Below are 60,525 nucleotides of genomic sequence, written 5' to 3' on the forward strand. Positions count from 1 at the left end.
AAACATAACAGTGGTAAAGATTTATCTCTTCTGCCCAGTTTAAGGGAGAGTGGGCAACACATCACACAGAATGGCTTTTTTCTTTTTATTATTTCAGTTCTTTATTACAGTAAAATGGAAGGTAAATGGGTTAGTATATTTTATCAATTTATTATTATTATTTATTTTATGACCTTCATTGGACCACTGTAGCCAAAAATACAAAGTTCTAAACAAGTTGTTACAAATGGATACAATTTGGTTCGACAATAACTTAATATATCTAGGTAATATAATTATTAGAGACTATTCTTATATGAAAGGTGTTTTGCTTTTCTGTCTGCCCAATATTTCTTCATTCTTTCAGATATTTTCTTTTTTTTTTTTTTTTTTTTTTTTTTTTTTTTTTTTTTTTTTTTTTTTTCATCTGAGACAACTCTTCCTGTACTCCTTTTATTGATTTTCATTTGTAGTCTGGTTTGCGGGTCTCGCAGTATTCTGGTTTTCTCTGTCTTGTTTTTTAGGTCATCTACTGTAATTTGAAGTTCTTTTATATTTTCCTTAATTTCTGTGATCCATTTAATGTCGCTCTTGCTATTCCACAATTTTTGTATTATTTTTTTACTAATTCTGTTTTCTGGAGTTCCCATCAGATGTCCAAAGAATGAGATGCGTTTCTTCCTGATTGTGCTCATGACTGGTTCTATTTTCTTATATACTGTTTCATTTGATGCTATTCTCCAATGTCCATTTATTTTATACTGTTTATTTATACATGTCCTACTTATTCTTCTTTCTATTTTTAGTATTCTGTCAATTTCTGCTGTATTAGTTGTTTTGAAGATAGTTTCAGCTGCATACATTATTTCTGGTTGTGTAACTGTTTTATAGTGTTTTAATTTTGCATCTATAGATAGGCTTTTTTGTTGTATGTAGTTTTGGTAATGTAATTTGCATAGTTCAGTTTTTTTATTTTATTTTGCCATGATGGCTTCTCATTTAGATTGTATGTTATTATTTCGCCTAAATACTTAAATTTATCAACAATTTTTATTTCCTGTTCTCCTATTGTAATTTTGTTTGCAAGTGGTGGATCAGTTAGCATAATCTCCATTTTTTCAAATGATATTCTAAGGCCTACTTTCTCTGCTATTTCTTGTAGTGATTTCACTTGTTGCCTGGCTTCTTGAACGGTGTTGGCTACAGTTTAAGCTAATATCATCTTTTGCACTTCCAATTCTTATCCTCTTTGGATTGTCCTTGTACCATTCTCTCATTATGTATTCCAGTGCACAGTTGAAAAGTAATGGTGATAGGCAGTCACCTTGTCTTAAGCCTGTTTTTATGAGGAATGGTTCCGAAATTTCTCCTCTAAACTTCACTTTTGATTTGGTGTTGGTTAGAGTGAGTTGTATTATTTTAATTAGTTTTGGATGGAGTCCTAGATTTCTTAAAATTTTTAATACTGAAGGTCTGTGGAGACAGTCATATGCCTTCTTAAAATCTACAAATGTTATTGCCAGAGGTTTGTTCCGTTTCTTGTAGTATGCCATAATCAATTTTAAACTAATTATCTGCTCTGCACAGCTTCTCCATGGTCTGAAACCTCCCTGATATTCCCCTAACTCCTGTTCTAATTGCTCCTTGATTCTTTCATATAGGATCTTGGATAGAATTTTATATGTGCAATCTAGGAGAGAGATTCCTCTGTAGTTATCTGGGTTGTTCTTATCTCCCTTTTTGTGTAGTGGGTGGATGATAGCTGTGGTCCAATGTTCGGGAAATTGTTCTGTTACCCAAATTTTTGTTAGAGCCATGTGTAAGGAGGTCTTGACTGTGTCACTTGCATATTTCCACATTTCAACAAAAACCTGATCTTCTCCACACGCCTTATAATTTTTTTGTTCTTCAAGAATTTCTTCTCCTTGTTGGAAAGTTGGAGGGTCTAGTTTGTTAGGTTTGGTTTTTATTGGGGTATTTATGTTGATTTGTAAAGGTTCTTTAGGTTCCTCGCAATTCAGAATACATTTATTCAAAATATCTTCCTTAATCGTTATCTAGCACCAGGCTTCTTTTCTTCAGAAGAAAAGGTTTTTCTCTGCCTCATCACAATGGATTTGAAGAGGCATCCCATGCCCCTCCTCAGTCTTTTATTTTTTCACTGGCTCCTGGACCCAAGTGTTTGGTAGTTGCAGGAAAAGGAATCCTCCAGAATATAATCACAAGATTACACCTGACTGGACCCCACTGAGTTTCTGAAATGAACATAAATGAGCAGGCTGTTATTGCAAGAAATTTACAATTTCTGTTGAAATACAAAGTAAGGAAAAATTTGATTTTGAGAGGGACAAGCATAAAACAATTTCTCTTTTGAAAGGGGCATAGACATTCTAATGAAAACAATGCTATTAAGCTACCGTGCAGATTCGTGTCTCAGTGACACACACAATAACTCCTCATATTTGTGTTAAGAATTCCACAAACTTGTAAAAGTGCAACTTTTTCCTAGCACGCCAAAATTATTAATGATTACTGCCAATATAAATACAGGGTGTCCCATGTGAAAGTATGCAATATAGCAGGGACAATCATTCAAAGCAAAAAAGTCTGGGCTCTAGGCTGCATAGCTTAATAGCTACGAGCACTTGTTCAGTAGAAGAGGTTTGCTTCACTCTATAGAAGATGCTTTGAATAATGTTTCCTGAATACTGGCCATTCCTTTTGTGACATCCAGTATTTAAAGCTAAATGCACTTCTGTAATTCAAATTTTACAGTTTTCTCAAATTAATGTTGCTTCTGATGGAAACACATTACTAATGAGGAAAGCATTTTGCTCACCTTTCATATGGCTGTAGTACATACTTAAGGGAACATGCTTGTGAAAATGACCCAAAATTTGAAAAAAAAATTCTTGTTATATAGAAAAGAGCATTTCATGCTGATTTCAAAAATGTATAGTTTATGGCCATTATTTTCTGTTTGTTCTAAAATTGAGGTTGAACGTAATGTTGCACAGGGGGCACGCCCATCTGTCAGTTTGAAGTGCGTCAGAATACGTGATGCATTATTTTGTTTTTCCGTCGTTAGTTACGGATCGTCAACACGGGTGTATTCTAGAAGGCACTGACTCCTGGAACCAAAATACAGGCATGTCTAGAAGGGTATGGTTCGAATGTAAACAAAGATCTGAGAATGTATGATTTCGGAATTTCATACTCATGTGGTTTTGTAGTTATTGTGTTTTGTTTTGTTTCTGTGTGTGTGTGTGTGTTTCCTGTGCTACAAATGCTGAGAGTAAAGAAATTTAGCCCCAAACGAAAGTTTCGCAGCAACCAGTTCCGAACACAACCGAGTAATACACATCAGTTGCTTCAAAAGTCGCCCTCAGAAACTGTGTCTACAGACAGTGCTTCTAGAGGTAAACTTTGGCTTTCTGGATGTAATAAGAACAAGTCTAGTAGTATTGTGAACAGCAATAATGACAGAAATGTTATTGTGAACCTTAATATGCTGCCAAGACTTTTGAAGAGTGTTGTGAAATGTAAGTACTGCAATTTTGAAGATAGTATTGACTTTTCTGAGGACATTCCAGCAAGGAAGGGTCTTTCAAGACGGTTAGTGATTGCCCGCCAGTAACTGATAGTCGACATTACAGTGTAAATATTCAGCTTGCTTATGCATTGCTTCCACTTCCCCTGAGATTTGACAGATACAATAAATTAATACATAGTGCTTTATGTGGTGTTAGTGAACAGCAGAAGAAGCAGTAGCCTTGTCTGACAATACAGACATTGTAGCAGCATTTGATGGAGCTTGGCAGAAGAGAGGTCATACTTCTCTGAATGGGGTAGTAACTATTTGTAATTTGTAAATTTATTTGTGTGAAACATGTAATTTCATGCATAGCAATTGGTAGTACAATACAAAAGTATACAATCTAATTTTACTTTATAATAGTTACTTAAGGATGTAGTCCAAATTATTTGACATAATAATACTTTAGATTTTAGTTTCTACAGTAGGCTATAGAATCACTGCTCAATGAGACACAGTTTTAGATGTTTTTTGAATGTCTCTCCAGTTATTGCCTTCAGTTCATTTGGCAGTGCATTGAAGTATTTTGCTCCATTAATATATGGACTCTTTGCTGTTTTTTTCCAGTCTTCTGTGTATCACATGGTAATTTTGTACTTGTCTAGTATTGTGATCACGAATTACTGCATTATGACATGTATATTTCTTATCTTCTACAGTCAATACTATTGTTTCAAACATATACATAGAATAGATAATCAGAATTTTAAATTCTATAAACAATCACTTACATGATGTTCTAGCATCTTTTTTGACTAATATTCTCAAGGCTCTTTTCTGGAGTTTAAATACTCGGTCTACATGAGTTTTGGAAGCCCCACCCCACAATGCGAGACCATATGCTAGAAATGGATGTATTAAACCAAAATACATCATCCTCATTGTTTGGGTATTGCCGTATGGATCTATTTTTCTTAAAACATATAGGCTAGATGACAGCCTTGCACATACATTGTCAATTTGTTGTGTCCATAGTAGTTTACTATCTATGCATATACCTAGAAATTTACACTCACTGCAGATTTCCCCTAAAATATTACTATCTTGAGAATTGATACAAGTTTGCAAATAACCAACATATTTGTTTTTTGTAAGTTGACTTTTAGATTGTCATTTTCAAACTTTTCCTTTGCAATATCTATAAATTTTTTTACCTCTATGCCGAGATTAAGAATATCATTTCTCAAACAAAGGCCTGAAGTGTCATCTGCATACATTGTAATGAAGGTATCATTTTTTACAATCGTTGGGAAGTCATTGACGTAACATATAAAAAGGAAGGGACCAATTATCGATCCCTGAGGCACACCAAATTTAATATTCCTAACCCTTGATGTATAACTTTTTAACGTTTCTCCATTATTGTGCGAGACTGAGGTACACTGTCTTCTGTTTTTTAAATATGATGTGATGAGGTGCAATAGTTTACCACTTATGTCATCTCTGGCCAGTTTTGACAGAAGTACCTTATGATCAACCCTATCAAAAGCCTTTGATAGGTCTAGAAAAATTCCAGCTACTTGCATGCCTTCATCAATTTTGTCAAGAGCTTTCAGCATAAATTGAAGTGTTGCAGTCATGGTGCTACGACTGCTTCTGAAACCGTGCTGAAAATCTCCCAGGATGTTGTGCTTATTATAATGCTCTAACATATATTTCAGAATTATTTTTTCAATTAACTTGCTGAATACGGAAGTTAAAGTGAGCGGTCTGTAATTTTCTACTTGTTGTTTATCACCTTTTTGGAGAGAGGTTTAATAATTTAGTATGTCAGGGAACGCTTCTCCTTTTAATACACTATTTATTAGATACACCAAAGGATATGCTAGATTGTTAACGCACTGTTTAAGTAAAAATGGAGAAATTTCATCCCAGCCAGCGGATTTCTTGTTTTTACATTCTCTTATGAGCTGCAAAATATCCTTGATTTCAAGTTCATGGAGTTGATTAGCTTCTGAACTGTCTTCAGCAGGACTTCCAACAGGTACGTTATCTGTGGTACAAAAGTCAGATTCTATGCTGTTGTTGTTGTGGTCTTCAGTCCTGAGACTGGTTTGATGCAGTTCTCCATGCTACTCTATCCTGTGCAAGCTTCTTCATCTCCCAGTACCTACTGCAACCTACATCCTTCTGAATCTGCTTAGTGTATTCATCTCTTGGTCTCCCTCTACAATTTTTACCCTCCACGCTGCCCTCCAATACTAAATTGGTGATCCCTTGATGCCTCAGAACATGTCCTACCAACCGATCCCTTCTCCTAGTCAAGTTGTGCCACAAACTTCTCTTCTCCACAATCCTATTCAACACCTCCTAATTAGTTATGTGATCTACCCATCTAATCTTCAGCATTCTTCTGTAGCACCACATTTCGAAAGCTTCTATTCTCTTCTTGTCTAAACTATTTATCGTCCATGTTTCACTTCCATACATGGCTACACTCCATACAAATACTTTCAGAAACGACTTCCTGACACTTAAATCTATACTCGATGTTAACAAATTTCTCTTCTTCAGAAATGCTTTCCTTGCCATTGCCAGTCTACATTTTATATCCTCTCTACTTCGACCATCACCAGTTATTTTGCTCCCCAAATAGCAAAACTCCCTTACTACTTTCATTGTCTCATTTCCTAATCTAATTCCCTCAGCATCACACAAATTAATTCGACTACATTCCATTATCCTTGTTTTGCTTTTGTAGATGTTCATCTTATATCCTCCTTTCAAGACACTATCCATTCCGTTCAACTGCTCTTCCAAGTCCTTTGCTGTCTCTGACAGAATTACAATGTCATCGGCAAACCTCAAAGTCTTTATTTCTTCTCCACAGATTTTAATACCTACACCGAATTTTTCTTTTGTTTCCTTCACTGCTTGCTAAATATACAGATTGAATAACATCGGGGAGAGGCTACATCCCTGTCTCACTCCCTTCCCCACCACTGCTTCCCTTTCATGCCCCTCAACTCTTATAACTGCCATTTGGTTTCTATACAAATTGTAAATAGCCTTTCGCTCCCTATATTTTACCCCTGCCACCTTCAGAATTTGAAAGAGAGTATTCCAGTCAACATCGTCAAAAGCATTCTCTAAGCCCACAAATGCTAGAAATGTAGGTTTGCCTTTCCTTAATCTAGCTTCTAAGATAAGTCGTAGGGTCAGTATTGCCTCACGTGTTCCAATATTTCTACGGAATCCAAACTGATCTTCCCCGAGGCCGGCTACTACCAGTTTTTCCATTCATCTGCAAAAAATTCGTGTCAGTATTTTGCAGCCGTTACTTATTAAACTGATAGTTCGGTAATTTTCACATCTGCCAATGTCTGCTTTCTTTGGGATTGGAATTATTATATTCTTCTTGAAGTCTGAGAGTATTTCGCCTGTCTCATACATCTTGCTCACCAGATGGTAGAGTTTTGTCAGGACTGGCTCTCCCAAGGCCGTCAGTAGTTCTAATGGAATGTTGTCTACTCCCGGGGCCTTGTTTCGACTCAGGTCTTTCAGTGCTCTGTCAAACTCTTCACGCAGTATCATACCTCCCATTTCATTTTCATCTACATCCTCTTCCATTTCCATAATATTGTCCTCAAGTACATCGCCCTTGTATAGACCCTCTATATACTCCTTCCATCTTTCTGCTTCCCCTTCTTTGCTTAGAACTGGGTTTCCATCTGAGCTCTTGATATTCACACAAACGGTTCTCTTTTCTCCAAAGGTCTCTTTAATTTTCCTGTAGGCAGTATCTATCTTACCCCTAGTGAGATAAGCCTCTACATCCTTACATTTGTCCTCTAGCCATGCCTGCTTAGCCATTTTGCACTTCCTGTCGATCTCATTTTTGAGACGTTTGTATTCCTTTTTGCCTGCTTCATTTACTGCATTTTTATATTTCCTCCTTTCATCAATTAAGTTCAATGTTTCTTCTGTTACCTGAGGATTTCTACTAGCCCTCGTCTTTTTACCTACTTGATCCTCTGCTGCCTTCACTACTTCATCCCTGAAAGCTACCCATTCTTCTTCTACTGTATTTCTTTCCCCCGTTCCCGCCATTTGTTCCCTTACGCTCTCCCTGATACTCTGTACAACCTCTGGTTTAGTCAGTTTATCTACTACAAACAGCATAGTGAACGCATTATTGTGGCCAAGATAGACACGAAGCCCACCCCTTTACAGTAGTACAAGTTTATATGCCAACTAGTTCTGCAGATGACGAAGAAATTGAAGATTCTATGATATCTATGAAATAGTCATTAAAAATGTTACTGATCTCTTGAGGATTGGTGACATCAATATTGTTATTAGATATCTGTATGTTGATATTACCTTTTAGCTTTGTTTTATTGGCTCGTATTTCATTTACTGTTGACCAGCAGGTCTCATTTATTGAAACTGGTAAGATACTAAATTATGAATGTCTAACAAAGCACTGCCAGGGTTGTTAAAGTAAGTTTATCAGTACCCATGTTTGTGTAAAGAACTTTGACAGCCCGAGTGGAAACATGGAAACAAAAGGAGTTGCAAACATTTTTAGAAGATCAGAGGTCAGTTGTGGTGTGAAGGATGTAGGCTACCTTGGTGATGGAGACTGTAAAGGACATACTACTATTGTTAATAACAGACCATATGGGGACACATTGATAGAAAAGCTCTAATGTGTCGGGCATGTACAAAAAAGAATGGGAGCTCGGCTGAGAAAATTATGTAAAGCCTTCAGTGGAAAAAAACATCACACATGGGTGATCCATGTCATCTTACAAAAGTGAAATTGATTCTTTGACTCAATAAGAAAAACACTTCCATTACAAGACATACCTCACACTTGGGGAAGTTGATGTATCTTCTTCAGCAGGAATTGTTGGATTTGTTTCAATGCAATGAAAACAATAAATTAAAAACTTCAGTCCTCTATTACTATTTTGTGTTTTAATTAATTTCAATGTTGTGGAAATGTGTCAATGTACGAATTAGCTTACCAGTCGTTTAAACCGTTGCTAATCTCAAAAAATGCGCACAACTGCAACCAACGGTGGCTGTTTGTAACACTAAAACAGTGGGAACGAGTTAAATGACACCAACAAGATCTACATTAACAATCAATAAAATAGTTAAAGTAAGACCTACGATTTTTACATTCATTTATACACTGCAGTGACAAACATCAAGGGATAGCGATTTGCACATATACAAATGGCAGTAGTATCACGTACACAAGATATAAAAGGTCACTGTCATTTGTATTCAGGTAAGTCATGTGAAAAGGTTTCCAAAATGTTTACGGCCACGTGACGTATGGGACATTACATCCCAAAAACTGTTAGGAATTCAATATCCTGAGATCCACAGTATCAAGTGTGTGGCAAGAAAACCACATTTCAGGCATTATCTCTCACCATGGACAATGCAGTGAATAATGCACTTCACTTAATGACAGAACACCAGCCTTTACGTAGTGTTGTCAATGGTAACAGACAAGCAATGCTGCTTAAAATAACCACAGAAATCAATGAAGTGACGAACGTATCCATTACGACAGTGCAGTGAAATTTGGTGTTAACAGACTACGGCAGCAGACGACTGAAGTGAGTGCCTTTGCTAACAGACCATCATCATCTGCAGTGCCCCTCCTGGGCTTGTGAACATATCGGATGGCTCCTATACAAGTGGGAAAGCGTGGCCCGGTCAAATGAGTCCCAATTTCAGTCGGTAAAAGCCGATAGTAGGGTTCGAGTGTGGCAGAGACGCCACGAAGCTATGGACACAAGTTGTCAACGAGGCACTGTGCAAGCTGGTGGTGGCTGCATAATGGTGTGGGCTGTTCTCTGGTCAAACTGAACCAGTCATTGACTGGAAATGGTTACGTTCGGCTACTTGGGAGACAATTTGCAGCCATTCGTGGGTGTTATATTCCCAGACAGTGATGGAACTTTTATGGATGACAATGCTTCATGTTATTGGGCCACAACTGTTCACAACTGATTTGAAGAACATTCTGGATCATTCGAGCGAATGACTTGGCCACCCAGATCATCCGACGTGAATCCCACTGAACTTTTACGGAACATAGCTGAGAGGTCAGTTCGTGCACAAAATCATTCACTGGTAACACTTTCTCAATTATGGCTCAATATATCTGCAGGGGACTTCCAACAATTTCTCGACTTCGTGCCATGTCTAGTTGCTGCACTATGCAGGGCAAAAGGTGGTCTGACAAGATGTTAGGAGGTATCCCATAACTTTTATCACCTCAATGTATGTCATATACACATTTCAATTGGTGTTTTACCTTGAAGTCCTAATACTTTTAGATCATTGTTCCAGATACAAAAATGTTGCTTGTCTACCCAGCAATGTGACCTATACCCACAGTTTCTAGCATTTCTTCACGTGTCTCAACTGTTTGTTCTTAAACACTGAGCTCACCCTTTGAGGAGATTTCTGGTACTTTTTGTGCACATTTTCCAGAGCCATAGGTCTTATTCCTGTGCACTTCCCAATCTGACAATTCTTTCATCTTTTTTATTTACCAAGCACTACATCAGTTTCTTCGTGATTGGCATTCTCGGTGTTATCCCGCTCCTATTCACGAGCTGAAGACTGAATGCCTTCCTCTTCAAGCTATTTTTGGTTATTCGATCATACGTGATCCACACTTTTCCTGTTGCAACGTACAGGATATTGTAAACGAACTGTTCAGCCACCTCTTGCAAACAATCTTACTTGAGTAATAACAAATCTTTGGAACAATGACACTGATGCCATACTTTGTACCTTTAGAGAAGATAACCATTTCAGAACTCTTCTTTCCTTCTTCACTCACTGCTACTTCCGGATGTATCGTGCAGAGAATAATGTCATTTTCATTCTTCTCTCTGTGGTAATCTACTAGGGTACCCTCTGGCTTATATGTCTTATCCGAGATGATGATGGACTGTACACTGATTAGCCTGAACATTATGACCACCACCCAACAGCCGGTACGTCCACATTTGGCACGGATAACAGCAGTGAAGTTTCGTAGCACAGAAGCGACGAGGCCTCGGTAGGTGGCTGTAGGGGGTTGGCACCACATCTGCACACACGAGTCGATTAATTCCCATAAATTCCAGGGAGGGGGTGCGACGAGCTCTGACATCACGATCAATCACATCCCGGACGTGTTCGATCACGTTCAGATCTGGCGAGTCGGGGAGCCGGGACACAACTGGAACTCACCACCGTGATCTGCAAACCGCCCCGTCACACTCCTGGCCTTTTAGTACATTGTCTTCCTGAAAAATACCACTGTTGTCAGGAAACACGATTGTCACGAAGGGGAGTGACCGGTGTACGATACCCCTCGGCCGTCACAGTTCCTCGCACGAGCTCCACCGGATCCACGGATGCCTGTGCGAATGTTTGCCAGAGGATAATGGAGCCACCGACAGCGTATCTCCGTCCCGCAGTACAGGTGTCGAGGAGATATTCCCCTGCAAAATGACGGATTCGCACCCTTCTGTCGGCACAGTGAAGAAGGTGTCGGGATTCGTCTGACCGTGCAATGCTCTGCCACGCATCAACATCCGGTGCCGATTTCAATCGTATTTGCCAATGTTGTGGTGTTAACATTGGCACTTGCAAGGGTCACTGACTGCAGAGACCCACCATTTGGAGTGTTCAGTGCACTGTGTGTTCACACATACTTGTAGTCTGAACAGCATTAAAGTCTGATGTCAGTTCCACCACCTGTCCCGTTTTGCCAGTCTGCACAGCCTACGACATCTGACATCTGTAATGAGGGGTGACTGCCCAAACCCTCGACGTCTGGAGGTGGTTTCACTTTGGTTTCACCACGTGTTGAAGACAGTCACCACAGCACTACTTGAAAACACCCGGCAAGTCGTGCAGTTTCTGAAATGCTTGTCACGCTCCTCGGGGCCTGCACAATCTGCCCTCAGTCAAACTCAGGTAGATTGCGCACCTTCCCCATACTACGAGGGCTATGCCAAGAGTTTTTAGCAGAATAAGTGAAAAAAATTTATTTGCAAAAAAACGTTTACAACTTTTCAAAATACGCTCCATTAGCACGTATAAATTTTTCCATTCTCTGAAACCAATTAGAAAATGAGTCAGTCCAAGCTTCTTTTGGGGTGACACTTAGTGCACTCTCGTACGCTGCAATGGCCTCTTCATCTGATGAAAACCGCTGCCCTCAAATTTTTTCCTTAGTCTTAGGGAACAGAAGGAAGTCACAGGGGGCCAGGTCAGGTGAATAGGGGGGATGGGGTAACACTCGCACTTTTTCCTTCTCCAGAAAGTCCACCGTTCTGGCAGCCCTGTGCGCAGATGCACTGTCGTGATGCAGCAGAAGGTGCCCACTCTTGGACTTTGGATGCTGTGACTTCCGTGTGGCGATGACTTTTGGAAGACAATCGTTCACCTACTATTCGGCATCGACTGTACGGCGTGTGTCCGAGATCACAGAGGTGAGATGCCCGATCTTTCTGAAAAATGTTGCCACCATCTTTTTTCCAGAGCTCTGACTTCGTCGAACTTTTGTGAGTGGTTCCTCCCTTGAAAGCACCATACAGAAGACTGTCTCTTCGTTTCGGGGTCATAACGGTAGACCCATGTTCCGTCACCTGTGACGATTTGTAGGTGTCTTGGAACTTCCCTACATTGAATTTTTTGAGCATGAAACGACACCAGTCCACTCTCGACTCCTTTTTGCTTTCTGTCAGGGAATGTGGCACCCAATGGGCACACCTCTTAGTAAGGTCTAAGTGACTATGAACGATGGTCTGTGCTGCTGTCGATCCAATATTTAGGGTCCCTTTAATGTCGCAAAAAGTAAGATGTGGATCTCCTTTGATCATTTTCCTCACAGCATCAATGTTTTCAGGAGTCACAGCTGTTGCCGGCCGACTGGGACGAGGTTCATCTTCAATGGACCGCCGACCCCTCGAAAACTCCCAAAACCAATTTCCAACTGTGGCCCTAGAAGGGGAAGCTTCACCAAAAACACGCAGCAAAGAAGAATGGCATTCTTCGGCACTTAAACTCTTTTTATAATCGTAAAATATCATGGTGTGAAAGTCGTGGCGCGACAGCTCCATCCTGCACCGTCTCTGACTCAGCGCTGCCTGTGCTTTCTTACCACGCTGTGGGGGGGACTACCGCCAGCCAGGGACTGCGCGCGCACGTCCCAAGATCGAAAAACATCACTCTTTCGAATGAAAACAACCCCACTGTCCTCCGCCTTACGGTTTACGGGCTGCTAAAAACTTTCGGCATAGCCCTCGTACACACGGACACTGATACTACATGCACCGTGTGTGTGTGTGTGTGTGTGTGTGTGTGTGTGTGTGTGTTCTTCAGGCAGTTGGAGGACTTCTTGGCTAATCTTGTTCATTGTTTTGCCAACAATGTCATCTTCTGTTCCAGTTTCTTTAAACACTGGAAGGATGTGAGGAAGCTCCCCACTGTTGCATTCCTGCCTTCACGCAAAAATGGTTCCATGAAGTGAAAACAATGTACTCTCCCAATGGCCCATTGTCTGGTCAGTCTTCCTCCTTAACGAGGTATGGGAGGGCATCGCAAATGTACTCTGATGCCAAGTCTGCGTGCAAGTATGCAAAACTTGAATCTACTTTTGTCAGGTTTGTTTGGCATCAATTTGGTTAGCCTGCACTTTGTCTTGTGCAGAAGTAACTGTTCATTAATTCTAGTACTGTAAGAAAGGTGGTAACAGAAGGTGCAATTTTTCATGAACTCGTTCTATATTTCAGAACTAAGAGCAAAATTATCAGCAGGGATGCACGAAGGTCGGGATGACTCCTCATCAAAGGGGAGGAGTATAGCAGGTTCACAGAATCTGTGTCTTGTTATTTTATCACTGATGAAATTAAGTTCCCACAAACGAAACCAAAGGTCATCTGAGGAAATATCTTTAGCACAAACAGCACCTCTGTCATTTACGATAGCAATTGTTGCCTCCAATTCCTCAAATAACACAGTCCGCAAGATCTTTTTTATTTTTTTCTGTGTGCTTTCACAGTTCATATCTAGATCAGTAAAAACATAGCTATCATAGGATTACTTTGTCATGTATACGTCTGTCAAACTGATAAGTATGCTCTTTCTCATGTACAGATACAGTTACTGAGTTGAAATTTATGTCGCATACTATGGTCTATGGTGTCTTAGAACTGTGTAAAATTTAAGCCTCTACATCAATGCAATCAAAATATGCAGCTATTTACATTACACATTTCAATACTCACAAACTCACTCAGAAAAATTCACAGGGTACTTCCTATTGACGTATCACAAAATTTGTAAACAAACAAGGTTTCATAGGACAAGGAAAGGAAAAAATTTGAAACTGTTAATTTATAATTATCTCTCATATTCCCCCCCCCCCCCCCAAACTTGTTGTCCACTGACATCTACCTCTATAGTCTGCAGACCACAGTGAACTGTGTGGCAGAGGGTACATCCCATTGTATCAGTTATTAGTTTCTTCCTGTTTGATTCATGTATGGAACGTGAGAAGACTGATTATCTGAATGCCTCTCTGTGTGCTGTAGTTATTCTAGTCTTGTCCTCACGATCCCTACGGGAGCGATAAGTAGGGGGTTGTAGTATATTCCAAGAGTCATCATGTAAAACCGGTTCTTGAAACTTTGCAAGTAGACTCTCATGATAGTTCCTGTTTGTCTTCAAGAATCTGCCAGTTCAGTTCCTTCAGCACCTCTCTGATTGCATCCCATGGCTCAAGCAAACCTGTGGCCATTCGTGCCACCCTTCTCTGAATATGTTTAGTATTGCCTTTTAGTCCTATATGATACATGCCCACACACCTGGGCAATATTTTAGAACTGGTCGCACAAGTGATTTGTAAGCAATCTTCTTCGTAGACTCACTGCACTTCCCCAGTATCAGTCGAAGTCTACCACCTGCTTTAGACACAACTGAACCTATGTGATCATTCCATTTCATATCCCTACTATGTGTTACATCCAGGTATTTGTATGAGTTGGCCAATTCCGACTGTGAGTCATTGATATTACAGTCATAGGATTCCACATTCTTTCGTTTTGTGTAGTGCACAATTTTACACTTTTGAACATTCACAGCAAGTTGCCAATCTTTGCACTACCCTGAAATCTTATCAAGATCTGAATGATATTTATGCAGCCTCTTTCAGACAGTACTTCATTACAGATAACTGCATCACTTGCAAAAAGTCTGAGGTTGCTATCAATACTGTCTGCATGGTTATTAATATAAAAAATGAACAACAAGGATCGCAACACACTTCCCTGGGGCACAACTGAAGTTACTTCTACATCTGACGCTGACTCTCCATCCCAGATAACATGCTGTGGCCTCCTTACCAAAAAGTCCTCAACCCAGACACAAATGTCACTTGATGCTCCATACAATCCTACTTTTGACAGTAGGTGGAGGTGTGGTACTGAGTCAAATGCTTTTGGAAATCAAAAAATACGGCATCTACAGACTGCCTCGATCCAAAGCTTTCAGTATGTCACGTGAGAAAATTTCAAGTCGGGTTTCATATGATCGGTGTTTTCGAAACCCGTGTGGGTTGGAATGGAGGAGGTCATACCGTTTATTATGTCTGAAATCACAATATGTCATAAGATTCTATAACAAACTGGTATAGAGGATATTGGATAGCAGTTTTGTTGAACACTTCTACTATCCTTCTTGTAAACAGGTGTGACCCATGCCTTTTCCAACTACTGGGCACAGCTTTTTGTCCAACGGATCTACGATAGATAATAGGCCGTGTAGCTGTGTTCAATTTTAATTATTTCAGTTCTTTCTCAACATGACTGACACTAATATCTACTTCACTCACTTTCCATGATGGGAGGATAAAATTAAAGCAATACTCTTGTGTTTTCCTTTGTAAAGGAACATTTGAAAACAGAATTAAGTATTTCTGCTTTTGCTTTGCTACCCTCAATTTCTGTTCCTGTCTTGTCCATGAATGACAGGAAATCTTACTTTGGTGAAACTAACAGCCTTTACATATAACCAGAATTTCTTTGGGTTCTGTGAAAAATCATTTGACCATATTCTGCTACAGTAGTCACTAAAGGCTTCATATATCGTTCCTTGACAGCCAAACACGTTTCATTCAGCATCTCTCTATCTATAGGCCAATGCTTTGTTTTACATCTATTATGCAGTGGTCTCCTTTTCTTTAGAAGTTTCTTTACAGTGACTGTATGCCATGGAAGGTCCCTCCCACTATGAGTTGTACTACTGGGTACATACACTATGTGATCAAAACAATCCGAACACCTGGCTGAAAATGATTTACAAGTTCGTGGCGCCTTCCATGAGGTAATGCTGCAATTCAGTATGGTGTTGGCCCATCCTTATCCTTGATGACAGCTTCTACTCTTGCAGGCATACGTTCAATCAGGTACTGGAAGGTTTCTTGGGGAATGCCAGCCCATTCTTCACGGAGTGCTGCACTGAGGAGAGGAATCAATGTCGGTTGGTGAGGCTTGGCATGAAGTTGGCATTCCAAAACATCCCAAAGGTGTTCTATAGGATTCAGGTCAGGACCCTGTGCAGACCAGTCCATTACAGGGATGTTATTGTCATGTAACCACTGTGCCACAGGCCGTGCATTATGAACAGGTGCTCGATTGTATTGAAAGACGTAAGTGCCATCCTGAATCGCTCTTCAAGAGTGGCAAGCAAGAAGGTGCTTAAAACATCAATGCAGGCCTGTGCTGTGATAGTACCACGCAAAACAACAAGGAGGGCAGCCCCCTGCATCAAAAATGCAACCACACCATAACACCACGGCCTCCGAATTTTACTGTCGGCACTACACACGCTGGCAGATGAAGTTCACCGGGCATTCAACATACCCACACCCTGCCAGCGGATTTCCACATTGTGTACTGTGATTCATCACTCCACACAATGTTTTTCCACTGTTCAGTCGTCTAATGTTTACGCTCCTTACACCAAGTGAGGCGTCGTTTGGCATTTACCGGCGTGATTTGTGGCTTACAAGCAGTCGCTCGATCGTGAAATCCAAATTTTCTCACCTCCCGCCTAACTGTCACAGTACTTGCAGTGGATCCTGATGCAGTTTGGAATTCCTGTGTGATGGTCTGGTTAGATGTCTGCCTATTAAACATTACTAACTTCGTCAACTGTCGGCGTTATCAGTAGGTGGCAGCACAATGCACCTAATATGAAAAACGTATTTTTTTGGGGGTGTTTGGATACTTTTGATCACATAGTGTACATCACCTTGCAGACAGTTTCAAAATGTCGATCCTACCACTGGGGACCACTCCTTGTTAGTTCATTTTCTACTTTTGCTGCTTGCAGGTATTTCTGTTAGTATATCAAATGTATTCACAGTTGCGGATATGGACAACTGTGAGCTGCATAACAGAATGACAATAACAAAAATTTGTGCCAGCACGGACTCAAACCCAGATATCCCTCTTCTCATGAGCGATTGCCTTATCATTGAGCTATTTGATCGTGCCTTCAGCCAGACCCAAAGTTCCATATGTTGTCAACCGTGTGTCTACAACATGCACTCATACATCCTTTATGCATATTCCCACACAGGTGTATAAGTTGGGCATGCAGACAAGGCACAAAGTAATTTATATCTTTCAATTTTCATTCACGGGTAGCTCATTAAGTTTCTCCTACGCCGTAGCAGGGGCTGGGCTGGGTGACATCAGATATGAGCCGTATGCCAGCCAGTTCATACTCTAAGATGAACACACTAGCAATTGCAGTGGAGACAAATTTATTGCTGACTGTTTTCAGCAGTTTCATGCTGCCATTATATGATCTTATGTGATTGCTATAAAATTACCTCGTTACATTACACGGAGTCAAAGCACAAACAGCATTTCCCACGTATACACAAGGGAGTTAAAAAAAACAGAAACCGGAGTAACATTGCCGTGGGCGGAGCTTGTGTAGTACGCATTTCTGCTGCTAGGCATGTATAGCGCAACTCGTTGCCAGTTCAGTGCCGCCTGTGTTGTTGACCTGGCTTGTTCTGTTCATCTGCGATGATTGTTTTTGCTAGAGGTGTTTTGTTCTTGTTTTGTTTTTCACTATGGCAAGTTTAAGAGAACTACATGTGGCTGTGAAATTTTTGTTTTCTACTCAGTAAAAATGCTGCTGAAACTGTTTTAATGTTGAAAACAGCTTACCAAGATGACACCATGGGAAAAAAATAAAGCACACAAGCGGTTTGCTCAATTTAAAGATTGTGACATGTCTGACAAAGTTCACTCTAGATGTCCATCAACTGTCCCAATCGACAAAATATTGAAAAAATTCAAAAGCTTGTGCTCACAGACCACAATCGATCAACTGTCAGAGATTAGTGTGTTATCTTGGAACACAGTGCAGCGAATTTTCACGAAAGATTTGGGAATGAAAAGCACTGGTGCCGAGTTTGTTCTTAAGGTTCTCACTGACAATAAAAAGGAACATCGAGTTAAAATGTGTCACAGTTTGAAACAGCAGCTTGAAACTGATCCAGGTTTTCGCTCAAAGGTGATGAGTCACTGTGCTATGGTTACAACCCAGAAACAAAGCAACAGTCAAGCCAATGGAAGAAGTCATCGTCAACCCCATCCAAAAAAAGTCATCAAGTCAGTCAAACATCAAAACAATACCAATTTGGTTTTTTGATGCCAAGGGCGTCATTCATTCTGTTCACCCCGGTCAGACCATCAATCAAACCTTTTATTTGGAAGTTTTAAGAAGACTGTGCAACAGCATTTGTCAAAAAAGACCAGATTTGTGGCAGACCAGAGACTGGTTCTTCCACCATGACAACGCATCTGCACCCACAGCCATATCTGTTAAGACAGTTTTCGGTTAAAAATGGAACGGTTGCATTGTCCCAAGCACCTTACTCGCCTGATCTGGCTCCGTGCGAGTTTTTCTTATTTCTGTGCGTAAAAAGGGGCAAAAAAGGACATGGATTTGATAACTTTGAAGAAGTTGTGGGGGAAAAGAAAGAAAGAAAGAAAGAAAAAGAAAAGAGGGAGGAGCTGTCAGCCATTTCTAAAGATGACTGCAAAAAATGTTTTAAACAGTGGATGCACCACTGGGACAAATGTATTAGCTATAATGGCAAGTATTTTGGAGGGGATAAGGTCGTTTTGTAAACAATTTGAAAAATTATAGCTTTTAAAAAATAAACCCACCTTTTTTTCTGGTACTCCCTCATATGTCTTGACAAAAATCCATTTCATGAAATACACACAGTTGGCAAAATGCACACAGATGATAAAAACACACAGTTAAAATCCTTGTATTGTCCATGCATGCAAGTTGTGCACATGATTCTCACAAGCCTGCCACACAGCTGTTGTAAGCTTGATAGAAATATTCTACACCAGCATGTGGGAATGATGCAAGGATTGTAACTGTTTGTTTTTTATTGTCCGTGTTCATTTTACCAACTGCGTGCATTTTATCAATGTGATTTTTGTCCAGACACATTTGTGGGGAGTGCCTTTTACGCTTTGACTTCATGTAATGGTACAGGGCAATTTTATTGCAAGTTCCATAAAATTTTATGACAGCAGGATAAGACTGCTGAAAACGATCATCTCAGAGCAATAAAAATGCCCACACTGCAACCGCAGTGTGTTTATTTTCAACCGTACTGATCACCCCATAGCACAGCAGGTGTATGTTACTTCACGCTCTGTTCACGCGATAGAAGGGTGAACTCGTGCTGACGAGGTAACGCCACAACAGAGCTTCACCGATGGCGTGAGACGACGAACTGTGCCTGGCGTAGCCAATCACGGGAAAGGAATCGGTCACGTGAGGCCTGTGGGCAGGCTGAGGAGCACGAACGAGTGAAGTTCGGTTACTCTCGTCTCTCCCAGCTTTTTGACCGCTCGGACCTACCTTCCACTCCTCTCCGGCCTTGGGGCACACACCTCGTATGCGAGATTTCGGGCTTCATTTTCGTGTCCCTTACAAACAGGCAATAAATCCTGCCATGGTTGTTTCAATAGTAGATTTTCCATTCTCTGTCAATAATTTGTGTCAGTATTTTGAAACCACAATTTATTAAGCTATGATTCGATAACATTCACACCCGTCACCACTTGCCTTCTTTGGAATTGGAATTATTACATTCTTCTTTAAGTCTGAGGGTATTTTGCCTGTTTCGTGCATCTTACACACCTGATGGAAGAGTTTTGTCATCACTGGCTCTCCCGAGGCTGTCAGTAGTACTGACAGAGTACACGAATCGATACGTATGTGCTACACGTCGGAAGCCTATGTCCTGCTTAAGGTTGCAACCCACGGTTGCAAATGACAGTGGTTAGTGGTAGCAGAGGTCAATGGTTGGAAAGGAAACGAGACAGATTCATACGAAACATTTATTGCACATAATGACAACATGTAGCATACGACAAGAATGCAGCTCTAATGGTACAACAATTGCTCCAAGTTTGCACCATCAGATGTTACTCATGCCTGACATAGACGGAGCACTGACTGTTGAACACGCTCGAACACATTGGGAGTTTCTTTGACTGTAACAGCCGTGCAGACAATTCGTGCCACGAGATTCATTTCGGACACTACAGGGTTGCGATATGTGGGAGATTTCATAGCTCCCAAATAAATCGAGACTCGATAAATCCAGTGAATGGTTAATCACCCCCAATCCGTCGACTCGGGAATGACCAATTCGATCGCCTACAGACAGCCAGTCCAAAATGAGCCATGTGCCCCATCGTATCGGAACCATATACTGCACCACACATTTGGTCGAACATCTTCGAGCATGCTGGGAAAGACATGTTCCAGTAAGGTCTGAAAATCCCCAGTAGTCAGGCAAGACGATAAAAGGAACACCCTGACTAAGCAGCCACCGACCAAATATGGTGAAGTGACGTCGTGCCACGTGTTGCCGCACACTGTGAGAGTTTTCTGGTGCCCACAAATGTTCACATTTTTTGATTGAATACACCATCCGTATACATAAAATGTAGAATGGCAATGGCAAGGAAAGTGTTTCTGAAGAAGAGAAATTTGCTAACATCGAGTATAGATTTAAGTCTCAGGAAGTCGTTTCTGAAAGTATTTGTGTGGCGTGTGGCCACGTATGGAAGTGAAACATGGACGATAAATAGTTTGGACAAGAAGAAAATAGAAGCTTTCGAAATGTTGTGCTACAGAAGAATGCTGAAGATTAGATGGGTAGACCACATAACTAATGAGGAGGTATTGAATAGAATTGGGGAGAAGAGAAATTTGTGGTACAACTTGACTAGAAGAACGGATCGGTTGGTAGGACATGTTCTGAGGCAGCAAGGGATCACTAATTTAGTATTGGAAGGCAGCGTGGAGGGTAAAAATCTTGTGCAATGCAGCTAGCTCTTTATTCGCACAAAGTAATGGCCGCTATCTCTTTATTCGAACGAAGTAATGGCCGCTATCGACAGGGGATCTCAAGTTAATTCCGTATTTCTAGGTTTCCGGAAAGCTTTTGACACCGTTCCTCACAAGCGACTTCTAATCAAACTGCGGGCCTATGGGGTATCGTCTCAGTTGTGCGACTGGATTCGTTATTTCCTGTCAGGAAGGTCGCAGTTCCTAGTAATAGACGGCAAATCATCGAGTAAAACTGAAGTGATATCAGGTGTTCCCCAGGGAAGCGTCCTGGGACCTCTGCTGTTCCTGATCTATATAAATGACCTGGGTGACAATCTGAGCAGTTCTCTTAGGTTGTTCGCAGATGATACTGTAATTTACCGTCTAGTAAGGTCATCCGAAGACCAGTATCAGTTGCAAAGCGATTTAGAAAAGATTGCTGTATAGTGTGGCAGGTGGCAGTTGACGCTAAATAATGAAAAGTGTGAGGTGATCCACACGAGTTCCAAAAGAAATCCGTTGGAATTCGATTACTCGATAAATAGTGCAATTCTCAAGGCTGTCGATTCAACTAAGTACCTGGGTGTTAAAATTACGAACAACTTCAGTTGGAAAGACCACATAGATAATATTGTGGGGAAGGCGAGCCAAAGGTTGCGTTTCCATGGCAGGACACTTAGAAGATGCAACAAGTCCACTAAAGAGACAGCTTACACTACACTCGTTCGTTCTCTGTCAGAATATCGCTGCGTGGTGTGGGATCCTTACCAGCTGGGATTGACAGAGGACATCGAAAGGGTGCAAAAATGGGCAGCTCATTTTGTATTATCACATAATAGGGGAAAGAGTGTGGCAGATATGATACGCGAGTTGGGATGGAAGTCATTAAAGCAAAGACATTTTTCATCGCAGCGAGATCTATTTACAAAATTTCAGTCATCAACTTTCTCTTCCGAATGCGAAAATATTTTGTTGAGCCCAACCTACATAGGTAGGAATGATCATCAAAATAAAATAAGAGAAATCAGAGCTCGAACAAAAAGGTTTAGGTGTTCGTTTTTCACGCGCGCTGTTCGGGAGTGGAATGGTAGAGAGATAGTACGATTGTGGTTCGATGAACCCTCTGCCAAGCACTTAAATGTGAATTGCAGAGTAATAGTGTAGATGTAGAGATGAATGTACTAAGCAGATTCAGAAGGATGTAGGTTGCAGTAGGTACTGGGAGATGAAGTTTGCACAGGATTGAGTAGTATGGAGAGCTGCATCAAACCAGTCTCTGGACTGAAGACCAAAATATAACACCACCACTAACCGTACTGAATGTGACTTCATTAGTGAACAACATATAAGCTGGGAAGTGCACATCTCAGCCACTCTGTTGCAGAAACGAATGCACACGTACAGGATGGTCACCGGGCAGCAATAACTGCACCCTTTGGAGAGGAAAGCCATGTAAGGAGTCTGTTTTCAAAACAAGTTCGACATTGCTACGGGGCATTCTCAAGTTTGAGGCGACAGCACACACGCTGGCACTCGGATCAGTCTCAACGGCATCTGGCACACCTTCTTCCCTAATGACCAAATGTGTCAATCATGGGCTGCTGTCACAAGCCCTGCCACTTCTTAATGACCCGCACTTGCACAAATTTTGATGCAGACGTGCAAAAACACTGACGTCTGTACGGGAAGCATTCTCGGTAAATGCATCTGATGGCTCGTCCATCGCACTTGGCTACTGCGTACGTGCAGTGCGTGTCTGCAAGCTCACTGCTTGTATGCCATCCCCTGCTCCTCGAATGCTGGCTAGCGTTCGAATGAGGAAATCCTCACGACCCCCTCCAAATATTCTGATGTACAGCACTACTTAGTAGTGTACAATAATTGTGGTTGGGGGATGTTACACAATCCTCAATATTTATGATGTGCCCCCACCTCTCTTGAAGTTTGTCGCAACATTTCTGTGACATCATATACAGACCTTCTCTACATTCCTTCCATTTCTCCATTCTTTACTTAATACTGGTTTGCATGTGAGGTCTTGGTAATGATACAGCTACTTCTCTCTTCTCCTAAAGCCCCTTTCATTTTCCTACAAATGGCATCCACATTTCCCCTGGTCATGCATGTCCTATAACCTTGCATTTGTCCTGCAGCCATTCCTGCCTAGCCTTCTCGAAATATTTCTGAATGCCTGATCTACATCATAACCTCAGCTCTATGTTAACTTGAAAGCTGATAGTTTCATTTTCTATTATTTTCTGCTTATTTGTATCCAGAGTACTGTTTCTTTCTGTCTTTATTTATTCCCCAGTTTGATCACACACTAGCATTTAGTACAATAAGGTCACTGTTATGTTAAATACCGAATGGTTATAATTAAACTTTCCCAATTTAACACGTTATAACACAGAAGCTAATTACCTTGTCAGTACCAAACTTGGTAGCAATAAAGTCCAGAGTACGAGGTGCACTATTTCCACGTGTCACAGCGTCACTGTCCAGTTCCAACTACGGCTACTAGGTGCCGTGATCAGTCACCGTGATTCGCAGTCTTTCACGCCTGACCAGCCGGTGCACTTGACTTATCCACGTGAGCTAGGACAAAAGGAGCAGAGCATTATTGGTGAAGTTCTATTATCAATACAACAGTAATGCTACAGCTGCACCTCAATAATATCACTGGCTGAAAGGATTATGGAAGGGTCCTCTTTCTCCAGCTGCTGCGCAGAGCACGACTAAGAAGTTTGAATCGACTCGCGTCGTTCCGGGAAGAGGCCGATGACCGGTTGCACCGCAGGTGGTTGATGAAATTGCTGCTGCTATGGCAGACTACGCTACATGCGATTCCCAATTGTCAGGCAGTGCACGTGCTGTGTCACAGCAATTGAACATCCCGTGGTCCATTGTACAGAACCACGCTCAAATGGTATCTGTACAAGATCCAGATCGTACAGCAGTTTGCATCACAGGACCCACAACGACGTGTTGACTTCACTCTCCAATTTCTCACAAGAATTGAAGCCGACAAGGGCTGACTCTGGACCGAGCTGTGGACAGACAAAGCAGATTTTTCTCTGACGGGTGAGGTGAACACACAGAAATGTCGAGTGTGGGTATCTTCACCTCAGGTCACTTTGCATGAAGTTCCTCTGAATGGTGAATGTGTCACTGTATGGTGTGGCATCACGGTTAAGTTCGTCATTGTTCCATTCTTTTTTGAACAGGTTATAGCTCAAGGACCAAAAACGTGCAAAGTGACTCGCCAGGGTTTGATTTGCCAGCATGTCATACCGACCCTACAGCACAGAGATGCATTGAACTCAACAGTTTTCATGCAAGATGGGGCCTCACCCCACATCGCTTGTGAAGTTCATCTGCTTCTCCACAACACATTTCGAAACAATCGAATTATCAGCCGATCGTTTCCAAATGCTTGGCCGGCATGACCACCTGATGTCACTCCCTGTGATTTCTGGTTGTGGGGCTACCTGAATGACAGGTTTTACCAGGGGAGCATTCACACATATGCTGATCTGAAGAGGTAGCCAGCATACCTACGGACATGCTTCGTTCTGCTGTGCAGAATGCAGTCCTGCTCTTTTAGACTCTTCTGGACACTGATGGGTGCCATATCGAGCCACTTTTGTGGCAGTAATGGTACCGGCATGTAATGTTATGATGTACTGTAGCAGAACATTAAAAGTGTTTCAATTGAATTTATTCTGCATTATTTCTCTTTCCCATGTCTTTGACACTAATGCTACCAAGTTTGGTACTTGTACGGTAACATTTTAAATAGAGAAAGTTTAATTATAACCACCCAATACTTAAGTGTTTCTCATTCAAATAAAATGAAAACGTGTTCCGCCAACTCGGTTCAGCTGTCATAACTTCCCACAATCACTCACAATAGGCATTCGAATGTAAACTTCACAGTTATACTGTGGATAGCCCCTTCTCAAGTTTTATCAACAGACCCACCTATCGTAGGTGAGTAACTGTCATCATGGGGTGTGAGTGGTCTGCCATTCCTTTTTAATAGAGAATTCAGTTAAGATAACAATGTAACAACAATGACACTAAATATTAGTGTTTTTATATTACGACTACCACTATCCAAGCCACTGAGGAACAATCGTCGATTCAACACGAAGCAGTAGGAAGAAGAGTACTAAATATCACTAAGGATACGACAAACAGGACCACTGTACAAATTTATTGTGAGTAATTGTGGGTAGTTACAATTGTGGAACAGCAGATTTTTATAGCTACTGATGCAAAGATATGCTTTGGCAGTGGGAGAAATAACAAGAATTTAAATAACAACAAATACACTCCTGGAAATTGAAATAAGAACACCGTGAATTCATTGTCCCAGGAAGGGGAAACTTTATTGACACATTCCTGGGGTCAGATACATCACATGATCACACTGACAGAACCACAGGCACATAGACACAGGCAACAGAGCATGCACAATGTCGGCACTAGTACAGTGTATATCCACCTTTCGCAGCAATGCAGGCTGCTATTCTCCCATGGAGACGATCGTAGAGATGCTGGATGTAGTCCTGTGGAACGGCTTGCCATGCCATTTCCACCTGGCGCCTCAGTTGGACCGCGTTCGTGCTGGACGTGCAGACCGCGTGAGACGATACTTCATCCAGTCCCAAACATGCTCAATGGGGGACAGATCCGGAGATCTTGCTGGCCAGGGTAGTTGACTTACACCTTCTAGAGCACGTTGGGTGGCACGGGATACATGCAGACGTGCATTGTCCTGTTGGAACAGCAAGTTCCCTTGCCGGTCTAGGAATGGTAGAACGATGGGTTCGATGACGGTTCGGATGTACCGTGCACTATTCAGTGTCCCCTCGACTATCACCAGTGGTGTACGGCCAGTGTAGGAGATCGCTCCCCACACCATGATGCCGGATGTTTGCCCTGTGTGCCTCGGTCGTATGCAGTCCTGATTGTGGCGCTCACCTGCACGGCGCCAAACACGCATACGACCATCATTGGCACCAAGGCAGAAGCGACTCTCATCGCTGAAGACGACACGTCTCCATTCGTCCCTCCATTCACGCCTGTCGCGACACCACTGGAGGCGGGCTGCACGATGTTGGGGCGTGAGCGGAAGACGGCCTAACGGTGTGCGGGACTGTAGCCCAGCTCCATGGAGACGGTTGCGAATGGTCCTCGCCGATACCCCAGGAGCAACAGTGTCCCTAATTTGCTGGGAAGTGGTGGTGCGGTCCCCTACGGCACTGCGTAGGATCCTACGGTCTTGGCGTGCAGCCGTGCGTCGCTGCGGTCCGGTCCCAGGTCGACGGGCACGTGCACCTTCCGCCGACCACTGGCGACAACATCGATGTACTGTGGAGACCTCACGCCCCACGTGTTGAGCAATTCGGCGGTACGTCCACCCGGCCTCCCGCATGCCCACTATACGCCCTCGCTCAAAGTCCGTCAACTGCACATACGGTTCACGTCCACGCTGTCGCGGCATGCTACCAGTGTTAAAGACTGCGATGGAGCTCCGTATGCCACGGCAAACTGGCTGACACTGACGGCGGTGGTGCACAAATGCTGCACAGCTAGCGCCATTCGACGGCCAACACCGCGGTTCCTGGTGTGTCCGCTGTGCCGTGCGTGTGATCATTGCTTGTACAGCCCTCTCGCAGTGTCCGGAGCAAGTATGGTGGGTCTGACACACCGGTGTCAATGTGTTCTTTTTTCCATTTCCAGGAGTGTACAAGCAATATTTTTATCTACCGTGACCACACCTCCTTCCATTTTAGCACAACATACCATACCAAAAACAACTCGTTTTGGAGAGATCTTTAAAGTAGTGTTTCACTGGAATTGCATATGCAACTATAAATGTGAAAACCACCAAATACCGTATTTTAGCTTCACAGCCACTGAATTGAAGATGGTGACTGCTTGATATGTTTCTGCCAACCTATCACAGTACAAGAATAGTGATCTTGTTAGCCAATTATAGCATACACATATATTTGTCCTTGTCACAAATATTTAGCTTTGTCCCTCCAAAAAAAACCTGGTCGTGATGACAGTCAGCTCTGTAGCTTCACCCGACGTTCACTACCATTGGCTGTCTAGATCACATCTTGTACTGTGATTGGCTGACAGAAGCAAATCGAGCAGTCGCCATCTTGACTTATGTTTCTGAAAAAAATGTGCTATAGCAGACGGATTTCGTATTTCTAAATGCATATTCTGAAAACTCAGTTTCATTTTATAGATCTCTCTGAAACACAGGTTTTTTTTTATTTTGCTAAAAGTGGCAAGAACTCTGAAACGGTACATAAAGATTTTGAGCAACCTCAACATACTGTGTTATATGCAATAAAACTGAAACTTCTGAGAAGAACAATTAGTTTTCAGGGACAAATACACACAAAAGCACACAATTTAATACTGAGTTTACTCCCCCCCACCCCTCCATCTCCCCCTCACCCATCAGGAGGGTCAGCTGAAGCTACTGATACTGAATTACAGCTTTAACCAGTGATTTAATGAAGTTACACTGTGGGACATCACACACACACACACACACACACACACACACACACAGATTGGAAACAGAAACACTGAAAATGTTGTTCTGTGTCTATATTATTTTTGGAATGTACATTATAGTGACAAACTGATCTGTAACGTTGCCCATGACCTAGGTTACACAGAAAGGTGCCAGTTCAGTTGCGATTTGGGGGAGACAAATAACATAAGTATGAAATCTTAGTTGTGGTCAAATATTGATCTATGGAGTAGTTTGAGGTCTGTAGTCGAGCTGGCATGAGAATATCCCTGATGATTGCAATGGTCTGGACACAGTGGCTTTGCATGTCTACCTCAACTAATCGTGTAACTCATTTTTGACAATGTCTCTATGGTAACGTCAAGTGTTTTTTTTTATTCTAGTCTTAGATCACAATATAAAGTCCTTCGACAATGACCGGTTTCAGTCAGTAATGACCATCTCCAGATCTGTTCTACACAATGTCCTAATGTGATAAAGTTGTAATGGTGTCATCAAAACATGTAAATACACTCAGCAAAACACCGTCATGTAGAACTAAAATATGGTGTAAAATAGGCCAAATCGTCCACACAGTCATTTTACAACCAGCATTACTGTACAACTGTATTGTAATGCTTTGGTTTGTTACTGCTCTTTAGCTGGCCATTGTTTTCACCTGCAGCTGGCAACAACACTGCTGTCAGTGATGTTACATCCTCTCGACTTTGGGCTAGGCTGATAAGTAACAGTCTGACTGCTAACTGGCCAAGCAGTATCTAAGGTTTCAATCAATCACTGCAAGACTCTCCATGCAAACAACAGAAAATAACAAAAACTGAAAGTATCAAGCTTCCAAACTAATATAGACCTCCAGCTATGCAACTGACCAGTCTGTCGCCTAACTTGTAAAAGTTATTATTGCTGGAGTAATGCTGTGCAGTGTGCAGTCTGCAACAGATAGGATTGATGGTGAATATTGGAAAAGTTCAAAGAAGGGCAGCTTGTTTTGTATTAGCCCAAAACGGGAGAGAGTGCTACGGAAATGATACATGAATTGGGGGGGGAGTCATTAGAACAACTTTCGCCTCACAGTAAGAACATATTTTGTTGGCATCCACCTTCACATGGAGAAATGATGATCATAATAAAATAAAATAAATGAAAGCTCGCATGACAGATTTAAGTATTCATTTTTTTCTGTGCGCTATTCGAAAGTGAAGCAGAAGAGAAAGAGCTTACACATGATTCGATGAACCCTCTGCCAGTGACTTAATTGTGAACAGCACAGCATACATGTAGATATTCACTCACATTGCCATGTCTTTCCCTTTAATGCTGCTTTTGGTAACTATTCATGTGATAAATGATGGAAAGTGTACACAATGAATTGGATGAGGGTAGCCAATCACAATGCTCGTTATTGATTTCCTGTGCTTTGTATTTGAAGTTGGTGGCCATTTATTTCAGTCATTGCAATGTAAGCTGAGCTATTACCTATCATCCTAACCACCACATCAAAAATCGCAAATGTTTATGATAAAAGTGACCGTAAACATCTTTGCTCTTCATGCTAATCACAACCTCAACCCACCTGATAAAAAAAAAAAAAAAAAAAATTGAAAGAAACATATACAACTCTAGTATATAACACAATCCAAAACATTATTTCCTTCAATGGATCTCCGTCTCCACTAGATCTATACAGGTCTAATAAATAATACAAACAAAGCCACTACTTACAATAGACAAATAATCAATTATAAACAAAATATCTGCAATCTGCTACTGAACCATACAAACACAACCGTCCCAGACACTATCTACGTAATAATATTCTGATGAATTGTGTTATTCTTAGCTACAGTACAGCTATTCCTGGAATTTACGCTGATATCATTCAATGGGCCCAGTCACCCAACTTCATCAAATTCTGCATGTAATTTACTTCATTGTTGTAAGCACACTAACTGAAAAATGACATACCTTATTCAAATCTAGGCTCTTATTAGAATGCTTAACACATTCCTCATCAGGTGGCACTATGTGTTGTCCATAGTTTCAGTTAAAACTGAATATCACTGATCTGCAACATATAAATTAATTCAAGGTCATAACACACTAGTTTCTGATGATTTTTTAATACAAGCGCTGTACATTACATCCATACTGTGTCTAAGAAACTCATTTTATGTACTAAAAACTGCACTAATGTCCTAGAATTAAAGGCTACAGTCAACTGAAAGATGCAGTTCCATCTGTCTGCTTTCGCCAGTGATGTAACTGTGTTGTGTGGCGCGACATCACTCGAGTCTGGTCGTGTTAGTAGACAACGTATTGTTCTATTTGGTGGCAATCTCTTGCAGTGGATGTTGATGTTCTGAAGTTTGTTTGGTATGTTAGTGAGATATCTGACATTCTGAGCCGAGTGTGTCAGGTTGTTGCCGAAAGAGTTTGTACTGGTTCGCTAGTGAGTTACTTTGATTTTGTGTATTGTAGCTGTTGAATTCATGTTTGTGTTTGGAATTATTAGTGCAGTGTGTTTCTTATTGTCAGAGTGTTTATATTTTTATTTTTTTGTCAATCGTGGATATGACATAAATTTGTGAATAGGAGACTGCTTGTTGCAATGTGATTTTATTTGTTTTTTTATTGTAATGTGTAAGTTGTGTATGTTTCTGTATATGGTTGTTTGTGTATATTTAAATTGGTAATGATGCAAGTTTTTAGAAATTTCTGGTTTTTTCTTCTTAGTGTTTGGTAATTGCGTTGGACTATGGTTGGCAGGTACTGCAGGTATCTGTTTACCGTCACTGGCTAGAATACTTATGAGAGTGAGTTTTAGTTTGCTGTAGGCCTACAGTGGACTTTGGTTTAGACTAGTTGGGTAAGTGAAGCAGGATTTGTTTTAGCAAGTAAAATTTGTGGTATCTGTTTTGGAGTTGTGTGTCGGTTGATGGTATCGGGCACTTTATATGAGCTATATAGATCAAAATGAAATTTGGGATACCAGGTTTTCGAGGTTTATGTTGGTTACTCAAACCAAATGGCGTGTGACGAGGGCCTCCCGTCGCGTAGACCGTTCGCCGGCTGCAAGTCTTTCGATTTGACGCCACTTCGGCGACTTGCGCGTCGATGGGGATGAAATGATGATGATTAGGACAACACGACATCCAGTCCCTGAGCGGAGAAAATCTCCGACCCAGCCGGGAATCGAACTCGGGCCCTTAGGACTGACACTCCGTCACGTTGACCACTCAGCTACCGGGGACGGACTGTTGGTTACTGATGAATGGTCTTCATTTGAACTGTGTGTGCCAAGCGAAATTTACAAAACCAATGATTTTCACTTTTGCATTGTGTGGAATGTTGACAATTTGGTATGCTTCATTTTTGTGTTAGTATTTGTTTTGGAATGGGGTCATTATTCTTACTATATTTAGTTTGCCTCCACTCAAACCCCCTGCTTCCAGTGGTTGTCCCATTAGTTTCATTCTATTGATGATGTTCAATATTTCGCATACTATTTACAACTGTCCATAGGTATAATGAGCGGCGTCATGGTTGCCATGTAGTATGTGCTTGAAATTCATGTGTCTGCCATCTTGATGAAATCACAGATCAAAGCAGACGGATGGAATCACAATTTTAAATTTTGCCAAAAGCTGCGTGAAAATACATAAAGGCCTATGTACTGATTATATCAAGTTATCCCTCCAGTCAATGTATTCTGTAAATTAACACAGACTTCTTCAAAGCCAAATACATAGCCATCTGCATTTTAAAAAAGACAAAAGGCCTGTATAATGGAAGTTTTAACTAAAATGCCCTTAAATACAGCAGGGGAAAAAATACAAGCTCTTGAGAAATGTGGGAATAGAGGGATAAAATATAGAACACTTACAATTTTGTGTCATTATGTGATTCACAATTAGCGTTCGTAACAATGATTTTGTAAATATAAGTCATGACAAGACAGTAACACAGTTTTCTAAAATATACTATTTCCCCTACCCCACAAAAACAGTAATAGTATTTATTTAGACTAATTACATACAAACAAAAAAAATATCCAGCCCAAATGAAAATAGTGAAGAATAAGGTGCAATACATGAGCTTTAACCAGTGACACTATCAAATTATATGATGACTATGACATCATAAATCTTGTGTATTAACTATCAACTATCAGGATATAGGATGTTATTGTTATTAAAAACTTCAAACGTATTAAAAACTTGAAAGTATCAGGCCACAATGCCAAAAATGGGGATTTAACTGAGGTTATAAATATGGCTACAGGATTCACGAAGGGGGAGGGGGGGGGGGGGGAGGAAGAAGACTGTTGCAACACTTTCACTGACTACACTACTTCACATGCAATGTAATCTAGATCTTAGGCTATTCTACATATCAGTCTCTGACTAGAACAATTAGGAGGGAGGAGTAAATTCTGGCCATGACAAACTCACTAAAGCAAAACAGCAGCAGCATGACCTTCATTACACCTCATGCTATAAAATAACAGAATTTTTATAGCCCAAAAGGTAGTGAACGATATTAAAAGACATGAGCACAAAGAAGCTCCTCTGCATAACTGAAGATTAACATAACGCTATATTACATGAAGATTTGACTCCACTTAACCCAATAACATAATAGAACTAGGGCACTGATAAAGAGTAGTTGGGGTACTAATTATTTGAAGGTACATCTCATAAAACTAAAAACTGTGGCTGTGTAAATCTAAGAAATATATATACTCTTTGCCTCTTAATATGTCTGCTTGTGTGTGTGTGTGTGTGTGTGTGTGTGTGTGTGTGTGTGTGTGTGTGTGTGTGTGTATACCTGTCCTTTTTTCCCTCTAAGGTAAGTCTTTCCGCTCCCGGGATTGGAATGACTCCTTACCCTCTCCCTTAAAACCCACATCCTTTAGTCTTTCCCTCTCCTTCCCTCTTTCCTGACGAAGCAACCGTCGGTTGCGAAAGCTTGAATTTTGTGTGTATGTTTGTGTTTGTTTGTGTGTCTATCGACCTGCCAGCGCTTTCGTTTGGTAAGTCACATCATCTTTGTTTTTAGATATACTTATATTTATAAACAGCAGCACTCTAAAACAGAAGAGCAGCTCTCTTTTCCAGAAACCAGTTGATTCATGATTATTGGCAGTGTGTACAGTGAAACTGTCTATACTTGTTACATAATGCAGTGCAACAAGAAAGCTGGATATATAATAACAAAAAACTAATATAAACTGAAGGGAAAACACCAGAATATTACTCACCACAAAGATAACAGCAAGCTTCATTTGTGTGTCGCATGGTAAACTGAGAAAGTGAAAGAAAAGTAGGCATCATAAAAATGTCTCCACAATGACAAGGTTTCAGGTCGACCAACTCACAATTCTACAGCCAGATGCTCCACACACATGGTTGATAAATAACAGCGTACACAAAAACCAAATATCCCTCTCCAGCCCCTCCCCCCACACACCTCTCCTGCAACCAAACCCAAACAGCAAATCCACATCTTAATCCTCTACACGTGGAACATATAGGGCTCCAACACTCTGCATGAACGAATGAAATGCACACCCATGCACAAACACACTTTCCCTCCAAATGTACTCATCCAAATGACTCTGCAAACCACTGCGCCGTCTCTTGCCTCCCTTGAGAACTCTCTTAACTTCTTTCCAATATCTCTCCATTGTACCAGTCACTTTATTCCGGAACTGGTAGTTGTGATCTGCTGCAAACGACTGAAGGTCAAACTCCTCTGCATCCTCATAACTGTCCCATTTATCTGAATATATAACAGTACCATTTTCAACATGCTCTTCAATGAACCACTGTAAAGTCCTAGCATCCCTCTTCTCAACCACATTCAAAACCAATTCACCATGGTCCTTCCCACAAACGACTGCTCCCCAAACCCAAACTTCTGCCACCCACCTTCCCTTATCATACTTGTTACTTCCAAAAGATGACTCGCCAAATTCAACCACAACACCTGGCCCCCCGATTTTTCCCCTCTTCTTCATCAAAGCTGAACAAATTTCTCTACATGACAAAAACCAATCGACAACCGTTTTGTCACTCAAGCCTGTGATGCGACACGTGGATTGCACAGATTTACGCATACAAAAACAGTATGTCAACAGAACTATACTTTTAAGCTTAATCTTCGACTTTTCGAACCAAGTACCCTTACGAATTGACCTCCACACTTTGTCTTTCGCGCAACGCCACATAAGCCCATCGCCACATCTATTCGTTCCAACCTTCACACAGGACATAGGCTTCCGACACGTAGCACATACGTATTTGTTCGCAAGCACACCAAAACTTCTCAGAAATTCAAACATTCGCGAATTATCATTTAAAATTGAATCAAGAGTCATGTAAGTCATCGCAACGCCTTGGTCCATACGTTCGTCATCTTCACTAGAGGACGAGGAGTATCTTGTACCACAGTCGTCCTCGTTAGGAACACTTTCACATAGAACATCCATCACAACAAAACGCCACAAAAATATGATATTCTGCTGTGTTTACGCAAACTACGTAACCCAACAGTTCTCACGCTAACCGGGATACCAAAGAGTCAAAGACGTTAAAACTCAGCTGAAACTGAAACTCGCCCACTACCCTCTGTAATCTAAACACTCTGAACAACTACCCGCCCCTACTCCCCTAATAACACGTATTTCTTTCAGACGTCTACCGACACTCGAACATGAGATGTTATAAACGAAGTTAAGAATAAAGGACGACCACATGGAGACAATCATAAAAGTAGTGACAATTGTACAAAAGTACTAAAAAACGTTATAGTGCACTTACGGTGTCCGCGTGCTAATGTTGGCAATTTCGTGAGGGTGGTTATGTATTGTTTACGTTTGTTTTCGAGATGGAGGGCGCCAGAATAACTTTTAGTAATCTTATTATTATGAATTTTGTGGTAGGTTATTCATTTTCTCACTGATTTGTTTTATAGTATGTTTGTAGGAAAATATGTGTTTTATGTTCTTTCGTATTCGAATCCAGTTGTTTTAATTTGCAGGATGGTGTTATAAGATGGTGTATACAACGAGGGTTGATTGCCAAAGAACGGCTTTGTAAAAAATGTTCTCGGCCCATGAGGCTGATACAGAGAAGTGACCGAAATGATGGTGTCCAGTGGTGTTGCAGTGAAATATCCCATGTTTGCCGCTACAGCATACGACAGAAAAGTTGGTTTGCGGGAAGCAGGCTGACGATAGGAGACATTTTAAAAATAACGTATTTATGGGTGAAGAAGTGTAGTGGCGCTTTCATTGGTGAAGAGTTACATTTGTCGAAGCACACTGTTGTCGACTGGCGCAGTTTTTGCCGTGAAGTTTGTGTTAAGGATTGTATAGATAATGGTGACGTGCTTGGGGGAGTGGGATCAGTTGTTGAAATTGTCGAAGCAAAGTTGGCGAGTCGAAAGTTTGGAAGGGTTAAACCTGTTACCGGCGGATGGGTGTACGGCGGGATTGAGAGAGGAAGCAACAAATGTTTCTTCCAAGTTGTTCCGAAAACAACGAAACGTGTGTTTTTAAATGTACTTAAAAAATATGTGCTGCCGGGAACAACTGTCATTTCCGATTGTTTCCGATCATATGACTGCTTATCCGATGAACTGTTCATCAGCTTATCTGTAAAACACAAAATGAACTTCAAAGATAGAGAGGACACAAAGAATGTTGAAGGGACATGGTCCTCGATCAAGCGTTATTTTCGTGGAACGAATAAGTGCAAGGACGGTTTTGATTCCCATATGTTCGAGTACATGTGGAGGAGGAGGTGGAGTGATGAAAACGATTTATTTATAAAATTTTTGGAAGCAGTCCGTAGAGTTTATAACCCCGAATAAAGTTTTGTGCCATGCTGTTGTTTCTAATTACTACGTAAATTATAGCAATACCTGTCAATTTGTTTGTACAATGTTTTCGTCGCTGTTTGCAAGACTGTCGTTACCTTTTTTAATTGTTATTATTATTTTCTATTATTCCCATTTAAGAGAGCGTTTGAACTTGAATTCCTTTATGATGATTGTTTGTTTTTTCTGAGCCCAAATTTTCTTGATGTGTTCACTGTGTTGTTTCTTTCGCTCCGCTGTCCATTTGCATCCTGGTCTCTTATGTGTTGTGGTGTCAAATTTATGTTTTTTGATTATGTTCCTGAATTCAGTTTTATTTTCTGCATCGTTTACTGTTGTGTGTGCTTATCTGAGGTCCTCTTCAACTTCTTTTATCCATTTTGTTTTTCCCCTGCCTTAGTTGATGACTTTAAGAATTCGCTTTGAAATTCTGTTTCATTCATCCTGTGGATATGTCTGTAGAACTGCTTTCTTCTTTTCCTTATTGTATCCATAATCTTGTCTGTGTATTTATGTAATTCTGATGTTGGTCTCTTCTTCCAGATTCCTCGCTCTTGTATCGGGCCAAAAATTGTCCTTGGAATTTTCCTTTCTTGTTTCTCTATTTCTTTGATTTTAGTTTGCCCACCTATTTGTGTTGTTTCAGATGCATTCAGTGCCTCCGGAAGTATGACAGTGTTGTAGTGCCTCAATTTTGCGTTAATGGATATGGACTTTTTGTTATAATTGTTATAATAGTTCCACGTGAGTTTACATGCTTTCTGTAGTTTTTTTATTCTTTCCTCATTGGCCTTTAGGTTGATCCCTGATGGCTGGATGATTTCTCCCAGGTACTTATAATGTGGTACTTGTACGATTTTCCCATGGGTTGTCACAATAGGCAATTTGTCTTGTGGCACTCTTTCTATGTACTGGGTTTTCTCAAATGAGATTTGCAAGCCAGTTCTTTGTGCAATTTCGTGTAACTTCTCTATGGCGTTAGTGGCTTCTTTTCTATTATTTGTGAGGATTGCAAGGTCATCCGCAAAAGCTAAACACTTCACATTGAATCTATTATCTTTTCTAATGCCAATTTGGATTCCTTTGACTTCTTTATCCCATGTCCTGATGACTTTTTCAAGAACAATATTAAAGAGTAATGGTGAAAGTCCGTCACCCTGTTGCACTCCAGTTTGGATTTCAAATGGTTCCGAGATATCCCCCATAAATTTAACCTTGGAGACTGTGTCAATTAATGTTTCCCGAATGATTGCTCTTGTCTTTCTGTCAATGCTGAATTCTTCCAGCGTTTTGCAGAGCACTACTCTGTCTATTGGGTCGTAGGCCTTTTTAAAATCTACAAAAGTGGCCACTGTGTTTCGTGTGTTCCTCATCTGGAGAATCATTTTCAGATTCCAGATCTGCTCTATGCATGATCGTCCCTTGCGAAAACCAGCCTGGTATTCTCCTATTTGTGGGTCAGCTTGTTCTTCTAATCTATTCATGAGAACTTTTGATAGGATTTTATATGTGACTGGTACGAGTGAGATGCCCCTGTAATTATTTGGTTGTCCCCTTTTTTGTGGAGTGGATGGATGAGTGCGCATTTCCATTCAGAAGGGATCTGTTCGGTTTCCCAAATGTTTAATATGATTTTGTGAATTTTTCCTGTTAATCTTTCATCATTTAGTTTCCATAGTTCTGCAACAATTCCATCTTCTCCTGGGGCTCTATTGTTTTTCAGTGTCTTGATAATTTCTACTATTTCGTTGATGGTTGGCGGTTTAGTGTCAGGATTTGGTGTAGACATCTCGTAGTGAATATCCTCTGTAGGTATTTCGCAGTTGAGAAGTTTGTTGAAATAGTCTGCGATGATTTGGCAGTTATTCTTCGTGTTAGTTTCTAGTGAACCATCCGGTTTCTTGAAGCAGAGATTGGGTGGCTGGTATCCTGCAATATGTTCTTTAAACGTCTTATAAAAATTCCTGGTGTTGTTCTTCTTAAACTCTTGTTCTATCTCATCTAGTCGCCGTTTGTCATACTTTCTTTTTTCCCTCCGAATAGTTTTCGATGTTTGTTTTCGGATTACTAGAAATTGTTGCCATTTTTCTGATGTTTTGTGACTATTGAAGTTTTTCCAGGCATTGGTCCTTTCTTCTATTTTTAATTATTATTATTATTATTTTTATTTTTATTGGCTTCTAGCTTACAAACTTTTTAGCCATCACAAATAAATGCACTGACACACATAACAAGGTAACTTTTTTTCCCTTCGTCATACATACTGTTTAGGGCAAACATTCGTGTTTTCAGATCAAAATTATTGTAATCAAACAACAAAACACAGTTGATTGCTAAAAATTTGTTAATTAAGTTCTTTAGTTAAGTTCAATTCATATTAGATATTTTTCGCTAGAAACCGTGATATGGCATCATATGTACTCCTGGTTGTGTCTCCGAGAATTGGGATCGTGTTGTTACCTTGGGACTACAGCATAAAGTTATGAGTGTCGCCTTAAGTGGCGGTGTCTCAAGTCAACTGTGGTTATTGGTAAGAAATCAGTTTAAAGCCGAGAGAGCGGATTAACGTAGGTTAGCAAAAAAAAAATTTGAAAGCCCAGAGTGTAGTTTTAGCTCGGCGCTGTCCGTTACTTCTGACTGCGTATTTTGAATGCTGTCTCTGTACAGCGTTAATTCGATGTCATATTTTTGTTGTTTCTGAAGTATTTCTTTTATCTTGTGTAACAGAAACAAAATGCTCTCTCTGCGAGAACTGTATTAATAGTTCGTTGATTTGTCAGTCTTAAAGATTATTTTATTTCTTTTTTTTTGTTCGTACTGTTTATCGTGGTCTCCGCTATATCCTCAGGAGACAGGCTGGAAATTTTTAGCTTCAGCTGGGTCTTTCCCTGGTTTTAGTAGCACAACAACCTGAGCTTTCCTCCACAGTTTAGGACTTTGCATTGTTATAATACAGTTATTCATTAGTTCTAGGATCCATACTTGTACTCTCAGTTCAAAATGTTTAATTATCTCAGATCGTCGAGGCCAGCGACGTTATTGTTTTTCAAATCATTGATGGCGTCTTGTAGCTCCTGAATGAAGAACAGGCAAGCTAGGAAGCTAATCTCCTCGTTCAATTTTCTTTTTATTTTGCCATTCCTGATCTTCCTTTTAGTTTTTCCGTTCCTGAGCAGTTGGTGAACTATCTAATCAGGTTAACTTCACTGTAATTTGGTTATGGTTCTGTTGGGCCGTTGCTGAGACTTTTGACCAGTTTCCATGCCTTCCTACTGCTGTGCTTCATGTCTGTCTCTTGTAGGAGGTTGCACCACTTTTCCTTTCTCGCTTCGGAGATACCAGACATCAGTACATCGCCTTCCTGGATCGTTTCCTCTGAGAAGGGGTCCTTATTGTAAAGTTCTTTTTCAGAGCTTCCATGCTGCTACCATTGAGTCCACCAATATACTGAGTGCGGCACCCTCCGGGTATGCGCCGTCGAGAGATTTTCTTGACAAGGTCTATAAAAGTTTCATATGATTGTACTTCTGGTTTAATTTCCAAGGTCTCCTTATCAAGGTCCTCTGTGAAGAGTTCCCAATGAGCTTTTTTGAACTTCAAGCGTCTCTTGAAAGGCATTACATCTGATTTGATTACTGCCATAATGCAGCAAGTTATTGCTCTGTGTTGCGATCTCGGAATTGGGTCCTCGATTTGCTTTACATTTTGCAGGGATACCTTCTCGGAGACAAAGATGTTATCTGGATTATATCCTCATTTCCATCTTCCGCTGTTAAATGATGCAGGCAACTTTGGGTCATGTATCAATTTCAGTTTAACCTTTTCTGCCCAGATCTCCAGCATTTCGCCATCCTCGTTTGTCTCTTTATAGTCCCATGCAAGACCGTGACTGTTAAAATCTCCTAGTACACTTTTAATGTTTTTTGAATGGAAATTTCCAGGCTCCGTAAATTTGAACCTCGCACTGGGTGGTTTGTACAAGAATGTTACAGTGCAAAAAATGTAGCTCAATAGTCAAAATTTCAATATTTTCTTCGCAGGTCAAAGCACAGGAGCATACGTCTAAGTTCAGTTTCTCAAATATAGCACTTCCGTACCTTTCGTGTGGTCTCTCGAGAACTAATTTCATGCCCTGTATTTTTGGTCTATGGCTAGTTGGTGCTCTGTGTGTTTCTTGTAACACTAAAATATCGCAGTTGTTTTGTTTGCTCATGTCAGATAATAAAATTTCTTTATTTACAGATAAGCCTGCAATATTGCAGGAAGTTGTCACTAGTGATGGTCTTGATAAAGGCCTTTTTTGGGGCCCTTTGGAAAGCTGTTTTGGCATCTTTGGTTTTGGTGCTCTCATGAGTGAAGACCAGAAAGACCTTTGCCTCGCATTCTGTGAAGAGCTTTTGGATCACGCAAAGGAGAAGGAGATGTTCCGTAAGAGAATCGAAACTGGTGATGAGATGCGTGTCCACAGTTACGATGTTGAGGCAGAGGGTCAGTCTTAGCAATGGGTCGGGAAAGATTCTCCGAGACCAAAGAAAGCTCTTCAGGTCAGGTCAAATGTCAAAGCGATGCTGATAGTTTTTTTGAAGCAGCAGTTCATCATGAATTAGTGCCACAGGGATAAACTGCAAGGAAGTACTATTGGGATATGTTGCAACACCTGTGAGAAATTGTGAGAAGGAAATGGCCTGAATGTGGCGAGACAATTCACTGCTCTTGCATCACGATAATACACCCACAGATTCACCCCTGTTGGTGCGTGACTATTGCACAAAAAATGAAATCGCTGTGCTGCCTTGTCCTCTGTACTCTCAAGGCCTGTCACCTGTGAACTATTTTTTATTTCCAAAGTTGAGTACTCGTTTGAAATGATGAAGATTTGCGACAATAGATGAGATAAAAGAAAATTTGCAGACGGTGCTTTGTGCGCTCCAGCAAGACGTTTACCGAGACTGCCTCCGGAAGTGGAAACAGAGTTCGGAGCAGTATATCAATTGTGGAGGAGAGTATTTCAAAGGAGGTCATGCACAATAGGTAAAAGCCAAGCATAGAAAAATTTTGTGGACAAAGCACCAGAATTTTTTGAAAGACCTCGTATGCTGAACAAATCCTCGATACGGTGCCTCTTGAAACACGAAACGCTTTGGCTCCCTCAGTTACAGGAGCATCCACTGTACGAATACGCACAATTTGTGCACATTTGAATTCACTTAGCTCTGACATATGCTCACAACTATAGAGAAATGTTTTCTGACCACGACTGGCACTTGCAACATGATGATGACATTGCACAGGTGACGTACATGGTCAGATACCACAGTGCAACTTGCAGGCTTGGCTAGCATTTGCTTTTATATTCTTATGTTGTTTCTATATTTTTGTCCAATACCTGTGTATGTATTTATACATGTATCCCAACTGACTGACTCACTCACTGACTCATCATAGCCCAGCCCAAACCAATAAGGACTTAGACTTGAAATTTGCAGAGGGGGTTCATCTTATATTGCAGGCATCATTTAAGAAGGGGTTCTTTGATATTTCGTCCATGAGGGGGTGAAATAGGGGAGGGAAGGCTTTGTGAAGAAATGTCACTATTAAGGCAATTTTGAAGCTAGAAGTACAAAAATTGATGTATGGCTTCTTAACCAGGAATAAAGAAATATGTGTTTCAGAATTTATGTTAATTTAATCCTAGGTGGGTGAAAGTTTTTTTTAATAAATCATTATTAAATAACTACTAAAACGTTTGTAAACCTATGTCTATTAAAATTTGTATTTGTCTTCTCAGTTAGAAATAAAAAATACGTGTTTTTGCAGATTTAGCCCCTAATGGGTGAAATAGGAAATGAACTGTTTATAAAAATATTTTATTATGAAATCATTTTTCCAGCCAAATCTATGAAAATTTGTGCTTGTCTTATCTGTTAGAAATAAAAAATTCTTAGTTGTTCGTCTTGTTTACCTGTTTCGGACTGCCTTAACAGATATAACATGTTAATGGTATAAGGAAATTTGACCCCAAAGGGGGTGACATGAGGATGAAAATTTTTATGAAAATATTTCATTATTTAAAAACATTTTTAAAGCTAAGTCTACAAAAATTTGTATGTGGCTTCTAAAGAAACCTGTGTTTGAGGACGAAAGTTTCTACGGAACCAGAAGAACTCGGAAGGCAGCATTAACTAAAACCTGTGACTCCAGTTACTAGAATTGCTTTTTGATCAGAAGTACATTTGGAAAATACTATGCTTCTGTGGTCTTAATTAGCATGAAAAATTTAATTAATGATGTGATTTATGAGCAAAAAAAATTGAGTATAGAAAGACAAAAAATCTATGCAGATCATATAGCCTATGCGAGCAAAGCAGTGTGCACTAAACTAATTTATGTATACTTTGTGACACAGCCAGATTATTATTATTATTAGTAGTATTTAAGGATAATGTGCAATGTAACGTGGGTGTCTGAAGAAATGGGCACAGGCTGCATAAAGGAAATACTGGGCAGCTCAATATGGGGGCAGCTCATTATAGATGTTGAAATAATCAACGGTAATATACACAGACACAATAAAAGACACAACAATAATTTTCATGTAAACTTTGCCTCCTTGTCCAGAGTTCAGAAGAGTTATAGACTCTGGTAGTGAGATGTTGACAAGTTCTCATCTAACATACTGCAAGAAATTGGGAATCCCTGCCACTTCAAAATATGTTATATAAGTGCCTCATTAGTCACCATTTCCACAAATCGTCTGAATATCTAGATTCAGGAATTGAAAAATTCTATTAGCTACGTGGCAAGTAGCAATGTTTGATACGAAACTCTATGACAAGTAAAAACATACTATAAATGTGATTCGGTATTTACACTTGAAAACAATTCTGAGCAAGACTATTGACAAGGTGAGCATTTGATGTACGTTATCGCATACGGGAGAAGAACTAATCCTTCTCGCATGTGGTAGTGTACATACAATAATGCATTTCTACACAGCATGATATTCCGTCACAGTGCATAAAAAATGGTTGCCTAAATGTTTCCTCTGCTTATATGAAACTAATAATTAATATGATCCTTGGGGTGTAGAATAGATCAGTGATTTAACCACCTCATTAAACAATGTTATTCACCATATAGCGGAGGTGCTGAGTCGCAGATAAGCACCACAAAAAGACTGTCACAAATAAAGCTTTCAGACAGTAAGGTCTTTGTCGAAAATAGATGACACACACAACTCTCACACACACGTCTACAGTCTCAGAGCTGAAACCACACTACGAGCAGCAGCACTAGTGCATGAAGAGGGTGGTGACTTGGTGGGGGTAAGGAACAGGCTGGGGCAGGAGGGGGAGGGATAGTAGGGTAGGAGTGGCTGGCAGTGAAGTGCTGCAGGTTAGACAGAGGGCAGGGGGGGGGGGGATTAGCGGAAAAGGAGATAAATAAAAAGACTGGGTGTTATGCTGGAATGGGAAAAGGGGAGGGGCTGGATGGGTGAGGACTGTGACTAACAAAGGTTCAGACCAGGAGGGTAAATGTCCCGTCAGGGAGACCGTTCGCCTGGTGCAAGTCTTTCGAGTTGACACCAGTTCGGTGACTTGCATGTCGATGGGGATGAAATGATGACGATAAGGACAACACGACAATCAGTCCCTGAGCAGAAAAAATCTCTGGCCCAGCTGGAAATTGAACAGGCCAGGAGGGTCATGGGAACATAGGATGTCTTCTAGGGAAAGTTCCCACCTGTGTAGTTCAGAAAAGCTGGTATGGTGGGAACAATCCATATGCCACAGGCTGTAAAGCAGTCATTGAAATGAAGGATGTCATGTCTGGCAACGTGCTCAGCAACAGCGTGGTCCACTAGTTTCTCGGTCGCAGTTTGTCGGTGGCCATTCATGCAGACAGACAGTTGGTTGTCGTGCCCACATGGAATGCGGTACAGTGGTTGCAGCTTAGCTTGTTGTAGATCCCATGACTTGTTTCACAAGTAGCCCTGTCTTTGATGGGACAGATGATGTTTGTTACCAGAGTGGAGTAGGTGGTGGTGGGAGGATGTATGGGACAGGTCTTGCATCCAGGTCTATTACAGGGGTATGAGCCGTGAGGTAAGGGGTTTGGAGCGGGGTTTGTGTAGGGATGGACAAGTACATTACTGGCCATTAAAATTGCTACATCATGAAGATGATGTGCTACACACGCAAAATTTAACTGACAGGAAGAAGATGCTGTGATATACAAATGATTAGCTTTTCAGAGCATTCACACAAGGTTGGCACTGGTGGCGACACCTACAATGTTATGACACGAGGAAAGTTTCCAACCGATTTCTCATACACAAACAGCAGTTGACCGGTGTTGCGTGGTGAAACATTGTTGTGATGCGTCGTGTAAGGAGGAGAAATGCGTACCATCACGTTTCCGACTTTGATAAAGGTTGGATTGTAGGTTAGCGCGATTCCGGTTTATCGTATCGCGACATTGCTGCTCGCGTTGGTCAAGATCCAATGACTGTTAGCAGAATATGGAATTGGTGGGTTCAGGAGGGTAATACGGAATGCCGTGCTGGATCCCAATGGCCTCGTATCACTAGCGGTCGAGATGACAGGCATCTTATCCGCACGGCTGTAACGGATCGTGCAGCCACCTCTCGATCCCTGAATCAACAGATGGGGACGTCTGCAAGACAACGACCATCTGCATGAACAGTCCAACGACGTTTGCAGCAGCACGGACTATCAGCTTGGAGACCGTGGCTGCGGTTACCCTTGACGCTGCATCAAAGACAGGAGTGCCTGCGGTGGTGTAGTCGACGACGAACCTGGGTGCATGAATGGCAAAACGTCATTTTTTCGGATGAATCCAGGTTCTGTTTACAGCATTATGATGGTCACATCCGTGTTTGGCGATATCATGGTGAATGCACATTGGAAGCGTGTATTTGTCATAGCCATACTGGTGTGTCACCCGGTGTTATGGTATGGGATTCCATTAGTTACATGCCTCAGTCACCTCTTGTTCGCATTGATGGCATTTTGAACAGTGGGCTTTACATTTCAGATGTGTTACAACCCGTGGCTCTACCCTTAATTCGATTCTTGCGAAACCTTACATTTCAACAGGATAATGCACGACCATTTGTTGCAGGTCCTGTACGGGCCTTTCTGGATACAGAAAATGTTCGGCTGCTGCCTGGCCAGCACATTCTCCAGATCTCTCACCAATTGGAAACGTCTGGTCAATGGTGGCCGAGCAACTGGCTCGTCACAGTACGCCAGTCACTACTCGTGAAGAACTGTGGTATCATGTTGAAGCTGCATGGGCAGCTGTACCTGTACATGCCATCCGAGCTCTGTTTGACTCAATGCCCAGGCGTACCAAGGCCGTTATTACGGCCAGAGGTGGTGGTTCCGGGTACTGATTTCTCAGGATCTATGCACCCAAATTGCGTGAAAATGTAATCACATGTCAGTTCCAGTATAATATATATGTCCGGTGAATACCCGTTTATCATCTACATTTCTTCTTGGTGTAGCAATTTTAATGGCCACTTGTGTATATTGTGTAGGTTTGGTGGACGGTGGAATACCACTGTGGGAGGGGTGGGACATTTCTAATTTCAGGGCATGATGGGAGGTAGTTGAAACCCTCGTGGAGAATGTAACTCAGTTGCTCCAGTCCTGGGTGGTAGTTAGTTACGAGGGGAATGCTCCTCCTCGGCTGGATGGTGGGCCTTTGGGAGGTGGTGGGAGACTGGAAAGATAAGGCACGGGAGATTTGTTGTTGTACAAGGTTGGGAGGATAATTGCGGTCTGTGAGGGATTCAGTGAGGCCCTCGGTATATTTTGAGAGGGACCACTCATCACTGGAGATGCGATGACCACGGTTGGCTAGGCTGTACAGAAGGTACTTCTTGGTATGGAATGGGTGGCAGCCGTCAAAGTGGAGGTATTGGTGGTGGTTGGTAGGTTTGATATGGACAGAGATACTGATGTAGGCATCTCTGAGGTGGAGGCCAACATCTAGGAAGGTGGCTTGTTGAGTAGGACCGGGTGAAGCAAATGGGGGAGAAGGTGTTGAGGTTCTGGGGGAATGTGGATAGGGTGTCCTCACCCTCGATCCAGATCGCAAAGATCTAGAGGAATCCTTCCTAAACACCCAGAATCAGAACCCCTCACCCAGTTCAGACTCAATGATAACATCTTTGCAGTCTGTATCAGGGATGACGACACCGTATCCACATTCCTCCAGAACCTGAAATTCTCCCCCGTTTTCTTCACCTGGTCCTACTCAACCCATTAAGCCACCTTCCTAGATGTTGACCTCCACCTCAAAGATGACTGCATCAGTATCTCTGTCCATATCAGACCTACTAACCACCAGCAATACCTCCACTTTGACAGCTGCCACCCATTCCATACCAAGAAGCCCCTTCCATACGCCAGCCACTGTGGTAGAGTAGTTGTAGGCGCTTCAGTCAGGAACTGCACTGCTGCTACAGTCACAGGTTCGAATCCTGCCATGGGCATGGATGTATGTGATGTCCTTAGGTTAGTTAGGTTTAAGTAGTTCTGAGTTTAGGGGACTCATGACCTCAGATGTTAAGTCCCACAGTGCTTAGAGCCCTTCCATACCACCTAGCCACATCTGCAGTGACGAGCAGTCCCTCTTGAAATATACCGAGGGTCTAACTGATGCCTTCACATACCGTAATTATCCTCCCAACCTTGTACAAAAACAAATCTCCTGTGCCATTTCTTCCCAGTCTCCCACCACCTCAAAAACTCCCACCACCTGGCCAAAGAGGAGCATTCCTCTCATAATTCAGTACTTCTCAGGACTGGAGCAACTGAATCACAGTCTCCACCAGGGTTTTGACTATCTCTCATCGTGATCTGAAATGAAGAATGTCCTGCCCACTATCCTTCCCACCCCTCCTACCGTGGTATTCTGCCGTCCACCGAACCTACACAATGTACTCGCCCATCCCTACACAACCCCTGCTCCCAACCCCTTACCTCATGGCTCATATCCCTGTAATAGACCTAGATACAAGACCTGTCCCATACATCCTCCCACCACCACCTACTCCAGTACTGTCACAAACATCATCATACCATCAAAGGCAGGGCTACTTGCGAAACGAGTCGTGTGATTTACAAGCTAAGCTGCAACCACTGTGCTGCATTCTATGTAGGCATACCAATCAACAAGCTGATGTCTGCACAAATGGCCAAAGACAAACTGCGGCCAAGAAAAAAGTGGACCATCCTGTTGCTGAGCACGCTGCCAAATATGACACCCTTCATTTCAAAGACTGCTTCACAGCTTGTGCCATATGGATCCTTCCCACGAAAGTAGAATTACGTCCAAAAAATTGGCAGAAATACACCGAATTCGCAAAAATACACTTCCATTGCACCCAGTCCTTTTACTTCGCTCCTTTACCATTATTCTCTCCTCCCACCTCTCTGCTGCCATCCGTCTAACCTCCCGATGGCACATAGCTCCACCTTATCCCTGTGTGCTCCCAAGCAGCATGTCATATTCCACCACCCCTACCCACTATCCCTCCCCCTCCCTGCCCCAGCCTCCTCCTTACCCCTACCCATTCTCCACTCCCATCATGCACTGGTGCTGCTGCTTGCAGTGTGGCCTCAGTTGTCTGAGACTGCAGTCATGTGCGTGTGAGTTTTGCTTGCAAGAGTGTGTGTGCGTGTGTTTGTTATCTAATTTTGACGAAGACCTTACTGCACCAAAGCTTTATTTGTAACAGGCTTTTTTTTTTTTTTGTGCCTATCTGGGACTCAGCATCTCCGCTGTATGGTAAGTAGCAACTTTCCTTTTCATAATATTGTTACCTTCCATCCTGGATTTTCCATTCTTTGACACTTTAAAAAATGTGTATTTCAGATGCTCCAAATCTGGGAAATAGAAGAATTCAGTTTACAAAATGTATCATGAGAAAATTTTAACACCATATGTTGCTGGTAACAAGTTTTGTCAGATACTGTGTTCCTGGGATGGACAAACTAACTTTGTTGTGTATGATAGCCTGTTTATAGATGACAAGGGTCAACCGACTTTCATAGTAGAAGCCAAACTGTACACTTGTGTGCCAGCCATTAGATTGTTATTGCCAAGTTAAAAACTTTATTTCAAGGCTTCAAAATTATTAACTGTTTCTGGGAACCCATTGGGAATTGCACAACTGAGCAGATGTAGTAATGGTTAATAGCATAATTCCTGATCAGCTTTTGGAATGTTTCATCCTTAATTATCCTACTGGAGGTAATAGGAATGGGGCATTAAAAAAGTCCAGTAGTCGATCTGCAGCTCTCATATTTTACTGGTTTTCATTTCTCTTACATCATACAATATCGATGCTGCGAAAGTCCTGCTATGCATTGCCCTCAGCCATGTACAGGCTTCTTCCCTGTGGACTTCGATTCACAGTGTCGATGGCGCTGAAAGAGAATTTTGTTCTGTCTAGTGGAATAATACATCCAGAGAAGTTGAACTCAATGTATTTCCTGTAACATACAATCCTAAATTCTTCTGATTGATCGACTATGTAGGCATAAAATTCCAGCTAGATTTTTGCACGAGTGTGTCTCACAGAAGAGACTGAACAATTTTTTCAATAAAATCTGAACATCAATTGTCTTTTCGGCGATAGGTCACATGCTCTCCATGGTGTTAACTTGCAACCCCGTGGAGCAAACGACTCCACACGGCATGTAGAAGTCCTAGTCTGCAGTCGTCATCATCGATAACAGAGGATTGGTACAACTGTCATCTGTGTAGACCATCAAAAACCTCCAGAAAGTGGGGTGCTTCCTACTTACAAAGTACCTTAACCTACGAACACCTTTTGTCGGCCAGTGGAGATTGAGAATGTGCAACATCTCATTCTACTGGTAATATGTTACATCACATATTCCCCCACATACTTAATTGTTCAAGGTATAATGCACTTGCAATAAACATCATTTTTTGAACAATTATGTAGTGTTATAACTTTACAAAATACTAATACTCTTTGCAGTTCATGTCCCTCTGGGACTTGTGTAATGTATCATTCAGTTCAATTTGTATTTCACCAACTACTTCGTGTCATAAGTTTACTAAACACAAAAGCTATTTTTAGTTCAGGACTTTGTGGGAATTGCATATAGTTTCTTTCACTGTAGTCTTTGTTTATCACGGGGATAATTTCAACTCTTCCCCGTAATTTGGACATTTTAATGCAGAAATTATACTGTAGCATTCATCTACTGGTCATATTACCAATGGTCTCCACTTCACTATGGATATTCCATTATACACAAACATTTTTGTAGGTTTCTCAAAACATTACATTTAACCAAATATCTTGTTTTATTTGGTGCACAAAGGTGACACCAGTTTACTCTCGTAATCTCTTTACTTCAGGTCTTGGCACAGGTACCTATGTTATGCTTATTTGCATATTAAATTATTTCATTTAATTCATTTACCCAAGGAATTACTTCTGACATTGGTATCAACACTCTGTTTACCTATTCCCAATCTCAGATACTCACATCCTTAAACTGTGGTAGAAACATACTCAAATTTATGAAGTATAATCAGCCAGGTCGATACCACAGTACTCTATTTCTGAGAATGCTTCTTTAACAAAGCACACTTCCTGTGCACGTTTACACCTCATTCTATGGGCAGATACTTCTCAACTACATTTCCATCTGAGATGACAGTATCCCTTTACAAGTATCCCTTCTTGAAAGTGAAACGGACTCTTCCTTTCACCAATCCTCATGACCTAAGGTGTAAGTCATTCTTCCATAGGTCCACTTACTCTTTATCTTCCTAGCATGTTGCCTTCAGGTACACTTCAGTTCCTGTAGAAGTATCTTACCCTGAGTGTATTCTCATCAGTAGAAGGTGTTACTTCTTCTATGTTTGACTCTGGTAATCATTTCCTTGTATACATTCCCACCTTCTTCAGGTCTGGTCTTACATTAATAGTCACACTTCTAAACAGTTCTGTGCTGATATTGTGCCTAAAGTGTGAACTATTAACAATTATTGAACGCTTCACTTCATGTGATGCCTTCTGCCAATAACTGTTTCACCTACTCTGCTTTGATAGAAATATGTTTGTTTATCTTATTCTTTGAACAATGTATTTGAACTTCTTTTTCATCCTCTCCATATTCTTAATCTACTATATATTTTCGACAGTGTTATAGATACTTGTCAAGATGAATACTACAGGCTGGCGCATGAAATGTGTTACCATTTCGTTTTTGAATATAAACTTTATTGTGAATACAACCGGAAAGGAACATATATTACAATGAATAGCTGTCCATGGAGATTTGTTCTAACTCAGCACATGCTCAATATGTCCACCATTTCATTTCCCAACTTCCTTCAAACGAATACTGAAGTTAGTGATTACCCTATGGCACACATCTTCCGTAATTTCACTGCGAGCTTGAAGAATAAGTCTTCTGAGCTCCATTAAATCATGTGGACGTTTCGGGAAATTGTTTTCCTTTAGGTACCCCCAAAGAAAAAAGTCACATGGATTGAGGTCTGGACTATTGGGGGGCCAATTTTGTCCTTCATTGAAGTGACCTGGAAACCTGAGTGAAATGATCCACATGCCGAAATGCTCATGTAAAAACTCCAACACAGTGTTTGCAATAGTGGCCTTGCTCCATCTTACACGGACCACTGCGTGTTGAAGGGCAAGGCAGTAGCAAGAAGCTGTGGAATGAAGCTGTTGCGAAGCATGCTCAAATAACGCTCGCTAATCACAGTTTCTTCAAAGAAAAAGGGTCCAATAAGTCCGTGACTGGAAATTGCTGCCTACACTGTAATCCTCGGAGCATAATGTTGTCGTTCATGGAGCACTTGTGGGTTTTCAGTGGCCCAAAAGCGTACATTTTGTTTGTTAACCACACCATCTAAATGAAAATGCGCCTCGTCTGAAAACCATACGTTGTTGAGAGTTTCTTCCCTATCCTCCACCCACTGAGCAAACAGCAGCCTCTGCTGCTTGTGTTCTTGAGTGAGCTTCTGTGCACAGGTCATCTTGTATGGGTACATATGGAGGTCACTTTTAAGAATGCGTTGAACGCAGCGTCTGGATATTCCCAGTTGCACTGCTGCCTTTCTACACGATTTACCGGGACTTCTCTGTACAGCAAGTCATACCACTTCAATATTCTCCAGCGAACAAACAGGCTTAGGCCGAGTTGCTTCTCTTCCGATACTGTTCCTTCCTGTACAAATTTATCGTACAACCTGTGGATGGTCTTCTTGCAAGGGACCCATCGTGTGTTAAACTGTTGTCGAAAATGCTTCTGAGTCAAAACAAGACTTTTCGTTTCATGAAAAAGTAACACAATTGCCGATCGTTGCTGTTTCGTCAGTCTTCCATTGTCAGCCATTGCTGCTTACTAGTCTCCTAGTGGCAGTATCGTGAATTACACGTCATTTCGTAACTCATTTGTTTTTCCAAGCTCTGCTGATACTGCTGCTAATGTGTGTCGTAAATTGTGAAAGAAACAATTGGTAACACATTTCGTGCACCGCCCTGTAAATGGTTCATGTGAGTGCCTCCTAATGCTTATAATACTTACATTACAAACTAGCGAACCCATCATTGCTTTGAAGTTGTTAAATATGTATTGGAATTGGATATACGTTTTAATCTTCTTCTTGCCCCCCCCCCCCCTCCCCGCCTCTCTCAATTCCTCTCCTCCTCCCCCCTGCAATCACTGATATTGGCGACACGCGGGTCCGACGTATATTAACGGACCGCGGCCAATTTAAAAGCTACCACCTAGCAAGTGTGGTGTCTGGTGGTGACACCACAATAGACATGTTACACAATCAACACTTTCTGTTAAAATTACTGCAAGAAAGAACACCTAAGAAAACAGGAAAGTCGTGTTTATGCCGAACGTCATAATCCCATCTGTCCGTAGATTGAAACTATTCTCACTGGTCCGGCAGCTGGAAAGGTCTCCCTCATACACTGTGCGTTAATGATACCAGCTGAATTACCCATTCGTTTTGATTTCTATTTCCAATCAAAGTTCAATTTGCAAGAACAATAAATTAGGTCGGGGGGGGGGGGGGGGGGGGGGGGGGAAGTGCGTGTGTGTGGACGGAGAGATGAGGGAGGAGCAGATGGGTAGAGGAAGTGTGGGATAACAGATGTATACAGGGATGGAATGCAGTCGAATTAAGTCAGGCGATGCTGAGGATATTACGAGGGCAATTTTTTTTTTCAACCTCTGATAGGCTATAAATAAAAGACAAGTTCATAGAAAACAATTACTTTATTACCAAAATTTTTGTACACTTATGGTTACTTTTCAACATAATCACCAATAAGATTGAGACATTTATCATACCTGTGGACAAGCTTTGCAATACCCTCTTCAAAAAATGTTGCTGCCAATGATTTCAAATGAGCACTGACGTTGTTTTGAACATCTTCGTTGGTTTGGGAGTGCTGCCCTCCGAGCCACGTCTTCAGTTCGGGGAAAAGGTGAAAGTCGCTGGGTGGCTGGGTGCCGGGACAGGACAGTACGGCGGTTGATCAAAAATGTCCCACCGAAATTGTTCGAGGAGCCTCGGGTTGTGCCAGCAGTGTGTGGATGAGCACTGTCACGGATCGACACAATTCCTGAAGTCAGCATTCCTCTGTTTTGTAATAGGATGACCGGAGTGGGTGACTTGGTCAAGGTTGTAGGGCGTGGCTGGGTAGTAGAAGGTGGCCGTTTTTAGCAGTCTTCCTCTTTATTGTTGGTTCTCCCAATACATTTTCCGGTAGCTCAGCCCCACCGCTCGTGTCGTGGTGGAGACGAGCTGATGCACGCAGTCCGGGGTCAGCGTTGCGCAGGTGGTAGGAGGTTAGCAGCACAAGGCGCGGCCCAGCTTGCAGACGCGGCAGCTGATGACGACGCCGGGAGTCACCGATGCAGCAGCGGGCAACGCCCCCCCACCAACAATGTCACTGATGACGACAACGTGACAGTGACTGAACACCCAGTCGGTCGAACTGAATGCCGACACCCACCTCTGATGCCCTTAAATAGTGCAGACCGCTGCTGAATCCGCCGGTTACGCGGCTGCGTGTTTATTAGAAGGTTCTCGATGAGTTGGCTAACGCAACTGTGCCACATGCGGCCCGTGCCTGTGTAATTCTGCTAATGCTGTGTTCTGATGGCTGCCGCGCACGTACACACATACCAAAGCTCGTTGCAAAACTGTGTCACCTGCATAATGCGCCGGCCAGCCTTCGTCCGCTGTGAGGCTGGCGCATTGCTCACTGAAACACATTAAATCACAATTTCGCACCGTATTTCCTAAAAATAATCCCTTGTCATCTACAATTCCTCCCTCGTATGAAAAGGATTCGTCCCCGAATCCAACAAAAACTCAAAACAACTACAGTTCACTTCACAAACACCACAAAGTGCGATTGAATCACTATTTACACTGTGTTCAGTCACTTCGATCCTCAGTCTAATCTTTGTCTGTAAACATTACTCAGTGTTCTGCTGCAGTGCCTCACAACTGTTCAGTGATTTTGTCTGGACCCTTAGGTTAAAGGTTGGAAGGGGCAGGATTTGGGCTACCTTCCTCTTGAGCTGATGGTACACTAATCCTATGACAAAGATAAAAATACAGGAGGCGGCGGTTGATGATCCAATAACTAATTAAGCGTTGCTTATGCTCATTACAGTACTCATGCACTCGTTGAAAAAGATGTTCCGTAGTTATACGTCTATCCTGAGCTGCTAGCATCCGGTCCAATGAGGCGAGCAAAGTCGGATCTAATGTGCTATTCAAAACAGTGAGATTTTCCTTCGTGACAATTTGCATCGGTTGGTCAGGTACATAGATCAATGTCCGTGTTATGTTCATGATCGTAGGTCCAGTAATCACGGCTGGTAAACGGAAAGGTGGAGCTGAAATGTCACACTGCGTGTCATTAATTAACAGTCCCTGCCCCTGCAATTCTATTCTTTGCATGATGACTGTGTTTTCCATTACTGAAAATACCCAATGTGGACCCACTTGCTGAAAGAACTGCACCGTGCTTGCTCTAATTTCCTTAGGGCACTCCACGACTGGTTCTCGAGAGCGGAATAGAGAATACTCACAAGATTTGCGAACAGTGTGTAACAATGTCGCAGGGCAGATGGTAACTGGACCTGTTCGACAATGCATAAAGTATTGTGCAGTGAGGAATGCATGAGCTTGTCAGTTATGTGCTACTAACAGTATTTCCCGTATGGTTAACTGTACGAATTTCTACAAAATTTCCCACTTCACTGGATACGTACGCAAGGTGTAACATTCAAATTTATAATCCTTACATGTTAATGGTATTATGATATGAATTCTCAGCAGGGTACCCGTCCGCATACTGGTAACAGTGGCCATTTTGTAGTACAGAGACAAGTGTTGGTCTGTTAATGTCGTCAGTAGCTCCAGGGATGTGGGCAGTTCCGATTGAACTTTCCGTAATCCTTCCCGAAGTTGTTCCGAAGGTGACATTACCGGGTTTAGGTGTCCGCGCATTTCATGCAAAAGCTGATCGTAGTAGCTGATATTCCCCATGTGTGTCATTAAACCTTGACTGATTAGCCACCATGGAATGAAGTTCATTATATGTATCCTCTAATTTACAGATTTCGTCTTCAACCGCCCAAATATTACAGTCCACACTTAAGGTCCATTGATGTCCAGACATAATTACGATCACTTGTTGTGAGAACAACACAACACTTGATATTGGGCGTACCTTCAAGGCTTCAGTTAAGTTGCAACAGCAAAACAGAATAACTATGCTGAGAGATAGTGCACACTTTCCCTCTTCAGCGCAACCCATGATGCTGGAACTGCTGGTCTTACCAGAACGTCACAATTTCGCACTGTATTTCCTAAAAATAACCCCTTGACCTCTACAGTTTGTTTTGAATGACTCTCCGCAAATGTTGTAAAGTTTCACAATAAGCAGCTGCATTGATAGTGGTTCTGGGCTGCATAAACTCTACAAGCAGTACACCTTTTTGGTCCCAAAACACAGCAGCCATAACCTCCTTTCTTTTGTTGAATTTTTTTTTTTTTTTGGGGTGGGGGGGTGGGGATTTGGATGCACCCATTGCTATGATTGTTGTTTTGTTTCCAATGTGTCATATGGGATCCAAGTTTCATCTACAGTAACTATTGATTTCAAAATGTTTTCTCCTTCATCGTGATAATGGTCAAGAAAATTCAAAGCTGATGCCATTTGGTGACTTTTGTCGGCATCCGTCAACAGTTTTGAAACCCGACAAGCACAAAGTTTGTTGTAGCCTAAATGTTCAGTAATGATACACAGTACAACAGATATTGAAACTTCCAGATTTTCCATAGACAAAGCAGTTATGGTGAACCTACAATTTTCTCTTGCGATTCTGTCAACTTGTTCAACGAAGTTGGCTGTAATGACAGACTTGCGTCCTCTGCCCCTTCATCGTGCACGTTATTCCGGCCACCTTTAAGCTTTTGGCACCGTTCACACACAACACCATCAGTCACAAAGTTATCACCGTACACTCGGCTCATTCTCCAATGAATTTCTGCTGCAGTATTCCCTTCTGCTTGCACAAACCGAATTACACTTTGTTATTCACATTTGGCAGGAGTAACAATCACAGCAGCAATTTTTATGTGGCTGTAGTGCAATGCAGACCGATCCCTCGAGGTCGGCAATGGCAGAATGTGTAGTGTGAGAGTTGCACAGTAGCCTACAGCACATATCCACTTTCTGCCACTCGCATAGCTTCTATACTAAGATATCAGAGGTTAAAAGAAAAAAAAAATTGAACTCATAGATTAGGAAATGAGACACAAAGTAGTAGAAGGGTTTTGCTATTTGGGAAGCAAAAAACTGATGATGGTCGAAGTAGAGAGGATATAAAACGTAGACTGGCAATGGCAAGGAAAGCGTTTCTGAAGAAGAGAAATTTGTTAACATCGAGTATAGATTTAAGTGCCAGGAGGTCGTTTCTGAAAGTATTTGTATGGAGTGTAGCCATGTATGGAAGTGAAACATGGATGATAAACAGTTTAGACAAGAAGAGAATAGAAGGTTTCAAAATGTGCCGCTACAGAAGAATGCTGAAGATTAGATGGGTTGATCACATAACTAATTAGGAGGTGTTGAATAGGATTGTGGAGAAGAGAAGTTTGTGGCACAACTTGACCAGAAGAAGGGATCGGTTGGTAGGACATGTTCTGAGGCATCAAGGGATCACCAATTTAGTATTGGAGGGCAGCGTGGAGGGTAGAAATCGTAGAGGGAGAGCAAGAGATGAATACACTAAGCAGATGCAGAAGGATGGATGTTGCAGTAGGTACTGGGAGATGAAGCAGCTTGCACAGGATAGAGTAGCATGGAGAGCTGCATCAAACCAGTCTCTGGAGTGAAGACCACAACAACAACTACAGGGAGCACGGGGAGGGTGATGGACAGATTGGGGGGGGGAGGGCAGGGGGAGGAAGGAGGATAAGATGGACATGTCTGCTTGTGTCTGTGTATGTGCGGATGGATGTGTGTGTGTGCGAGTGTATACCCGTCCTTTTTTCCCCCCTAAGGTAAGTCTTTCCGCTCCCGGGATTGGAATGACTCCTTACCCTCTCCCTTAAAACTCACATCCTTTCGTCTTTCCCTCTCCTTCCCTCTTTCCTGACGAAGCAACCGTTGGTTGCGAAAGCTAGAATTTCGTGTGTATGTTTGTGTTTCTATCGACCTGCCAGCACTTTCGTTCGGTACGTCACATCATCTTTGTTTTCAGATATATTTATTTAATTACTCATATCCGCCTCTAATTCCGCGTAATCTCCCAATGCAGCTGAGACCAGTAATTTCTTCTTTTTCCTTTTTTTCTTCCCCTTCCACCTTCAGTTTACATAAAATTTTATACTTTGTTTGTAATGGATGTTGTTAAGGAGTGACGGAGATGAAGTGTGTTTAAATTTGTAAAATTTGTGACAACTGTTAAGCAGTGGTTAGTTCAGAATTCAATTTTTGAAATATTCTATGCCAGTCACCACACATAAAATGGCATCTGAGATTTGAGCCCGGGGTCTCCTGCTTACTTGGCAGTTGAGTTAACCTCTGTGCCACCCAGTGTTTGTCACTAAGTACACACACTATCTCGGCACTCCACTCAACACTCCCACCTAGTGCCACCTCTCTGCAGTCCCTGTCTGTGTTCTCCATGCTCTCATATTTTGCTGGGTTTTACAATTCTCTTACATTTTCTGTCGGTTGCCATACAATATCGATGTTGCGAGGGTCCTGCTATGCAATGCCCTCAAACCGTGAACCGGCTTCTTCCCCGTGGACTTTGATCTGCAGTGTCGATGATGCTGAAAGAGATTTTTTGTTTTGTTTTGTCTAGTGGAATAACACTCCCAGAGAAGTTGAACTCAGAGTATTTCCTCTAATATACAATCCCAACTTCTTCTAACTGATCAACTATGCATAAATAAAATTCTGCCTAGATGTTTGCATGAATGCATCTCACAAGCGTCTCTGAACAATTTTTCCAATAAAATCTGAACATCAGATTATTTTTATTTTTGACGTCAGGGATGTCACATGTGCTCTGTGCCCTTCACTCGTGGCCCCACGGAGCAAATGCTTCCACCCGGCAGGCACAAGCACAAGTCTGTGGCCCCCATTGCCAATAGCATAGGACTGGTACAACTCTGATCTGCACAAACTGTAAAACATCTCTATGAATGACATGTGCGGGCCATAGTATGGTGCTACGACAAGCAATCCACCTGTCATGAAATATGCTATTCAATACCACTTCAACCACACGCGAGCTATGTGCCAGATATCCATCACGTTGGAAGTACATCGCCATTCTGTCATGCACTGAAACATCTTGTAGTAACATCGGAAGAACATTACGTAGGAAATCAGCATACATTGCACCATTTAGATTGCCATCGATAAAATGGGGGCCGATTATCCTTCCTCCCATAATGCCGCACCATACATTAACCCGCCAAGGTTGCCAATGTTCCACTTGTCGCAGCCATTGTGGATTTTCTGCTGCCCAATTGTGTATACTATGCCCGTTTACATTACTGCTGTTTGTGAATGATGCTTCATCACTAAATAGAATGAGTGCAAAAAATCTTTCATCGTCTCGTAATTTCTCTTGTGCCCAGTGGCAGAACTGTACACGACATTCAAATTTGTCGTCACGCAATTCCTGGTGCACAGAAATATGGTACGGGTGCAATCGATGTTGATGTAGCATTCTCAACACCGACATTTTTGAGATTCCCAATTCTTGTGCAATTTGTCTACTACTGATGTGCCGATTAGCTGCGACAGCATCTAAAACACCTACTTGGGCATCATCATTTGTTGCAGGTCATGGTTGACGTTTCACATGTGGCTGTACACTTCCTGTTTCATTAAGTAACGTAACTATCCGTCAAATGGTCCGGACACTTGGATGATGTCCAGGATACCAAGCAGCATACGTAGCACTGGCCCATTGGGCATTTTCATCACAATAGCCATACACCAACACGATATGGATCTTTTCCACAATTGGTAAACAGTCCATTTTAACACGGGTAATGTACCACAAAGCAAATACCATCTGCACTGGCGGAATGTTACATGATGCCACATACTTATACGTTTGTGACTACTACAGTGTCATCTGTCACAAAGCAAAAAAAGTGATCCAACTAAAACATTCATATTGACATACTACACGAGTATGTAATGAAAAATGGGCATTCCTATTTTTAAAAAAACGCAGTTGATACCCGTTTGACTTATGGCAGCGCCATCTAGCGGACCAATCGTAGCGCCATCTGGTTTCCCCCTTCAAGCTACACGAGTTTCGTTCTTTATAGTTTTTTGTTTGATGCTTATTTCGTGAGATATTTGGCCTGGTCACTATCAATGGACCACCCAGTATATTGTTAAAAAGCTTTTGAGTCTCTGGTTCAGTCCTTCCACTTGATTCAAAACCAAAGGGCCACACTCCATTCGGGGGACAATGCTGCAAATTGAGACTCCACACTCTCGTAACGTCAGCATCTGTTCCTTTACAACTTTCATCATCTGTGACTATACTCGTCAGAAAACCACCACCTTCACTTTGAAATCTCTGAAGGTGGTTTTCCCTGATGGTTCTCCTCTGGAGTTTGTGGTCTTTGGTCAATAAATGTGGGACCCAATGGCCACTCAGTTTTCAATGAAAAGCTTTGAATTATTTCTTCCACTGCTCCATGTCCTACTGCAAATTCAGCAGCAATTTCATTCACTTCGACATGCCTGTCTTCTCTAATGAGCTCACCCACTCTTTCCTTGTTGCATTCTGTGGAGGCGAGTGACCGCAACAAGGCTCATCTCAGATGCTTGTTTTCCCACCTTTGAAATGCTTCACCCATCTCCTAATGCTCCTAAAACCCATGCAGACATCTCCCAAGGCACATTGGAATCTGAGATGAATTTCAGTAGCAGATTTGCCTTCTTTAACAAGGAATTCAATGACAGTGTGCTGTCAAAACAAAATATCTGTGTCCGCGATTTTGGAAGTACTGCCTGTGGTCGCATGACAGATGTTAATGATGTCACAATATGGCAACATGTGGTGCAAAGTCTATAAATTACAATCCTGCAGTCATTTTTATTACAGTGTTTGAATTTGAATTTTAGCATGGGGTTCCTCATGACTTTTGTTATGACTCTCATACAAAGTGAAGGTGTGCAAATGTTGGATGTAGAAAAGGCTGTATTAGAAATGAAAGAATGGTAAAGCTCCTGGAGTAGATGACATTAAAGTTGAAATGATCAATGCCACAAGACCTTTTGGTATTTGTTGGCTGTGTAGAATAATGAGCATTGTATTGCCCTTCGGAGAGGTTCCTGGCAATTGGATATAGGCTATTATTTTACAGATTTTTAAGAAGGGTAACAATGTTCTCTGTGAGAACTACAATGAGTTAGTGCCACTGCATGAGAATTTAGGAAAACATAGTATCAGGAACAAGATAGAACCACAATTAAGGAAACAACAACAAGGCTTTTGACCTGGAACAACAACTATAGCTGCCATATTTACAGCTAGTCAGATAGTAGAAAATAAATGGGAATTTGAGAATGATGACATATTTGTGTTCACATACATACAAAAGGCTTATGACTGTTAGAAGGCAAGAGATATGGCAAGGTCTAATTAGACTGGAACTGTCAAAAGCAATGTAACTCAGAATCAGAAACATGTACACCAAATGACTGAATTGTATTATAATAGATTAAAAAAAAATAGTTTTGAATAGATAGTATAGTTCAGCATTGTGCTTCAATAAATTCACAGACAACATTGTAAGGAAAGTTCACCAACAGTCAACAGCAGGTTACAAATCAGTAGTGCAACCCACCCTAGAATACTTCTGTGGTGTGTGGGACCACAGCAGATAGGACTGGCAGAGAATATTGAACATATACAGAGAAGGGCAGTATGAATGATCACAGGTTCGTTTGACTTGCAGGAGTGTGTCAACGTCGAAACAACTCAACTGGCATACTCTTGAAGATAGATGGAACCTATCCTGATAAAGTCTACTGACAGTGTTTCTAGAACCAGCTTTAAATGATGACTCCAGGAACGTACCACAACCTTCTACATACCACTCCCATAGGGATCAAGAGGATAAGACTGATTAATTACAGCATGCACAGAGGCACTTCAGCAATAATTTTTCCTGTGCTCCAAAGTGTATGGAATGTGGAAAATCCCTAATAACTGGTACACTGGGATGTACCTTCTGCCATGCGCTTCACAGTGGTTTGCAGATTATAGATGATATGAAAATCATTGACATGAGAAGACAATGAGCAGAAATTGGAGGAGCAACTAAATACCTGTCAGACGGTATATATATATAGTGATGGACACAGAAAATGAAATGATGCAAGGTAAAGTGAATGAACAATAGCACAATTTCATACATGCAGAACATTTCATAATGATATGCTGTA

The 60,525-nt window shown here is 41.6% G+C and overlaps 2 protein-coding genes across 4 annotated transcripts; one reads left to right on the top strand and one right to left on the bottom strand.

The window, feature by feature from the left end:
- Nucleotides 1-349: 349 nt before the first annotated feature.
- Nucleotides 350-34,136, bottom strand: LOC126427028 (uncharacterized). Of its 3 annotated transcripts, XM_050089194.1 has the most exons (4): nucleotides 32,821-34,136; nucleotides 29,526-29,625; nucleotides 23,417-23,590; nucleotides 350-2,234 (listed from the first exon to the last, which is right to left on the bottom strand). In XM_050089194.1, exon 1 carries the CDS (start codon nucleotides 34,048-34,050, stop codon nucleotides 33,067-33,069), a length of 984 nt encoding a protein of 327 aa, XP_049945151.1. In that variant the 5' UTR covers nucleotides 34,051-34,136; the 3' UTR covers nucleotides 350-2,234; nucleotides 23,417-23,590; nucleotides 29,526-29,625; nucleotides 32,821-33,066. The 3 variants fall into 3 exon arrangements, with proteins under 3 accessions (XP_049945151.1, XP_049945152.1, XP_049945153.1); XM_050089195.1 differs by lacking the exon at nucleotides 23,417-23,590; XM_050089196.1 differs by lacking the exons at nucleotides 350-2,234; nucleotides 23,417-23,590 and adding an exon at nucleotides 23,637-23,925.
- A 107-nt stretch (nucleotides 34,137-34,243) lies between these two features.
- Nucleotides 34,244-35,493, top strand: LOC126427031 (uncharacterized). The gene is made up of 2 exons (XM_050089202.1): nucleotides 34,244-34,499; nucleotides 34,602-35,493. The coding sequence occupies exons 1-2, from the start codon at nucleotides 34,449-34,451 to the stop codon at nucleotides 35,433-35,435; spliced, it is 885 nt and encodes a 294-aa protein (XP_049945159.1). The 5' UTR covers nucleotides 34,244-34,448; the 3' UTR covers nucleotides 35,436-35,493.
- Nucleotides 35,494-60,525: the final 25,032 nt, after the last annotated feature.

This window comes from Schistocerca serialis, chromosome 11, assembly GCF_023864345.2.
Source record: "Schistocerca serialis cubense isolate TAMUIC-IGC-003099 chromosome 11, iqSchSeri2.2, whole genome shotgun sequence".
In the NCBI taxonomy this organism is placed as follows: Eukaryota; Metazoa; Arthropoda; class Insecta; order Orthoptera; family Acrididae; genus Schistocerca; species Schistocerca serialis.

Coding starts and splice junctions, on each gene's coding strand:
- LOC126427028 (XM_050089195.1), bottom strand. CDS start 34,050: ATGGATGTTCTATGTGAAAGTGTTCCTAACGAGGACGACTGTGGTACA.
- LOC126427031 (XM_050089202.1), top strand. CDS start 34,449: ATGGAGGGCGCCAGAATAACTTTTAGTAATCTTATTATTATGAATTTT. Junction 34,500..34,601: donor TTATTATTATGAATTTTGTG/GTAGGTTATTCA, acceptor TTTAATTTGCAG/GATGGTGTTATAAGATGGTG.